Here is a 72089-nt window from a genome sequence, read left to right as displayed (position 1 = left end):
TTCAGGTATTTTATGTGATAAGAATGTGCCACCTAAACTTAAAGGTAAGTTTTATAGAGCGGTGGTCAGACCCACTATGTTATATATGGGGCTGAGTGTTGGCCAGTCAATAAATCCCGTGTCCTGGATAGAATTAGAAATGAAGTTATTCGGGATAAGGTGGGCGTGACCTCTGTGGAGGACAAGATACGGGGGGCGAGACTTAGATGGCTTGGACATGTGAAGAAGAGAGACACATATGCATCGATGAGTAGGCATGAGAGGTTGGCCCTGGAGGGCCTAAGGAGAGGTAGAGGTAGGCGGAAGAAGTATTGGGGAGAGGTGATTAGGCAATATATGACCTTGCTCCAGCTCACTTAATAAATGACCATGGATAGGAAGGTGTGGAGTTAAAGGGTTAGGATAGGTCGCCTAGCGTTGTCCTTATTTGTAACAGTAGCTTTAGTACATGAGTTAGCGTTATTTAGTTATTTTCGTATTTCTTGATTTAAGTGATTACTTGTCGTTGCTTTCGTTTCGGCTTTCTGATTACAATACTCGGTTTTAGTTTTGTATCTTTGTATTTTTGCTTTGGTTTTATAATTGGTGTGATTGTTGCCGCACTTCCTTTTATCTTTCCTAAGCCGAGAATTTTTCGGAAACAGTATCTCTGCCTTCTTGAAGGTAGGGGTAAGGTCTGCGTACATACTAACCTCCCCAGACCCCACTTGTGGGATTACAATGGGTCTGTTGTTGTTGTTGTTGTTGTTGTTGTTGTTATTGTTGTTGTATTGTGGTGTATTGTGTATTCTCAACTAGATATGACTGTGTAATTCAATTTCTGTTGAGGTTCTTGATTATTTTGCAATAAGTAGCATCACAAAAGTTGGTCTTTTTTTTTTCCATGAGAGCAAACTTAGTATTTTAGAAGTACTGCTAACTGGGTGCAGGTTTATTTATGTTTGGTGCTAGTGATTTATACTGTACATCAGGGAAAGGTTATATTTTATTAAGGATTAAGCTATCTTAAATCATATGGATGTAATGTATGCATGTGACGCTTCATTTGTGAAAAAAAGAAGAAAAGGCATACTAGTCCAGCTTGTTAGATCCATATATAGATTCATCATGCAATGGTCTCAGCAAGAATGAGTGTCATTAATCTTTTTTATAACTTTTCTCAGTGAACTTCTACTTCATTCTTCAGACATGACTAAATTGTTCTACTTTTCAGATTGCTAAAACCATGGGCGGATCTATATATAAAATTTGGGTGCTCAAGCACCCATTGACCTCAACTTAGAGTAGGTATAGTTCTATAGAAAATTTATTAAAATTGATATAAAAGATCACAAAGCACCCAAGAAACAAAAACACTATTGGTTGCTTTGGTTAAGCTGGTAAACTATTCCTTTTTTCATATATTCAAGCTATTTTCTTTCTTCTTCTTTTTTCTTAAAAGAAAAATGTTTCAGTACACTTTCTTAACCCATTACTACTTTTTTATATATTTTTTTCGCTGACTTTTGTTTACTTTTTTTTTTAAACCTAATTCTCTATAGCAAAGGAAAAGAAAATCTGCTTAAATAAAAAGAATTCCAAAGTTCGACTCCTTCTAAAGACGGACAGTTCACAGAACGGCAAAATTCACCGCTCTTTTTTCTTGCCCGTTGTTCTCATCACAGATTCACAGCGCCCATAATATTAATATAAGTTTTCTCCTTTACTTTTTTCCATCGTGGTGTTTAAATAGTTGTACTTGTACACGCGATTAGTAGTAACTTTATATCAAAAAATATTAAGCACCCACGAACCCAAAAACCTGGATCCGCCACCGGCTAAAACAAGCATTACTAGATCTTCTAGAGTTCAATGAGCGTTCAGTTATAGCTTAACTGAAAAGAAACAGCTTACGTGTGCTGGTAATTTAGGTCTGGATAATGTGTTGATGCAACTTGCAAGTTATTTTTTTTGACACATATGTGCTTAGCATAGAATAATTTTGGTCTGTCTACTGTTATATAAGACTGGTCAGATACACAGCAGTAAGGAGACCTTTCTGTAATATTCACTGAATGAAAAGAGTTTGTGTGCAGAAATCTGCTGGTGGAGTTTTGCTTCCAAAATCAGCAGTGAAGTTTGAGCGCTATCTTATGGGAGAAGTAAGTTTTATGCATATTATTTATTCATTTGGACAGATTGGAGATGCGTATGATGGTATTAGATATCCTTTTGATGACTGACTGAGACCAATTTTGTTAATTTTAGGTTCTCTCTGTTGGTTCTGAGGTTGCTCAAGTAGAGGCAGGGAAGAAGGTAAGCCTTTCGAAGTTTTTGATTTAGTGGATTTCTATCAAAGTTAAAGCTTTCATTTTTATTTTATTTATAGAGCTTTGCTAATCTCACCTTCCTGCCTTCCAAGTTCCACCCCTTGGTAGAGGGGATGATGGCTTGCGTTACTGATCCTTTTTGTAAAATTTTTTTAACTGATCCTTTGTGTACTTTCTTCTTCTGAATGATATGGTTCTTTTGCAGGTTCTTTTCTCTGACATCAACGCTTACGAGGTATGCGGTTTAGTAGTGAGCTGATCTATAATTGTGTTTATTGACATCCCTAAGCACCACTCTGTTTCATACTTACTCTTCTTCTTCTTTTTTTTTGCCTTGCCGAAAGGATCTAAATTCTCTTCTTGGCAACCTAGTGCCTCTTTGGAAAAACCATTTACTTATAAGCTTTTCTAGTTCTGATAGGCCAGTCGTGTTGCAAAATGGTCAAGACTCTTTTGGTCTGTGTTATTTCCCTTAGTATCATATAATGTCTTAATTAATTTAGGGATTAGAGAGTATAAGAATAACGAGACTGTTAAAACTAGTCTTACCTGATAAACATTAGTAGAAGGCAACTGAGAGGTCTTATTACCTACCTGAGAGGGATTTACTGGATAACACAGAAGCCTATAAAGTTTGTTCTGAAGACTGATGCTGATCTAGGCTTCCTCATAAATAGAGATTTGATGTATTAAAGGTTTGCGGTGAAGAAAATTACTTAGGATCAACAGTTCACCTTAGTTGGTTATTGCAGGGACAAATGGCTGTTGTAAAATCGGCTTATTATTGCTAGTTTAATCTCTCTAGAATGCTCAACTGTTGTTACCTTGACGGACTTGACTGGATTATGGGCATCACTCTGTTAATGTTAGCTTAGGAGTCCGTAGGTGGTTAGCCCGTTTAATGAATAATTACTTTCAACATGCTGTATTATCGGATAGAAGTTAGCTAATCCAACTTCGATGCCCTTAAAGATGTAAATTTTGCCCAAATCTTCTGAGGGCCTAAAGCATGACTCTAATTAGTGATAACAGGAAACAATGAAAATACATCTGCGTGTGTTAATTATGTTGGGATCGCCTCTAAATTGCTCGAGTAAGTACTTATTTGGAGCTGTGAAATGCTGTTTCAGTGTCAAAGATGGTGTCAGTTGCATTGTTTTTGTTTTGTCTGGTCTAGATTAGCTTACAGGCTATTTAATGTAGCCGACTTTAGTTTTACAAGTTGTACACAGCAACTACTTTCATTACTGTCTGTTATTGACAAATTAAATGCTTTTCTGTGTACTTATGTATCCAGGTGGATTTGGGAACTGATGCAAGGCACTGTTTCTGCAAGGAGAGCGAGTTGCTTGCTTTGGTTGAATAAACTGTCTCCTATTTGCATTTCATCTTTTGTCAGGTTCTTAGCCAAAAGACGGCAAAATTACTGATGTATTGTACCATCTCATCTTTTGTAGACAGACAACAAACATGTTGAGATTAATATTTTTAGTGGATGTTATTCTGATTTACAAACAGTTCAAGTGTTGAGATTGAGTAAAATTTGCTGCTTCTTTTCTTTCTAGCAATTGCGCTTTTCAACAAATATTACTTCATAAAGAATCAATACAATTTAGTCCATTTCCTCCAGAACTCGTCAGGACGATTTTTCTCCATCCATTTCTCACGAAATCCAGAACCCACTTCGTTATAGACCTATTAAGGTTATCTTACGTTTCTACAAATTCATATAAACATAGTGGAATTATCGACCTTTCGTTTCTAGTGTCAACTGATCCTTCTTGTTTGCGCCATCTGAATTGAAGCTTAATTTGACTAGAAAAAAGAAGCAGAACAGTAAAGGAGACATTTGTTTTATATTTGTATACTAGTTATCTTCAACTTTTATTATAAATTTATATGGCAAAATAGTAAACTAAAGAGGTACCTTAAAAGCTATATCACTTTAGAAAATATTTGTCGTTACCGAAGCAAACCAATCATATAAGAACTCAAATTTAAAATTGTGCAAATTTTAAACTTAAATAGAGTTGCAATTAATATGGAATGCCTATTTTCATGGTGTTTGTTAATTATCTCTTAGTGTTTTGGTAGAGTTTGTAGACATTGTATCGAGTTCTATTCAATAAATTTTGAAAAAAGTGCTTCAACTTTTTTTTCTAGACTATAATATATTCTATGAAATATATGTTTTTCTATACAAATACAACTATGTAAGGTATTTTTTCTACTATAAGTTACTTGTTTGCTAAATAGGAATTGCTGAAACCAAGGAATATTGGTTCTGCTATTGTATTATATTATTAATAATTAAATAAAACACAAAATAGGAGGACAATATATTTGCCACCGAGCAACAAATACGTAAAGCTAATTAAGATAATATAGCTCCATAATGGTAAATGAAATATGTCGAATGAATTTTCTACTTTAGAATTGATGGTAGATGCATGTAAAATACATCTAATGAAATTAGCAAAAACTATTCTTGCTAAAACATATAGAAGAACTTTAATTTAAAACAGTTGACCAAACATACAGAGTAAATATATATATCTCCACAAAATCTCCAAATAAACAATACAAAATATCTGTTAAATTGCGGCGGTTTATTTATAGGGGTTATACAAAACCCCCACTATACATTTATTTTGTGGCGTTTGTGCCAATCCCCACAAAATAATTCGTTTTGTGGCAGCTTATTTGTGAGGGTTGTAGAAGACCCCCATTATATATTCTATTTGTGGCGCTTTTGTTCTAACCTTCATAAAATTATTCTTATTGTGAGGTTTCTTTTGTAAAAGTTTTTGAGACTAGGTGTCATCACGACATCCTACGGAGGAAAATTGAGATCGTGACAAAATTTTACAATTAGAAAGAATAGGGCAGTAGTAGCAAAATAGTAGAATGAGACAAAAAATATATAAATATAAGCAATAAAGATCTTATTGATGGATGTTTATATGTTTTTATGCCTGGCGAATAGTAAGAAATAACTTACCTTAAGGCTATGTATAAAATATAGGCTCGAAGGCAAGTGTAAATCATTGTTGTGATATAGTACGCTTTAGATTGACCGTAAACAACACCTTATGTAAGGTAACGTCCACGTCAGGCGCGCGCGATATTTACCTGAAAGATATTTAAGTTTTATAATTATATACACATAATTTTTGTCTTATCATTTTATTTGAGATAATTTAAATTTTGAAAGGATAAAAATAATACTAACAAAACTAAGCACTTGGATTTTCGTTATTTTATCATACCAATTAAAATATTATTGCATTTATCTAATATAGAGATTTTAGCAATTTTATTGATGCCAAAAATATTTTTGTTATTAAAAAAAAAAAAAATTCTCAACTAGTTTGGTTTTGTTGCTTAAAATTTTCATTCTTGTTTGCTCCAAAAACAGACGCGGTAATTTCTCCCTCCCATTTCAAAAAATTTCCCAAATCTTTCCCTGTTTTAATTCCACTATGCCTCAAGGTTTTCTCTTTTCAACAATTCGGCTGAACTGCCTTCTTCCCTGTGAATTCCTTTCGCTTCAATTGCTTCAGGTGCGTTCTTTCTTCATCTGCTTCAATTTTGATCTAGTTTAATTGCGTTTAAGTATTATTCTTCTTCTCAATTTATGGCTCCTACACTGACTTTTGAGATCAGGGATTACGTATTTTCCGTTGCCCCAATGTTTCAGTTTAATGGTTTTTTATTCAATTATTTTCAGGCTTGAAGGATGACATGGGTTTTTCTGAAGGGAAGTATCCTTTTGGGAAAATTAACTTTAGAATGCCGCTACTCGTATTAAGGTGGTTTCTTCCTTTTCTCTTAACTCAATTTGTTTTCTTTATCTCAATAGCCATGGAATTTGTGATTTTCAGTTGTAGTTTAGTTATTGCTTGAACCAGTAATAAAACATTTATGGACAATCTGCCTTGGAATAGTCCTTCTTGAAGAATATGATTGAGTAAATCTTGTTAAATATATATGCTTCAAAATATATGAATACTTTAAACAAACGGTACCTCCGCTATTAGATTTTTTTACTTTTGGTTACAGATTACCCAGTGTTTCTGTAAAGAGTTTTTCACTTAACGTAAAGCTTTTTCAAATTCCAACCATAATTTAATTATGTTGTGTGATGCTAAAATTGCTTGAAGAGACCCATATATTAATAATTGTGCGAGAGCACATCAGGATTCTTCAGACAGGGTATTTTTTAATGTTATCTCTAACATCTACATTGGGAAATCTCAAGAAACTACATGGTCTTTAGTATCTCTTTTATTTGCTAAGGTCTTACAATGAACTTTAATCTTGGAGATTTTTGGGTAGGTTAATTATTAGTATACCACTGATGCTTAATTTATTTTGAAAAAAGACAGTGAATTATAATTTTCTATATGGTTACTAGAGATAGAGAGCGAAGAATCTGAGCCTTACATTGAACCATCTCAAGCACAAAAGGTGTATTATGTAAATGATGTGTTGTGCATCCATAGCCAAAAGATTTAATTTGTATGATATGTGAGAAGAGATGGAAGAAGAAATATACTAGAATGAGACATATCAAGAGCAAGAACTTGAACACTTTTTGGCCATGTGACGAGTATATACAACTAGTTACATACCATCTAATTGATGATGTAGTAAAGGGAAATGTTATTTCTGACTTTATTAAATATGTGCCCTATCTGAAGGTAATAATAATTAAGTAGTTCTTATTTATTTTTTTTGGTTTATAGGTATACTTAGAATGGTATTCATATTTGGTTTAAAAGTATGTTTAGAAATGGTATTCATATATGATTCACCTCTTTTTAAATTTATGGTGTCCATGTGTTTCCTTTAAGAGGATCTCTTACTATGAAGTAGTTCAAGAGACAAAAAGATTTGTTGAAGCTAACTTGATTGGATGTTAAATTTATGCAGATTTGGTTTAAAGGATTGATGTGCTTGCATGATGACACTGAGGGGTAAGTTATGTTTCTTAACTCATCTCCTAAATTTTCAATTCTTTTACTTCTTTTCCTAGATTATATCAAGTAACCAAATTTGTATCATATTTGTAGTTGTTAGTTCCTCTAGAATTGAGATATTGAGGTAAGCTAGTAGTATATATTTTTAATTTATTCCAGAATTATTTTGCACTTTTTGTTGCTTTTGTTTGAAGTTAGCTCCAAAAAATTTTGACTTTGGTGTGGTTTGGTTTAGCTTGATAAATTAATTATTGATTTATTTCACAGTTCCAGCATAGTGATATGCAGAGTGAGTCTGCTTCACTCATGAGCGGAAGAGTATCACGAGGTGACAACAATACAGATCACCAAACAAATACATGTCACTTTTGTATATTTATTTATTGTTGACCTTCTCTAGATTGTAAAATGTTTAAGCTATCATATATCGTATGTGTTGTATAACCTTAGTTTGATATGAACTTGAATTTGTGATGTTGGTTTGTTTAGATACTTTTAATGGAATTAGATTTGCGGTGTATTTATTGAATCCTAGAACTAAAATTTTGAATAGAAAAAAAATATTTTGGCAGTTATAAGCTGCCAGTATTTAATTTTTTTTAAAGATTGAGATAGAAATTGTGGGGATTTATGACTCTCACATAATATTTTTTAAAAATATTGAGATCATATTTGGAAGGTTACAAACCGTCACTAATTGCCTCTAAAACCCCCCACAAATTATAAATTGATTTTGTGGCGGTTGTCGTGGAAGTTCTTAAAAACTCCTACAGAAATGCTTGTGGCGCAGGTAACTGTGGCATTTTTTAAAACCGCCACAATTTATTTTGTGGAGGTCAAAAAGTGCCACAAATCTTTAAATTAACCCCCACAAAATGAGCTCTTTTTTGTAGTGTAAAGCACAACATATGTACATCTACTCTCGCCATAAGCTTTTAAAAGTACGTGATGATTATAGCTACTTCCATTACTGAAATACATGCACTTCCAATAAAGAGTAATGGATGAACGTCGTAGATCTCTTTGTTTCAGCATCTCATCAACCTTTATCAGACAATACAAGGGGCAAAGAGAAATAGCATCTAAATAAACAAGAGATGCAATAATTAAATATGATGCATAGCTAACTCTTAAGGAAACCTTCCTACTGCTAACTTGCTGAAGTATATATACAACAGTGAGGTCATCAGATTTTTTATTTTTCCCACCCCTTGATTATAATGAAGATGATGATATATAATTCATTGATGTTATGACTACCACCACTGTTCATTATCTTAACCTGATAAGCAATATCAATTGCTATCAAAAGTAAGACAATATCATGTCGCATTGACATATTACACACAGAAAAATCTTGTGAAGCCATAACTATATATATATATATATATATATATACTTATAAGCCAAAAAGTATGTCTAAGGATTCTGTAGAAATTCAAAAGTCACGTTGGAATAAGTTAGACCCTAAATGTCTGTTGGGTTTCTTCATATCCGTTACAAAGGTCATACACACGATACATTAAAAAAAAACTTAATTCCTAAGAAGAACTATTAAGTTCACATCTGTAATTAGTGCCAAGAAAAAGGTGCATGCACATTACTTGTGTCAATCGCTAATTTATTGTACAATATAATTACGGATCCATTTGTTGTCTTGCTAATAGATCATAACTCACGATTCCTTATTCCACCATAAACATTGAAATATACATTTATATTTTTGTACACTAATAGTAAAAAAAATATTATAGATTGAAGGTTAAAAAGGTCATCCAACTATTAATGGGTATTTTAACTTTTACTTTGTGGCTTCCCACTACACTCATATTAATGAGTAAAAAAAATCAATTCAAAAATTGTGTGCGCAAGTTATAGAATAAAAATTAACGAAAAAGTGTACCAATTATCCTTGAAAATAATGAATGTTGATGATATTTAGCTAATTAAATAAAGAAAGAAACTATTCCACATAAGTTCTCGGATGTCTTACTGCAATTGCATTACATGGATCTGTATTTACTTGAGTAGCACAACGTGTTGACTTGCATTCACTATGCTCGCAATAATAATTCAATTCTTTAGTGAAATTTGCATTTCTTTGAGGAAATAACATGCAAGGTTGCAAGTGTTATGAAGATGAAAAAATATCTTTAACATGAAGAACACCAGTTATGAAAACATGGAATAATTTCTTTAATAAACTTTTTTACAGTTAAAAAAGTTGCGGTTTGTTTTTAAGGAAAATAAGATAAGTAGGTAATTTGAATAAAGTCGCTAAGAATGCCTATCTTATGATATACGCATTTGACAATTTCAAAGGACCAATGTATGAAAAGGTGAAGATTTTAGTTGCCATATGCCGTTAAAAAATATTCGAGAATTCTAAGAAAAATTCTAAAATTTAATTTACGTTTTTGTACATAAATGTTTTTTTAATGCATAAATGTTGAAGATAAGTTGGTAAGTTTTTTCTTTTTAGCTAAATACGTATATCACATGTGTATTTCTTATTTTATACTATATATAATATTTTTTTATAGCGACGTTTTGAATATGTGATATCTTTTACTGTGTACTTTGTTGTTGATGAATAAATGAAAATTATTCATCTATATCTGAAAATTGAAGTCTCCATAGGGAAAGATGAAACAAAGGAATCAAAGTTAACATGTCCCTTGATATTTAATGAGAATGCAGTTAAATATGAACAGACAAGTATTCAGAAAAAGATGAATATTGTTTATAAATGACAGTTACAACATGAATCAAATGCTTATATTAACACATACAATCTCCCTCTTTTGACGAATCATATTCAATTAAAATATAATATATGACAGACATGCTTCCATCTTCCATATTCCTTGTGTACATGTTTATGATTTTCTTCACGGATATAAGAGTATTTTAGAAAGAAACTCTTGGGCATTAATGTGATAATAAATTACACTCACAAACATAGGTAAATACTTTGAGACCAACATTTCCAGTGGCAGAGGAAAGATAGAATCAACTTTAAATGAGCGAGCATTTGAATTCCTCAGCTCTAAACAATAATATCACCATATAGACCTGTAAGTAGTTGCTGAAATAGACATCTACATTGATCAAGACTTCTCTAATCAATTAAATTTCTACTCGAATGTAATTAAGTTCTCTAAAATTATTTAATCAGACATGAGTAAAGCCTTATATAGTACACCCTTGGGCTTCTTCTCCATTAGGACTTCTTGACGACATAAAGCTAGGTTCTTTTCTGGCAGGCTACGTGAATATTCTAGAGGGATAAATTAGAAAACAAAATAAGTTATCTAAGAACAAAATAAAATTTTCACACAAAAATCTGATTCTAGAACTCGGTGGTTCCCCTAATTAAAAAGAATTATCTTATAAGAACACATGTTAATAAAGGAACAACCACATATATGCTTACATTAATAATACTTTAGAATGATCATATGCATCAAGATATTTATCTCAATGCTTGTCCAATTTAGTCAGAGAAAGTTCAAGCTCATAATTTACAAACAAAATCCAACCAAAAAGTGAAAAGTCACCTGAGATAAATGCAACGTCTTGTTTGCCACATACTCCTTGATCCTAAAACTATATATGAACTTGCAAGCAAATTATGTATACTCAATTTCTAAATTCATTAAAGGAACTGGAAGTAGAGTGATTGCAGCTTCTTGGGTAATTATGTGTGGTAAAAAATCTATTCCGACTCTTCATATGTTGCTAATTCAATGAACCGACAATAATGATATTTAACTGATGTTGATTCATTGGACCAACATAATTGATGAAATAAACAGTAGGCTCTGTATTTCCTTCAAAATTCACGTTATTAGCAAGATTATCATGGCCATTAAATGAATTATTTACTATTAAATGGTTTTACATTCTTGTCCAAAAATATTATAATAGTAGTGTTTAATTGAAGGGTAATAATGTCATGTAGCTTTATAAGAGCATTTTAGTATTTTAAGTTTCGCTTCTAATGTTCCCACTTATAATATAATATGATTTAAGTTTCACTTTTGATATTCTCACTTATAATATAGTATGATATGATTCACAAATCGGATCTTCTCTATATTATTTGATACTTTCAGTACATCAGCCATCATAAGCAGGTCAAGTCTGCAACCAAAATTTGGCACACCTCCGAAACTCAGAATAGCATCACTTGATTTAAAGTCAACTTGTGATGGGATTGTAATTCTTTCTACTTCTGGAATAGGTGGTGAAATTTTATGTTATATCTGATAATCTTCTTAATATCCAAATTAGATTTGAATCTTCCTATTTGCGCAATTAAACCTCAGTATTTGCACAGAATACTACAACAATAACCGATCCAGTCTAATCCCACAAGTGGAATCTGAGAAATGTAATGTATAAGCAAACCTTACCCCTATCTAGTAAGATAAAAAGGATGTTTCAGATAGACCATCGGCTCAAGAGAATGTGAAAAAGAGAAAGAAAGAAGAAGGAGAAGAAGAAAAAGAAAAAGAAAAAGATAAAGAAAAAGAAGGAGAACAAGAAAAAAAAGGAGAAGAAAAAGAAAAAGAATAAGATGAAAAGGAAGAAGTAGTACCAAAAATAACAACAGGAAAATAAGATAGCTCACGCGACCGAAACAACCAGTTGTAAATAAAGCTCAATGTGAAAATACAAAAGTGCTACTAATACTATTGGTAAGGAAAGGGGAAACTCCGACGACCTACTAACCTTTTACCCTAATTCTCAACCTCTATAAGTTGAAGATAGAGAGGATGTTTCACATAGACCATTGGCTCATGTCCTCAGTAAGTTGAAGCAGCATCATGTCCTGTGCAATCCCCTCTCCCCAATACTTCTTAGGCCTACCCCTACCTCATCCCAGACCAGTCATGGCCAACCTCTCACACCTCCTAGCAAGGGCATCAATGTTTCTCCTCTTCACGTGCTCAAACCATCTCAGCCTCGACTCCCGCATCTTGTCCTCCACAAAGGCTACTCCCATTTTGTCCCGAATAACCTTATTCTTAATCTTATCTCTCTTGGTATGCCCACAAATCTTGTAAAGGTGAAATTGATAGGCTTGAACTTGAAGTCGTCTTTCAACACTATTGATGCAAGCCAGGCCATCTCAACAAGATTGGGGGCCTAAATCCAAATTTTAGAGACATGCCCTAAACAAGAATATTAACGATAAATTTTCAATGAAAATTTATAAAATAAAGGTAGAATAATAAAACCAACTCAAGAATTTGATAAGTTGATATACAAGAACAATATGCCCAGTGAAAACTCACAAAGTGGGGTCTGGGGAGATAGAGTGTACGCAGATCTTACCTCTACCTTGAAAGGTATAGGTTGTTTCCGAAAGACCCTCGGCTCGAGAAAGCATGGAAAAAAAAAGTCAGATAAGCACAATCAATTCAATGCAATATGAAAATGAAAGTAACAAAAGCGAATAAGTCATGATAAATCAGTCTAAAAAGGAGCAGTAGCTATCACCGATAAATAATATAATCGAAGTATAAAAAATAATAGATAGTAACAGAAATCAAAGGGTAAGAAACTATAAAGCAAGATAAGTTGATATAATGATATCGAAAAGTGTTGCATTGCTTCAATATAATGATTGCTTTATATTTTGAAGAAGACAACTTGTAAGCCGCGGTAAGTTGTTGATTGAGAGACTTTTCAATATTGAAAATAAGAATAGTAAAGGAGAGAATGAAAAAAGTAAATATCATTTTTATATTAAAAGCACGAAGGCCCTTAGCGAAATGTCGTTCGCCTTTTTTTTACCCTTTAAAATAGATTTTATATTGGACAAAGATGTAATTTAAGTTATTTTCCTAATTTTTAGGACGTTGAAATTAAATATAATTTTTGACTATTAACTTTTTCCGTGTTTGAACTCAATAACAATTCCTAATATCTAGGAATTTAAGATATAACTCATTCAGATTATTAGGCATTAAAAATGTCTATTTATATCTCCCAATGAATATAGCCCATTAAATTTATTTATATTCGTCTCCTTCATTTGTATTTTTTGTTGGCTTTTTTAGAATTTGTATAGAAAATTGTTGGTTGACAAAATAGACTATTAACTATCTTTTTAATACTTAAAATATTCATTTATATATTTTTAATATTTAAAAATTCAAAATCAACTAAATTTTTGTGTATTAAATCTTTTTATTTGAACTATGTAATATAATAAGTTTGTAAAAATATATATAATAAAACAGGAAAATCACATCATTTTGTAAATTTGTTTCCAATAAAGTCATTTACAGCTCTTTGAACTCTTTTTAGGTTCAGGAGTCTTTTTGTTTGTTATTAAATTTTGACCGACTAATTCTTCATAAATATTTTAGGTGGAAATTTCAAGCACTTTTATAGTTTCTGTGTAGCAGTTTAGGAGTCCTTTTTCAGTTAAAACACTGGAAATATCACATTAGGAAACTTTTGAGCTCGTTGACCTCCTTTTAGATTGAGGTTATAAGAAAATTAACCGATTAATTATTTAAATATTTTAGGTAAATATTTCATTAATTCTTTATAAAAAATTTAGGTAAAAATTTTGAGTACTTTTAACTCCTTTTCTCTAGCCTTTGATTGGAGGGAATAAAAAGAAGAACAATGTCTATTGCCTTGATAGTTATAAGTTTTTTTTTAATGTTGTTTGGGGTATTGGAATCATTAAAAGTCTATTTTTAGATACTAGTTAGTTTGGAAGAAAAATGTTGATGTCGTGGCTCGCTTAAGGAGATAAATTCTCAATCCCTCACTCCTAATCTTTACACAAATAGCCGTTCATATTCACTATTTACTTTTTCTAGCGATATACATAAATTATACATTGATTATACACAATTATACACATATAATATATAAATTATGAATATATTATATCTCAACCGGCTATTTTCAGTTTAAGTGACCGGATAGGCTGCTATTTGGGTTAATTCTTCAAATTAATGTGATCTGAGTCACAAGTCATAACAATTTCTTATATGTTAAAACGTACTTAGAAATTCATGACTATTTTGTTTCACTGGGCCTTTTAGAATTTCAAGTGATTCAATTTCAGTTCTCTAAAAACATTTCAAAAGATTTTAGAAGAATGCATGACATTTCTCCTATTGCTCAACTCTGATGCACGCTCAAAGCCATCAGTCATTTATTAAGAAGCATGGGCAAGAGAATTAGGAAAAAATGACTTAACTAAACTTGATCCTGGGTTAGATAATGGTATTATATTTGAATGCAGAGAAATAATCGAAGAAAAGTTTATAAAATTACATCCTAAAGATTTTATTGCACAATCAAAGTTAAATTTTAAACAAAAGTAAGCATTCAAGATTATATTGCAAAGAGTCGACGTTGGCCGAGCATGATTGTTCTTCGTAGATGGACTTGGAGAAACCGAAAAAATATTTTTATATTATGCATTACTTGTAAATATCAAATTAATAGGCACTATAGTATTTGCAATAGCACCATATAGTGTAGCAACTGCAATTTTACGGGTTATAAGATTAACTCTAGATTTGACATACATCTTCAGACGATTAATAGAACCATCACAAATATGCCAACGCTGAGTGGTGGTGCTAAATTGATAAGAAAAGTAAGACTGCTAATTTAGAATGAAGCACTTATGGCCAATTGTCACACGATTTAAATAGTTGACATGAGCTTTAGAGATATAATGATATATGAACTCTTTGGTGGAAAAGTAATAATTTTGAGAGGTGATTTCATCAAATACTACCAGTAATTTCAAAATCTATAAGAAATGAAACAATAAATACAAGCTTGATAAAATCATACTTGTGGCATCAAATGCAAAAGATTCAATTAACAAAAAAATATGATGGCAGGAAAATATTTTTGTAGATAAATGAAAAGACAAGTTGTACAATATACATGAAAAAAAGTGCTATCTTAGCTAGTGAAAATAAATATGTTAATCAACTAATTAAAATAAGATGTTAATTGCCAAGTTTCAGGATATAACAGAACATTTCTTAGTTTTGATTTTTGAGGGGATGATACCAACAACTATTATCTAGAAGAGTACTTAGATACTTTAATACCACGTAATCTTTCATCAGATATGTTATTGTTAAGTTGCTATTTAATTTTATGTTGTATGTGAATTCATCTATCTAATTTTAAAAATATTATCATACAGGTTCATCCGAAAAGAAATTCGGTACTCTTATACTTTTTGATGACAATAAATAATGCATAAGGGTAAATAATACCTAATGTTGAATTGTACTTTCACAACATATTTTTTCACATGAATTACTATATGATGCACTTTCGAGGGATATATCAATGTCAACAACAAGGCTTAATGACAAAGCAGTTGAAGCCGAAAAAAGGAACATGCACCAAATATATCATCCACAAAGAGTTATTAGATCAGATACAACAACATAATATATCCTCATCCCATACAGTAAAATATCTATTATTACAAATACATGTACATTATAACTAATATAAATAATGTGGCCGTATTAGTTGTTAGAATATAAATGAGGCAAAAAAATAACTACCTTACCCGTGTAAGGAAACAATTTATTAAAAATTATTCTATTCTCTAATTATTACAACAATCTTCACATTAAAGTTATTGTACTTTCTCTCCATTTTTTAAAAAAATTTAAATATATACATATTTTCTTAATAATACATATACAATACATCTTTAAGGAAAAAACGGGGGGCCCAAAAAGTTGGGGCCCCAAGCAATTGCTTTACTGACCTTATATTCGAGCCACCCATGATGCGAGCTAACGCATTATGTATACCTTTTTTTTTTCCATTTTTTCTTTTTTCTTTTTCTAATTTGAGCCTCTGCTCCGATTAAATTTATTACTTGTTGGACTTCATATCACCAATAATGGAGAGAGAAATTCATTTGTAGCTACTCGGTGAAAACTAATGACAACTGGTAGCCACAAAAAAAAGGTATACAATTCATAGCCCAAAAATAATTATAAGGGCTAGCAAGTGAAACCTAGAAAACCAACGAGAAACTTTGACTACTCAATGCAACCATAATAGCTGTTAGCCCAACCTCTAGCCTAACATTCTTTTAAAATTAATGTTAGTAGTTAAACAATTTGAAATCTCGCCAAATCACCCCAAAATCCTTCATATCTAGTGAAATCTCGTAAAAAAACTATCTTTTCAGCCCCAAAATTCCATCAAACCCAATTGTCTTCTCCATAACCACCAAACTTCTTCCTATTATACACAAATTATAATCCCCTTTTTAACTTTTACAAAAAAATTTAAATTTTTAGTGATCCAATTTAAAAAAATATAATATTACATAAGCAAAAATACCCATGATATAAGAAGAAGATGAACAATAAGGTAATGTATAGGTTGTACACGTACTATACGCTTTTTATACCTCGTTGAACAATATATATATTTTTTATACACTTAAAATACACAACAGCTCGGAATACACGAAGAATACGTTGTCAAACTCAGGAAATATTGTATATAAAACTTTTATATACTGTTTAACTATAAATATACATCTTCTATACATATATAACGGTTTATATACAATTTTTATACAAAAATATAATTGCACAATATGTATCAATCCTGTATAAATTATGTATATAATTTGTATATAGTATATATAAATATTTTATAGTATACATACATAATATATACATGATGTATACATATTGTGCAATTATATATACACACTATATAATCATGTATAAAAAATTCAATATACGCTTTGGATATACAAACACGTTCAGATACACTCAATATACATAAAGTGCATTGCCAAACTTAGGATACAATGTATATATAACTTTTATACATATCATAATAATATATATATAATTTTTATACAAAACTACAATACAAATTATCGTATATGTACAACTCTATATATGTGTGTGTATATATATATATATATATATATATATATATATATATATACAAAATTACATATAAGTACCGTCCAGCTTCCTTATTAAACCCAGACCCCACCATCAACACTAACTGTAAAAGATTTTCACTCACAAAACATCAAGAAGAAGAAGAAGAAGAAGAAGAAGAAGAAAAAGAAGAAGCAATCACCTATATGAAAAAATAACCCGTCGATCTACCATAAAATCTCATATCCTCATAAAAATTACCATAACCACTAATAAAACACCAACAGAAATACACAGAGCTTGATTAAAAAATTTCACCTCTTCTACTGCCACTCTAATATCATTACCGTAGTATTAATCAAAGAAATTCTTTTAAGATTTAAATTGAATTTTTGATAACTTTTTTATATACTCAAAAGAAGCTTTTTCATATAAAATGCAAAATAAAAAGAAAGAAAGCTAGATCTGAAGTGAAAAATAGAAAAAAGGAGAATGAATAAAGAAGAGAGAGAATCCGACAAAGAAAGAAAATGGAGAAGAAGACAAAAAAAGAAGATGTGAGGGTTCTAGGAGATAAAAAATCATTCTTGAGAAATGGGATGAAAGAGATAAAGTTAGGTTGGAAATGAAATTTTTTAGTTCAGACAGTAATAGTTGTGCTAGTCGCTATGATTTGATATTAAATTTATTTCACTGGACATTTCGGGTAAAGTGCAAATTTTGGGCTATTAAATTTTTTAGGCGGCCATGAAGTGTTATTTTCTGAATAATATAATGGAGCATGTTTAAAAGTCCAGAAATCTGAATGGCTTTCGTGTAACAAATAGGAACATTTGATTCTAAGAACGCCTTTAACGATTGGAACATCTCAATGTCCTTCGGGTACTATAGTTTTTTATCTTCGGGATCTCCAAACACAAGGAATTTTTAGAAATGAATTAAAAAAAATATACAAAAACAATTAACTAAAGTAAGGTGACTAGTATTCAAGAACGAACAAAAATTGCCTATGAATTCGATGCAAGGGTCGTTTGATCACAAATAGCATCTCTAGCGACAACAGTTCTAACTACAAAGCAATCAACATAAAAAGTAAACTTTGGGGTTAAGTTCTAAAACTCAAATAGGCGCAACTCGATCATTCCCTCTTTCCTTTTAGGAGAATACCATGCTACCACTTTTCCAGACTGTAGAACCCTCAAAGAGTAATTTAAACTGCATATGAAATCCTCCAATTGTAGGCCAGGCCTGCCAACGGGCGTATTGAGCAAAAACTTTGAATCTACTCTAAACACAATTGGCCCAGCGACCTGCATTTGAAACGCAAACATAAAATATAACACCATGGTCAAAAAACATGCATTCACAAAGGCATTGGTGAGGCAACTTCAGCTTTAGACACGCACTCCACTCAAGAGTTAAGATCTACAAGTCCTAAACCACCATTAAGCTTCCTACGTAACAAAGCTAGTTAGTATAAAATCAGTTCTATTTGTTTTGTCCTCCAAATGTGTTTCCTTGCTACAGAAACTCGCATCTAGTATACATTCAAATCACCTCTGTAGACAATGTGACAAACAAATATTTGATAGTTACCTGTTGCTGAAGTATCAATTCGAACCTGGGTGAAGAGCGCACATCTCTTGCATTATCAGCTGATGCTTTTCTGAAGACTTTTGTAACCTGTTTGGCTAACGCTGAAGCAGATGAGATATCTAGACGAGCATCTATCCTGGTGAGGTCTCCGAATGTCTCTTTGAATTTACCATGTTGAAAAGTATAACAAAGTGAACCAAATAAATCAACACCAAAGGGCCTTCTATGCCTAGAATCCGACGGACTACTGCTACCATTGTTGAGCCATGCCTCAAGAGTTCCCCCTATACCAACAAGTTGAAGTACAAGATAAGGCAAGAGACTAGGAAGATAAAGCTACGTTGTGAATGCTGAGAATTTGGAGTAGCACTGCTGGATAGCATCACATATGCACGAAATAGTCACCCCCACCAATTTCATAAGAACTGATGCTGTTAACGTTAAGAAACTTGAAGGAGTTCTACTGATTCAAAGCTCTCATGAGATATTATAAAGTGGTCAGAACTTTTAAAGGAAAATATTGTTCGCTTCTTCAATATTCCAGGAACATGCTCAAGAATTAACCTACCCATCAAAGTCAATTTAGTTACCAAAGTAAAGAAAACAATACTTCTGAAATGCATGTAACAATTATTTTAAAATGTTTCACATTGAGTACAAAATAACTCCACAGAAATAATTGAAACCCCAGATTCTAGCAGAGGCAAGGCAAGAAAGTTCATACAGAGGAAAGGATAATTTCAAACTGTCTATATATTTGATAAACTGACATTTATCTTCTGTGCTGGTAATTTAAATTCTAAGTCCATTGATAATTCAAATTCAGTTAGAAGGTTTAGATATAGATCTTGTATGCATAAAAGATAATCACAGTGTAGTTCAGCAAACAATGTCATAAAAGAATCTGGAAACTACCAAGTTATATCAAATCAATTACACTATAGTTTTTTGTGGCCAGTGAAGTTACCAATAATTCCAGATACTGCTGCATGAGGCTCTCTAAGACGAATATCATAAGAAGGGCGATAAAACCGTCCCTTATCTGTCTCAATAACAACGTCCTCTTTTTTTTCCTCGACTCTCCAGAGATCTTCACTTTTCTCATAAGAAAAGGCAGCTTTTCCACATATTCCTTGCATCAGATTGAGTGGTGGTTCATCGGTAATGTTATCCACAGCCTGAGGATGGCCACCATTTTTGTGTAAACCAAAACGATATCGGAATCCCTTCTCGGAAACCAGCGATGAGCAGTCAAAGGATATTGACTCTGGGACCTCCCAATATCTTCCCTTATGGTCTATGAATAGCTCAGGCCATGCTGCTTCCAAAGTAACGTCGTGCTCAGGAAGCTGCAATGAATTTGGAAGAATAGTGAATCAAACATCACAATAGTAAATGCCCATACGTTGGGAATAATAATTAACCACATAGATGAGCACGCTATGATAGACTCATGCATAGTTACATGTATGTTATGATGTTCAATATTTAACTTCTTTAATAAGTTGGGTATTCTCAAATTTCAGGAAGATTCATCTTTTACAAAGTGAGCTAGGAGAAATAAAACAGGGACCCTTTACCTCTCCTTATCTTATTGTCCTCCGGTGGAAGCAATTTAGGATTTGTTTCTCAGCTGAATTGTTCCAATTCAACAAAGAGGTAACAGATTCCAAGTTGTTTAAACAAAAGTGAGAAAACTAAGCGAAATGTCATTTAGCTTAGTTATACTGGGAAAAGCCCATGTAAGTAAAGTAGCCTTCTAGGTTCCAAAACTCTAAGGAGTTGTTTGGTTCAAATACAATTTATGCATGGATTATAATGTAGGGATTAATAATATAAGGATCAGTAATGCGGGGATTATTTCTTGTTGAGGCGTTTGGTTCATTGTACTAAACTTGGATACACAAGATATCATTTAAAATATTTGTTTATTTTTTAAACGAAAAAATAATGAGTTTACGATTATAGCCTGGGATACTTGACCTTGATAGGCTTCTAGGAAAAAGACAAAAGACAGTTTTTGGTATTTTATCCATGTATAGCTTATAGATGGATTAGTTACTCCATGTTGGTCGTGAGATAAGATAACACACCAATTGCTGTATAATTTTATAAGGGATCAACTATACATGAATAAAAAATAAAAATCAAACGTTGTAAACTATTAGAACTCCTCTATACAATGATTATTTCTCCTTATACATCAAACCAAACGACCCCTAACAGTGTGCTAAAGCCTGGGATAGCAAAGCGATACTAACGCATGTCCTAAACGAGACACAGATCTAGGAACAAAACAGAAAAATAACAACCAACAAAATAGAGGCACAACATTTATTAATACCTACTTTGGATGCACAAACGGGCTTAAAGGATCAAATAAAAAGACCAACAATGCATGCCACAACCTGTCATCTTTACGAAATCTAAAAGCATCAATTTTATTTTATTTTTAAGCTGAAAACCCACCAAGCTTAATCAGGAACTGAATGTTTGAGAAATGGCAAACTTTGGCAATTTTGTCAATTCGTCAATTTGTATCCCAAGATATTATGCACATCAAAATCAGCTTTGTAATGTGGCATTATGACATTATGGGTTTTCATAGGATGTTGACTGCTGTGGATGCAGCACTGCCATCCCTACGATAGTAGTGGACGCACATTAACGAGCAAAAATGCATCTTTAAAGAAAGCATATAAGGAAATAAAAGATAGCATTCCAATAGTAGAGCACCACATGTTGAAGGACTTCAGATTCTTGCCTTATTAAGAAGCATGGCCCTGAAGCGCCGTCCTTTCTTCTCACCATGTTCTTCAGTGCTCAATAACAGAGAAGAAGACGGTGTCAGGGATAGCTGTGAGCACACATTAAAGGCATAAAGTGATTTTTCCAAGAAATGCTTGCCAATGTCTTTTAATACTGGCAGCTCCCACTCATCCACACTGGATATCTCTGCTTTAATGTCAGATAACAATTTCTTTGGCCGAAACTGACCTATGAATCCAATCCACCTATGAAGATAAATCACAGATAAATAGTTCATCTATCTTGTATATAAAGAGGGGGCAATATAAAGGGAGAAAGCAACAAATTGGGGAGCAAAAATAGTCAGTAGAGCCTATTTGACCAGTATGGTTGTCCAAGCACAAAATAAGCAATCAGCTATGAAAGACGTGAAGATTTTAAAAATATTTCTAGCTGGAAGACAAAGTCAAAAGTGCTAACATTTGAAGCAAAACATCTAATGGATAAAGAACTTTGGGAAAAAGCATATTACTTCCCTACTGTTTCCAGAATGTTGACAAGAGTGGATTGCTCTAGTGGTGAACACCCTCCACTTCCAACCAAGAGGTTGTGAGTTCGAGTCACCCCAAGAGCAAGGTGGGGAGTTCTTGGAGGGAGGGAGCTGAGGGTTTATCGGAAACAGCCTCTCTACCCCAGGATAGGGGTAAGGTCTGCGTACACACTACCCTCCCCAGACCCCACTAGTGGGATTATACTGGGTTGTTGTTGTTGTTGTTGTTTCCAGAATGTGCACTTTATCTCGCTGTGGTGTGGAAATTAGCTGAAAACTCTCTTCTACTTGAGAAACAAAGCTTTTTGCCCCACCACCAAGTACATTGCGTTACACACTCATTTTTTACTCAGAAAAATTATTTGATAAAAATCCATCCATTTCAAGTATAAGAACTTTGTGTATTTAAACAATAAATGGATTTTTTTCCCAATCAACAAAATTTTGTTTAGTATTTTAGACAGCTTGGTGTCCTTGAAGATATATGTGCAGTTGCAAAACTAAATACAAGATCAGTAGTTCAACTTCAAGATCATCAATATTTTGCCACCTAGACAAATCGAATTCAACAACTATTCTGTACATGTTCAATTTTATTTTTTCTTATACAGGAAACATTTATAGAAGTAAACGTGATTTTTTTTTTTTAAAGTGGTGGCCGGACCATCTTGCGCATATTTTTTAAAGAGAGAACAGAAATAATTCGCAGTTATTGTAGACAACATTTTGAATCAAATTGAAATTCACTACATCATCTTGAGAAATCAAAGAAGCAAGGATTTCAAGAGTTACAACTTCATCAGCATGTGTCGAAAATTGTAAGTAGTAGTTATATTACCAGTTAGAAGTGGTAGCTTTAAACAAAAGGGACTGAAGAGCAAAAGAGCCCAATTCCTTATTGGGAGTTGGAGAATAAGAGGGAATGATTCCCAGAGGAAACCCATTTCCGAGCAGAGAGAGTTGTTGGATTCGGAGGGCTCTGCTGGCCTTGCTGCCATCGAGCGGTTTGGGCTCTCCAGGAATGGACCGGGCCGTCGCGTCTAGGGCATTTGGTGTAGATATGTTGAGGTCCCAAAACGCTGCGTCCATCGCCGTCCTCATATTCGCCATTTTCTTCACGCCGGCGAAAACGAGGTTGAGGTTGAGGTTGAGGTGGGGGGAGTGTGGATGTTTTCCTTATCTGTAACTGTCGCTCTATTTTTGGAAGGACTCGACTACTACCAAAGGAGGGTTTTGAATCTGGGGTTTAGCCGTTTCTTGGGTTTGCCTTCTCTTTTTTTCTTTCTTATTTTTTCCATTCTTAATTATGTATATCTACCTTCTGACTAATGCCATTTTTTTTTTTTTTTTGGGGGCAAGAAGGAAACCGCTGCTACAATCTCTGTCACAGCCTCTGTTCTCAAATCATCCTCCAAACCAATTGAACAACCCCGAAGGGTAATGCAATTTACTTTTGCTAACGTGAAAATTTTATTTTATGGCTCACGCACAATAGTTATGTGAGGTTTTTTTGTCTCGCAATAATGTGGACCTAAATATGTAGGAATTGAACACGTTATATTGTGAGACAAAATATAGACTCACATAACTAGTTTATTGGAGCAGAGTTTACCCACAATGTATCCGAAGGCTAGCGGCCGCGAGTTACAAATTTTTTTCTCTTTCGTTATAAAAATAAATCTTGTCTTGTACGTCGCAAATAACTTTCACAATGTTTCCATCTTGAATTGCTCGTCCTATATGCGTCAGAACATAAACTTTCTTTGAAGCATTTGACTATAGGTTACATCACATTATTATCCAGTTTATCCGAAAAATTAGATAGAATTAAATTTGTATATAGTTCTAAGGATATGTGATATAGTTTGATACAAATCATATAGAGAAATAGAAATACGTGTATTCTTGACTATGAGAATGAGAATAGTGATAAAAAGAACGAATAAGATAAAGGAAAATAAACAGGGAATATCTTTCAATATGAGAAGAAAATATTTGGTTGCAATCTGTCCCTGCCCTCTGTGCTTACAATGATTCCCCCTTTGTAATAGATGGATCTTACTTTATTTATAATAAAATAATATACAGTGGAGAACTCATGCTAAATTGTCTCTTCCTCGATTCCTGCCAAGATTCTCTCCCCTAGTGCGGTTGCAACGGCTCCTGTCTCCGAGCTTGATATCGGCTCGAGCTCGGTATTGGGTCGAGCCCTCGGCCTTGAGTTCGAGTTCGACATTCGGGGTGAGTGCCAATTGGTTTGTGCATCTCCGACAACTTTCTCGTTGCCTTGCGGTTCGATTTGGTCATGGACTTGATAATGATACCGAGCCGATTCCTCGATCGGTCTTGGAGCTCGAGGCTTGTTTGTACTATCCTCGGAACTCGTATCGAGCTCTCACTTCGATCGTTTACCGTTCGAACTCGATCAAACGTACGGAGGCCGAAATCTATTTCGACCGTATACATATAGTCCTCTCGTTTCTTAGAAACGGATGTGGTGAGAAATGATATGATTTCCCAACAGCTCGATCAGATATATACTGACATTTACATCGATCTCGACCATGACGTATGTGATAGTTGTCCCATCGGTTCGGTTTTACCAGGGCATTTAATGTGTCAGACGGCGGTCGGCCACCTCTGATATTGAACTGTCATTGCTTCAATCTATAATAGCCTTTCCTTCCATCATTCATCCTTTACGTCTTCAATCTTCCAATTTTTCTAAGTTCCTTTTCGTCTCTTCTGAGTTTTCTGCATGTAAATCTGTGAGTTTTACTGCAAACTCTTCCTTAAAAGACTAAATACTTCCGTTCTTTATTTACAAAATTTTAAATGGCAAAAACGTCTAAAATTGTTCCGCAAAAAGAGACTGCTTCCTCATCTCGACCTTCTGGTGGCGAGGATGTGGAAGAGCCCCACCCTGGGGAATTCGTTCTGGTAGGGTGTTCGACTGAAGGCGATTTTAAAATTGAAAAGCCTTCTTCGATACCGGGTCGGTGTGAGCCGATGTCGAGGTATCAACGTTCAATTACCGAAAGAGTGCTCGATAAAGTCATACAAGAATGCAACTGGGATAATAAACTCGTAGTAATTCCATCGCCTGATGAATCAATTATTACTCACGTTGAAGGTTTTTTAAGTGTTTACACTTATCCTTTCACGTTGGAACCTTTAGACCCTGTCATCGTTGCCTTTTGTAAGAGGTACGATGTGACCCTCGGCCAAATTCACCCTTTCTTTTGGAGGATAGTGATTCTTCTTCGATTTTTCTCGAGCAAGGTCGGGGGCGTATCTTCACCCTTGATCATCTTATGTGCCTTTGCAGTCCCCGACTTTATCGATGACGGTTGATCAAGCTTGCTCACCGAGCAACCAAAGCGCTATTCTCGAGCATAGACGAGACCCGAGATCGGAGTTGGATGGGCCGTTTTATTCGAATCAAAACCTCGGACCTGATCCATGCCGATGACTTGCCATTTCCTGAGAAATAGAATATGAGCCGTGAGTGAACGTTTCTCTTTGCCCGTTTTGATTTTGTGAATGCCTTTTATTTTGTTGATCCATTTTTCTTTCTATATCACAACCGTAGCTCGAATGCCGGAACCGATCCCGGATCTTAGACAATGGGTCGAAAGTCTGGTGTTGCAGAGACCGTACTCCGAGCGTGCTTGGGTCGAATTATCAAAGGGTCGATGGGAGGCCCGCAGTCATGGTAAATCTTTTGTCGATTTGTCTCTTCATCGGTTTGTATGGTAAATCTCCCTCTTCCCTTTTGTAGGACTCGGGAAAGATGTAGTCATGAGGCCCCTATCTGGTGGTGAAGAAGTTCCTGTCCTGAAGCAGGTAAAAGAAAGGAAGAGAAAAGACGTATCAGACCCCCCGAGCTTGGAGAAGAAGAAACCGGCTATGAGATCCCGAAAGCCGAAGGGGGGCTCTGATGTTATGACTTCGGAAGTGGCCCACCATTTAAGGGACGAGCCCGAAGAAGGAGAGGAGAATTTAGCCTGCGTACGGGCTAATGTTGTGATTCAACAGTCTTCCAATTTGGTGGAAGCAAATCAGGGAGCCTTGGCCATAATCCTAGAACAAGAAGAAGCCTAGATTATCCCTTCTCGAACTAAGATGATTGAAAGGGACACCGAGGGTGGAGCTTCTCGGGCAGTAAAAGATATTTCAAGGGATGAGTTTGGGATAGTTGACCTTGGCGGATCCCCTCAGATTTCAGATGCCATGATTCGAGAGGCCATCATGTTGGAGGATCGGTCCTATGAGGGTATTCAGGAGTCGGCCGATATCCATAGTTTTCTGGAGGGGCTCGAGTCAGGTGCCTCGGATGAGGTTACCGGTTTTGGTGGAATATTGGTACCCAAAAAAGCATCGTGGTCGGGTTCTACCGAGCCCTCATCGATTCATAAACTGGTGGACCGATTTCTAGCCCCGAACATCGATCCCGATCGAAGGCGGAAGATAGTGCTCTCCGTACCTACGGATACCCAAATTTTTTCTTCCCCTGTGGGGATTTCCAGCTACCTACGGTCCTTGATGATCGAAGAAGATCAATCAGTGATGAATGCGGTGGGGCCCGCCTGTCTCTTCAACGAGGCCCAATATGCTTTGAATCGGGTAACTCTGATGGCGTTTTCGTTGCTTCTTTTGCACATAGAGTTGTAGGTAATTCTAATGTTTCTTCTTTTGTTTGCAGGCTTCGATGTTGCATCACGAGGCCTTTCTTCGAATCCGGTAGGAGCATGATGCCAAGGTTCGAAGCCTCACTAAGAAGAGTGACTCGTACAAGCTCCTTAGTGAAAAACTTCGAGCAAATTTGAAAGCGGTTCGGGAAGAGCATGAGGAGATGGCTGAGCAGGTATTTCGAATGTTCCGTGATAGTGAAGATGAAAAAGAGATAACCACTAACGATCCGATTCTGCAGGTTCGGCAGAGGATCGAGCAGATTGGACTGCTTAACTCACACGTAGATGCGCTACTCGCCGAGGCAGAAGAATTAAAAAAGTGTATGGATATCCTTGCCTCGAAAAAGGAAGTCGTCGAATCTCAGTTGGAGCTGTCTGATGCCCAACTTTGATCTACGAAAGAAAATGCTTCGGGGTTGATCGAAAAGATGAAAGAGCTTCAGCATCGGTTGGATTTGGCCACTTCAGATAAATAAGATTTGGCCAAAGAACTTGAGGTGGCTAGATATGAGGTGATCGAGCCCAATAAAAGAGCTGATGCCAAAGTGGCTCAGTTCAGGATCAATGTCGAGGTTAACCAAGCCAAAGTTGAGAGCATGGTCGAATATGCAAAGTGGCAAGCTCGGAGAGAGGCTCTCGAGGAGGTTAGAGCTCAGGGCTTCGATATTGGGGCCGAGAATGAAGTCGCCAGGGCGGAGGAGAACAAAACTCGGAGGTCGGCCTTTACTGAGGAGGACTCCGATGACTCGGGGGAGTCTGAATATGAGGACGATGCCGAGAATACGGCCTCCGATAAAGATTAAGTCATTTAAGGCCTTAGGTCGTTTGCTGCGTTCTTTTGATATCGCTTTTGGTTTTTTGTATAAAGAACTTCCTTTTGGCAAAGTAGCCGCCTCTGTACAAAAAATTTGTAAATATAAATCTTTCTTCCTTTTGAAGTAAAATAGCCTTTCAAACTAAATAGATAGTTTGAATTTTAATCTTTGTTGCCTTCGGGCCTTGTGGGAAGTCCCCTTTGCTTTATCGGGCTCGAACATCCTTCAGTTTAAATAGTCAAGTGTTCGTTTGAATTCAAAGAAATGAGTAGTTTTGCTCAAAATAATGTAGCCCATAGGCGTAATGGTCATAGTAGCTCGTAGGCTTGATGGTCGAGTGAGTAATTTCTCGAACTCGAAATAAAAGTAGCCCGTAGGCTTAGCAGTCGAGTGAATGATTCGAACTCGATGCAATGTAGCCCGTAGGCGTAATAGTCGAGTGAGTACTTGCTCGAACTCGAAATAAAAGTAGCCCGTATGCGTAATGGTCAAAGTAGCCCGTAGGCTTAATGGTCGAGTGAATGCTTGCTCGAACTCTAAAGAAAAGTAGCCCGTAGGCTTAGCAGTCGAGTGAATGATTCTAACTCGATGCAACGTAGCCTGTAGACGTAATAGTCAAAGTAGCCCGTAGGCTTAGTAGTCGAGTGAATGATTCGAACTCGAAATAATGTAGCCCGTAGGCGTAATGTTCAAAGTAGCCCGTAGGCTTAATGGTCGAGTGAGTGATTGCTCGAACGCAAAATAAAAGTAGCCCGTAGGCTTAACAGTCGAGTGAATGGTTCAAACTCGATGCAATGTAGCCCGTAGGCATAATAGTCGAGTGAGTATTTGCTCTAACTCGAAATAAAAGTAGCCCGTAGGCTTAGTAGTCGAGTGAATGATTCGAACTCGAAATAATGTAGCATGTAGGCGTAATGTTCAAAGTAGCCCGTAGGCTTAATGGTCGAGTGAGTGATTGCTCGAACTCGAAATAAAAGTGGCCCGTAGGCTTAGCAGTCGAGTGGATGATTCGAACTCGATGCAATGTAGCCCGTAGGCATAATAGTCGAGTGAGTGCTTGCTCGAACTCGAAATAAAAGTAGCTCGTAGGCATAGTAGTCGAGTGAATGATTCGAACTCGAAATAATGTAGTCCGTAGGCGTAATGGTCGAGTGAGCGCTTGCTCAAACTCAATCCTGTTTGCATAATAAATCTTGAACATAGAATATCGGTAAAGAAGAGGGCTTTATTTGCAAGTCATTATACATGTGTTCGTATTTTGCGTCAGGGCTCGGGCCAACTACATAAGCATGGTTCGTTTTGACCATTTGGCTCTTACAACGTTTTGTGTTGAGACACTATTTGTCATGAAACAATGAAGTAACTTCCTTTGCACCAAACTTGGTAATCATCATAGATGCGTTCAATGATAAAGCCCCCTAGTATACGAGGTTGATTTTAAAGAGGCCTCGGATACTCAGCAGTAGTATCATTTCCGCTATATGGCTGGTATCGATCTCTGGCCTACTTTTGCTTGGTAGTTCTTTTCGTAACGGACCTAGAAATCAACTGGTCATCTTCGACTCTTATTTTGGATAGATATCGATTGTGCACATCGGCCCAAGTAATAGCTGGACACTCGATCAGATTTTGCTTCAGCCGCCGTGAAGCCATTGAGCTCCGCTCGTTTAGACCTTGAGTGAAAGCTTGAACAACCCAATCGTCTGTGACTGGTGGCAGATCCATTTGTTCCATTTGAAAACGAGATACGAACTCCCTTAGCATCTCGTTATCCTTTTGTATTATCTTGAACATGTCCGACTTTCTGGTTTCGACCTTTTACGGCTCCGACATGTGGTTTTACGAAGCAATCTACAAGCATAGCAAAATCCACTTTTTTCCAGTTCGGAACGTTGGTTCACCTCAAGAGCCACTTATGAATTGACATCTAGCGGTACTTCGACTCGAGCTTCGGTAACATCGTTAATTCGCCTTCCGACCCTGGGTGTCAAGTTGTTGGTTTCATCTTGAAGGCCGGCTTCGTGGTCGATAGGTAAAGCAATCAATCGAGGGTTTGCCATTGCTGATTCGGAGTTGTAAACTGGTGCGTATTGCGGATTTGTATCAAACAACCACTGTTATCCTTAGCCCCACGGTGGGCGCCAAACTGTTTACCCGAAAAATTAGATAGAGTTAAATTTGTATATGGTTCTAAGGATATGTGATATAGTTTGATACAAATAGTATACAGAAATAGAAATATGTGTATTCTTGACTATGATAATGAGAATAGTGATAAGAAGAACGAATAAGATAAAGAAAAATAAACACAAGGGGATATCTTTCAATATGAGAAGAAAATATCTGGTTGCAATCTGTCCCTGCCCTCTGTGCTTACAATGATTCCCCCTTTGCAGTAGATGGATCTTACTTTATTTATAATAAAATAATATATAGTGGAGAACCCATGATGAATTGTCTCTTCCTCGATTCCTGCCAAGATTCTCTTCCCTAGTGTGGTTGCAACGGCTCCTGTCTCCGAGCTCGATATCGGCTCGAGCTCGGTATTGGGTCGAGTCCTCGGCCTTGAGTTCGAGTTCGACATTCGGGGTGAGTGCCAATTGGTCTGTGTATATCCGACAACCTTCTCGTTGCCTTGCGGTCCGATTTGGTCATGGGCTTGATAATGATACCGAGCCGATTCCTCGATCGATCTTGGAGCTCGAGGCTTGTTTGTACTATCCTCGGAACTCGTATCGAGCTCTCACTTCGATCGCTTACCATTCGAACTCGATCAAACTTACGGAGGCCGAAATCTATTTCGACCGTATACATATCCTATAATTTAGAATATGTTGACTTAATTCATTAGGTACTTATTTTCTTATGCTTATTGTATATGTCAAAATCTGCCTTAGTGGGATTTAACATGGAACGATATCGTGAAAAGTGATATGGTCGAGGTCGACTAGTAGATAATAGGACTCGTAGCCGAGCAGTTAATAACGGCCGAGGTCGAGTATCAAGAGCAGTGCTAACGACTAAGTTTTGTAATAGGATATTCAAGAGAATATTTCATTGAATATTCTTGGTGTCTGTACTTTTAGAGTTGACTAGGGTATCTCCCATATAAATAAAAAAAGAGATAGGGGGAAAGGGGCATGGAACATTCTCTGATAAGAACACTTTTTGAGAAGAAGACCTTCTCTCTAGAAAAGATACAAACACTACCTTTATGAAAAGATTCGATTATATATTATTCCACACTTTTCCATCAGATCCGAGAATAGTTCCAATATTATAACATTTGCCTATTACTCATCATTGTTTGAAGGAGGATTCATCCACCCCTTTCAATATTGGGTGAATCATTCTCCTTATTTACGTTAATGCCATTTATTATTATTTATTGCTTGAAATTCTTCCATCATTAATAATCTTGAAATATTGAATGTACACAACATTTAATCCTCCACCAACACTCTTCGGTTTTATTTGAGTTGACTAGTTATAAATCTGGGTATATTATTATTAACTAGGTTTAATCTCTTTTTATATAAAATTAATTAGTTTAATCAAAGGTTTATATTTTTTGGTCAAACACTTATTTAGTTAAATCAATTCATGTGCATATATCTTGCTTTGAAATTTTATGTAATGTTGAATATATTTTCTATATCTTTCATTTTTTTGAATGTTATTTTATTCTTATAACAACTATTAAAAACAAAATATTCATAGGACTCACGTCTTATGCCTCGAGTAAAATCTCGTCCTAAGTTAACACCTTTAAATTATCGGAACCTCTTGTCTAAAGTTAGAAAACTAGATAGACGTTAAGGTAGAGAACAAAGCTAAAAGATTTCTTTTTTCATCGTCGAATGTATTATTATTCGCGACCCATGACGCTATTTATAACATCACTCCGTTCCCTCTAAATTTTAATTTTGAGTTATTTGTTAAATAAACGGATAAATTCATAGTTCTAAAAAGGTTGTTCTCCAATACAATCATATTTGAAGCGTGACTAAAAATTTATGGAATCTTATTCACAATTCCCTCATAATTAGCATCATCTAACTATATTGTACTCATTCTCCTCCATTATAATCATTGACCCAGTCGACGAACCAAAGGAGTCCTTCTAGAGATTTGAGAATTCTTTTAGAAAGCATTATTCTTCAATGTCTTCATCAGCTACTTTGAGCACTTTGAGATAATTTTGCTATTTACCTTCTACCATATAGTATAGAGTAAAGGAGTCACAAACTCAGAATGCGTATGTATTTTAAAAAAGTAGGGGTAACTTGGTGCACAAAGCATCTCGTATTCATTTAGGGTCCGAAAAATGGCCGTACTTTAAGGATGTAATATAGACAGTCTATCGTAGTGCAAGCATTAGTGACCGCTTTCACGGCTCGAACATATGAAAAACAATTTTTTGTCTTTTGCTTTTTTCTAATAAAGCAGGCACTCGCGGAAAGCAACAATAACTTAGGTGAATAGTCAAATACCACTCCTTTGACAGTTGAATATTATACAACGTACTTGATATTGCCCCAAAGAACTAAATTCTACTGCGATTTTACGAAGTTGGTTTTGTACTCATGTCATATAACTTGATTTGCTTTGTAGTCCTAGATATACTTTGGCAAGTGCATGTATATATTATGCTTAAAGCAACAACAAATATCATTTGTCTTGACTTACAATGATTAAATTTTGAATTCAGCTTGTTGTCTCTCTTTTCTTGTGGTGGAAATCTAACCATTAGAGAAACACATTGAACCTCATACGAAAATGAAATATATCCTTAAACAAAAGTGCATCTTAATTAGGTACCAAACTTGGCATGTACATATATGATGCGTGTAAGCAATTGAGAAAGAAAAAAAAGGGACCCAATTAGTTCATCAGTTGATGCATAAATTCTGGACAATTTCAAACACAAATTAAAGCAACTTTGAGTCTTTGATAACTTGTTGAATAGAATTTGCAACCCAACTAGGATATAAACAATTCCAACTATCAAATTTCAAATGAAAGCTTTCTGAGCTTCACTTTGGCATACTCAATGAATTGAGAAACAAATGTCATTTAATTCAATGCTCTTGTGAATCTTTGAAAACGAAAGAAAGATGAGCTTTCCCCGATTTCAAGAATTCTTAAGTACTCTGCCAATAAAGCATGTAATAATTATTACTCCTTTCTTTCAGAATATTAGTAGTTATTTTAATAAAACTGAATTTGTATAAAAATAATATGAATCCGGTACAATAATAAACAAATAGAACAATCCTAAGTAGAAAGGAAAACGATTAACCATTGATGCCTTAATTAAACCAGGATAGAATCATCACTCAGTGAAAGTACATGGGCAATTCCAAAGAGGGGCCTTTTGATAAAGTAAAAGTTATGATGGGATTACGAATTAGATCCTTTTCTAAACCTAGGAATATATATATCCTTAACCTCTTTTCTAAAAGCCTAAAAGGTAAAGAAAACCTTTGTCCATTTTCTTCTTTCTTTTGTGTTTAAATGAATCCATGAAAAATGAAATTTTGATGCCGAAAAGAGGCTTAAAACGCCTCAATAACAATTTCAACGTCTAATATATACTTTGCCAAATATCTTGAGATTGTTAGAAATACTTAACCATTGAAATATTTTGCAACATGTTGAAATTACACTAGAATATAATATTAAAATGCTATAACAAGATCGATATTATTACGTAAGATATCCAAAGAGCAAACTAAAGTTTGAAAACATCTTAACCACAAAAAGACCATGATTTAATCATCCTTGATTTTACCACAGCTAATCCTCTGTTAAAAAGTAATGCACAGCAAAATAATCTTATTTACGATAACTATTTGCAACGAGAAGAACGACAAACAGTGGTGGGAAAAATAATGTATATAATACAATAGCAACAACTCTTGAAATAATGATCAAAAGGAAAAATCAATTTGAAACAGAAAATAAAGTTTAAAAAAACCACACAATTTCATATTCAAAATAACAGAACTGTGATTATAAGTCGATAGTGATTGACTTGTGCAAAATACTGCTATATGACTTGCGACAAACCAAATCTTACCCATCCATTTTAATTTACAGATATTAGCTTCACAACTTCAAAGAATGGGCATATCATGATGTGTACGTAGTAGTTTTTCTAACAAATTAAAGCCTCCCATGCCAGTTTGTTAGTGCTTATGTCCTACAAGAGGCGGAGTCAAGATTTAAACTTTATGGGTTCTAAATTATAGAATAACGACATAAGGTGTTAGTAATTGGATTCTGAATTTCATTTTATACATATTTAAAGTTAATTTCTTAATACATATAGAGTTAGGACAAAAGTTATTGGGTTCGACCGAACCTGTACTTCGGCTTCTAGCTCCGCCCCGTGTCCTACTTCCTTAAGAGTTCCAAAGGCAAATTCCAGGTGAGGTTCCTATTTAATCAATCGATGTTCTTTAATTGGGAGAATCGAACTTTTACACCTGCTCAAATGTAAGAGAAGTTATTTCCACCATTGAACATTGGACATTTGAAAATGCCTAAAGATCCCCTTTCATAGGAGAATTTTCTTTTCCCTATCTTGATGTGACTGAAAATCAACAATTCCTTCATCGTTTTACTTATAACAAAGTTGAACAAAACAAAAGAAGAAAAATAAAAAGGAAATTGTTCTTTTCAAGCGCAATCTTTAAAGTACTCATGCTAGACCATAAAGCCAAGTTATTAGCACTATCATATAAGATAACATATGGAATTAAACTTACCACTAAAGTTATAAAAGACCACAATAAACAATGGAGTAACATTTAGGCTTTAGCAACAAGAGTTAATTTCTAAAACATGACAGCAATCAACAGAAAATGACTTATCACCAGCTCAAGATTGCAACAACAAACACATGCCTAAGGACAAAAGCCATAAAACATGTATTAAGAACAAAATCATGATCAGCCGGTTATAATTTCATAAATAAAAACTCACCCTCTTCCATTATTTTATAAACCAAAAGACTTCTTCCCCTTCAAAACTATAAATATATACCCTCTTTGGGAGAAAACAAGAAAGACATGTCATACCAAACAACCACAAAATGAAGCCTCTTTCCTCTTTCTTCCTACCTCTGTCCCTATTTCTCTCCTTATTTTTCCTAATATTCCATAGCTCAAAAGGCCAAAGTACTTTAATCCAAAACACTTGCAAAACATGTTCAAAAGATGATCCAAATATTAAGTTTGGTTTTTGCACTTCATCTCTACAAGCTGCTCCGGCCAGTCAATGTGCTACTCTACGTGGACTCGGGATGATTTCGATTAGGTTAATTCGATACAACGTTACTGATACGAGGTGTCATATTAAGATTTTAATGAAGGAAAAGAAGTTGGATCCTTATATAAGAAGGTGTTTGAGTGATTGTTTTGATCTTTATTCAGACGCTATCCCGTCTATCAAGCTTGCTATGAAGAGTTATAACGCGAAGAAATATTATGATGCTAACATACAAATAAGTTCAATTATGGATGCTACCACGACATGTGAAGATGGATTTAAAGAGAAAGATGGTGTTGTGTCACCATTAACAAAGAGAAATGAAATTACTTTTCAGTTGTCTGCAGTGGCACTTTCTGTTATGAATCTTATTAAGAATAATGGGTCAATTGGTTGATATTATATTCAAGAATACTCCTATTTCTTGGTTCTTCCTTCTTAATTTTGAATGTTAATATTCGTCTATGTTAGATTTTCCTTTCATGAGGTAGCTTCTCTATCTTTCTTCTCCTTTTTTTTTGGGTGGTCTTTCCTTGAACTTCTGTACTTAAACTATTTGTTTATCTCTCCTATATTGGATATCTTAGTTGTTTATCTAAGAAAAATTGCAAGAATCAGTTAAGTTTGGTGATATTATGATAAATTTAATTTATTTGATGTTGTAAGGTAGTAGAGTAGTATTTTAGGATTTAACTTATAGTATGCACTGATTGTGAAAAAATAAATTCACTGTCATTGTATTTTAACTTTTTTTAGGAGGTAATCTAACTTATTTACTAGGTTGCTAATCTCACTTTTGTGGATGATTTAGCTATATTGTGTAGTTGATTAAAAATTATTTAATAGTGTCAGCGTATAAAATTAAACTATAGTTTGAACTATTTTTTTTTTCCTCCTTTAGTTTAAGTAAAGCCTGCACAAGGTAAGAGTAAGGTTTGAGTACATACAATTCTTTTCAAACTTCACTTGTGAGATTACAGTATATTATTGTCGTTGTAGTTTGAGCAAAAGATTTTGTTTTAAGAGTGCTCCGTTAGTAAACTTGTTATCATAAGAACTTCTGCCAAAATTTTGACAAAATTTAAAATGAAAGTTGTTATAGGAAAGAAGATTCTAAATAAACTATTATGCTATTTAGTAATGTTTCCATTTAAAAAAAATAATTTTTTTAGTAAAGGAATTTTGGATGACTTAAGGCCTAAAATGTCACAATGTCATCTCGTGGAACAAAACTTCATCTTGTTGAGTTGGATTTGATAGGAACTGAAGCCTTTGTTTGTTGGCCTAATCAAGTAGATAAGGTAGTGGAGACTTCCTACTTATACAGTTATACTTCCTAACATATTGACTCTTTTCTACAATAGTAAATTGCCCATATTTTTACACACGTTTTAAGTTTCTTTAATAAAACTGCTCCTATAAATTGAGATAAGAGTTGGCATAAAAGAAAATCAAAAGAACATTCATTTTCAGTTCTTCACTTTTATGAAAGAGAAAACCCACCTTCAATTTCTTTTCGAAAAATCTTCTATCTATTGATTCGTAATACTTCGTCGTCGTTGTACTTCTAAAGAAAAGATTTGCCGCGGATTTAGTTTCACTATATTGATATTTAGTAATCTCATGTTTTACGTAATAAATTTTTTCCAACATTATGAGAATATGTGAGCTCAGAATATATGAAAGTACAGAAAAAAAAAATTCCGTGTTAAGATCAAATTAAATGAATAACAGTTTAATATTTTTAGAAAAATATTAAAGATAGGTAAAAATATGAACACACGGGCATATAACTTGGAGTTAATATCACTTCAAACATCTTGGTTTCTTATGTCATTTGAAGTGATACTGGAAAAAAAAAATACTCACAATTCCTAATTAATTTCATTTGCCGATGCAAAATCCAGATGAATAAGAATTTCATATTGAGTCATATTTTTCCTGCCTTTTAGTTAGTTAATAGTATAACATATCCTATTTTATCACGAGGTTGAATGGCTTGATAATTTATCAAGATCATATGATTTACTTTAAATCGAAAATTAGCAGCAGAACAGAAAAAACCAAGTAACATATAAATCTAAACAGATAATGTAATATACTATTCTGCGAGACAAGTAGATATGGATAAGTATGTACAGAACTATTTTTTTTCTAATCGCAGAAGAAAATCGTAATGATAACGTCAAAAAAGGCATAAATTTCTTTTTGGCGGGACGGGACGACGCATCCTGTAAAAATTTTAGTTCGTCCCACCTCATCCTTCAACTGCTGCTGTCATAGTCAACACTCAACAGAGTTTAAATATCTGTGAATATTATCGTTAACACAATTCATTGTCCTATCCTATTTATTGGCCATTAGATAACCAACATAATACTACTTTCAAGTATAGCTCAAAGAGACCATTTATCCTTCTTGTAGGATTTTGAAATTGGAAATGCTGCCATTTGTACCTTTAGAGGTCGTTTGGTACAAGGGATAAGGCCAATAATCCCGGAATAGAATTTGGAATTGCAACTTCCCATATTTGGTTATAGGTATTAGCTAATCCTGAGATAAATTTTACACTAAAATGGTGGGATTAAGCTGGAATAGCTAACCCCATGGCATACCCCGGAATATCCCACCATTGTACCAAGCGAGTTACTACTCATAATTCCAAGTTTCCAACTACAAGTTCCAATCACCTTTACAAGTTCCTGAGCCTGACTAGACAGATTTCTTCCAATCAGTGCAACAATCAAAGCAAGCTTGAATGTTTGCCATTTGAATATTATAAGAGGAAAGACGGTAACAGAATAAATACCAAGTCATGTCTTCCAGAAAAAGGATGATATAATCCTCAATAGCAAAGCCTGAGCAACTGGTCTTCCAAAGAGTCTGATTATTGCCTCTCTCAAGAGGATCAAAATTCTACAACCTTGACCTAGTCAAATGACAAGGAGCAAGAGTACCTTTGATTTTGATGAACAAATTCAAACAAACAAAGATGCATTGAGTTTAACTAGACATTGGATGACTATAAATATACTCAATTGCATGTTCGCAGGATTCTATCCTGACAGCTTCCTTGTCAGGAATCTCCAGTTTGAACTCTTCCTCCAGAGCCATTACAATCTCTACCGTATCTAAGCTGTCTAAGCCCAGATCCTTCTCAAAGTGGACTTCAGGGGTCACCTGCATAAAAGATAACCATTAACCATAAAGCCCATAATGATTTCCCAGATAACGAATAAGTATCCAGTTAACTTTGCAGGGTTAAATTGTTTTACCACCAGCTTATGTACTGGCACAAAGGAAAAAGATGATTGCATTTGACATGACAATGAATAAATTGAGTCAACAAACACCACTAACAGAATATAACAACAATACCTGTTTTGATAATATAGAACACCAAATGGTGATAGAGAAAGTGATGGAGTTCTGTTTTCTTGGGGGGGAGGGGGGGTATCACTTTTATCAAATTCTCAACCTACATTCTGATTCACTAATTGTCTTCTGGAACATCACTTTCTCTCTTTAATGGGAAGAAAAAGCTGCATTATCCTACTCTCTTCATCTACTTTGAAAACTTCCACGTAAACCTAACTATTGTGTTTAATCCATCATCACACCAAAAGTTCAGTGCAAGAACTGCAAAGACCTAAGTGAAACACCTGTTGGCATGTACTTTCGCCCATTTGATGCAGACAAGAAAGAAGAGAGAGAATGATTATAACCTAATTTTTGAAGTTCTTGACAGACATTTATCCTAATAGCTCTCATCTCACAACAGAGCTCTAAAAGCATCATTTCCTTTCTCAGATAATTATCTCCTAATGGATCAACCTTCAATGAACAAAGTTATAGTCCATTGGACCCAAGCAAGCCACTTAAAATGGTTCATGTCTCCTAAGTTGCACAGACTTTTCACTTTTAGTGCCGCACCCGTGTCAACACGACGTGAGGGTGTGGGATTCGTACCGGATCTGGTCAATCGATTTTGGGTACTTTGATTAAAATTGAGGGAGAAATTCGAGACAGATATAATAATTTCTGAAATAAAAACAAAAACTAGAGTGAAATTGAAGAAAACTAAGTTGCTCCGACACGACAGTTTAGGTGCCGCACTCGTGTCGACACGACACTAGTATGTGTGTGGGTATGGGATCCGTACCGGATCTGGTCAAACAATTTTGGGTACTTTGACCACGACGGATGGAAAAATTTGAGACGAGATACAATTTGATTCCCGAAATTAGAACCAAAACTAGGGTTAATTTGAAGAAGATAGCATACCTTATCTAGTAAATCAATCCTTTACTTATCTACAACTAGAGAATAAAAAGAAATCCATACTTTACAAGTTATACGGAAGTATTCCACAAAATTTCTCATAATTTAGGGATATTTTTATATTTTTTTTCTTTTTAGAATTATTTTTAGCCGGATTCCCCCACCCGTATCCGTACTAGGATCTGTATCCTCGAATCTTAGAATTTACATCTCGAAAGATCCGACCTCTAGATCCGCACCCGTGTCGGACACGGGTGAGCAACTTAGGAAGAAGATGGAATATCTTGTATATAAAAGAGAAATTTTCTACACTTTACAAGCACCATATAAGTTTTTCACATAATGTCTCATAGTCTAAGACTATTTATAACTCTATTTTTAGATATTTCAATTATTATTAGTTGAATCCCCGAACCCGTATCCGCAACCGGATTCGTACTCCTGAATCTTATAATTTAGATCATGAAGGATCCGACCTCTAAATCCGCACCCCAATCCGAGCAACTTAGCATGTCTCTGCAATTTGTTCCAAATTTAATCTTAAATATGCTAAACAACAGCTTCGGGTTGGAGGTTTCCTGGTTGGTGCTACTATGACTTATGTGTAGTCTCTATCCGTAGTTCACCTTTTTCTTATTAGAACCCTAAATCCCCCACCTACCCACCCATTCCCAAAAAAAAAAAACCTTTTCTTTCTGATAACCTTGGTGTTTCCGTCAACTTGCGTGTACCTTCGCTAATTCCACAGGTACTTGTGCCCCCGCTAGCACAGGTACCGGGTAACTCTGTAAACCAAGACTCGGACAGATTGGAACAAACCACCTAGCATTTTTGCCTCCGCTAGGATTTGAACTTAAAACCTCCTAAATTCCTTCTTAATTTCCTTCATTAACCAATTAATTGACTTATCTTGAAAATGAATGGCAACTAAAGTTCTCCTAACCTAACACTTCAGCGCAAAGACAGTCCCAATAGGTAGATCAGTTCTTTTCTACAGAATCAAACTACACTAAGTTTGATTGAAATGCATGAAAAGTAAATGATTCTAAAGCTAAGCTCTGAACATAGCATTCAGCAGGTGACTAGAGAAAATTCTCGGCTACTTTGTTTCCGGTCTTTAGGTCATCTAGAGCTATGAATAAGCATTTGCCATCCACCTAAAAGGAAACAGAAAATATAAGAAAAGGAATCAACTTCTCTTTCCATTCTCAAGCTTCCCAGAGAGAGATTACACAATTGAGCATTTCGTGTGACAATGAGCATTTTGTGTAAAATTACACAATTGAGCATTTTGGATGACGGTGGTATCTATACTAGCACACCTTGACTATTCCACCGGGTACCTGCTACCTCCCACTAGCACAAGTATCTCATAACTCTAGATGGGAAATAGATAACTATACAATTTGATAAAAGATAAACATATACCAAGTCCTTTTCATTTTGTTTTGTTTCAGGTATAAATAGACTCCCATATCATCTGGATAAACATATGTCCATTTTACCAAAGCTATAGCTAAATAAAAACCCTAATGTTCCAGGCTTGACCAATAAATAGCTACCAACGATGCAAATACTTGTATTCATATTTCTCAGATCTGATTCATTTCGTCAAATGGGTTTATCAAATAAATCAAAATTTAACCACTCCCACAAAAGGAATTGAGGAAAAAACCTTGGAAGGATCGACTTTGGGGAAGCATTTGACGACGTCAAGGACTCTGTTGATGACTTCATCTTTGGTGATATGGTCATCGTGCGACGACATCAATCTGACAGCGGTTAGCCTCGATCCATTTGCAGCTAAGGCTTGGGTTGCCGGAACCCGGATGTGACGGAGTATAGCAGATCTCAACGCCGACGCCATTGTTGTTCTCGTCGTTTTCCTTTTTCTGTTTAGGCCTTGTTGCGACGGGAAGAAGTGCTGAATTAGACTGAGGTTTTGAGGATTCTTTCGAGTATTTTACATCTTGATCTCTTGGACCGGAATTAGCAAGCCCCGGTTCAGAAGTGCTTAGTAAATAGTGACTTGTACACTTATTTGTTATGAATATATTATATTATGGATGTTCATTTAGTATACCGTTGTAAATAAGCTTTCTCAAGAAGTTTATCCATATGAGACTCCGCCGTAAATATGTTTATCTATTTAGTACTCTATTGGAAATAAGCCTCCTGAAGAAACTTATTATTTCGGTACTCCGTTATGGATAAATATTACCCATGATAGAAGATTATTTATATCTGGCGCAACAACTTAGAGTAACAACTTACACAGCAGCTTACACAGCAGCTTGCAGTAGCAACTTACACAGCAGCTTGCAGTAGCAACTTACACAGCAGCTTCCTTTCTTCTATAAATAGAGGAGAATTCAGTTCATTATGTACATACGTTTGAAGTTTGAATAATATATCAGTTTCTCTCTATACTTGTCTTTACTTTACAGTCTTTATTTTATAACACGTTATCAGCACGAGACTCTGCCATCTCGAGAAAATACTTTGAAAGTATCAGAGGTACGAACTTTCTTTTTCTAAATAATGTCAAATCTTTCTAAACTTGAGTTTGTAGCCCTGGATATATCGGGCAAAAGCTACATGTCTTGGGTGCTTGATGCCGAAATTCATCTTGATGCGATGGGTCTGGCAGACACCATCAAAGATAAAAATCAGGTATCAAACCAAGAATGTGCCAAAGCAATGATATTCTTATGCCATCACCTTGATGAGGGCCTGAAAATGGAATATCTTACTGTTAAAGATCCAGTCATACTGTGGAATAATTTGAAAGATAGATATGACCACCTGAAGATGGTCGTTCTTCCACAGGCACGTTATGATTGGGCTCATCTAAGGCTACAAGATTTTAAATCTATCAGTGAGTATAATTATGCTATGTTTAGAATTATTTCCCAATTGAAACTATGTGGTGATAATATTACTGATCATGATATGTTGGAGAAAACTTTCACCATTTTTCATGCCTCGAATATGCTCCTGCAGCAGCAATAGATGGGATTCAAAAAGTATTCTGAACTTATCTCACATCTTCTTGTAGCCGAGCAACATAATGGGCTGTTAATGAAAAACCATGAAAGCCGACCTACTGGTTCTTGTCCATTCCTTGAAGTGAATGAGACGAACTTTCACCAAGCTAAGCGTGGAAGAGGACGTGGCCCCAGTCGTAGTCATGACCGTGGTCGGGGAGAAAACTCTAATCGTGGTAATAACAATGCACCAAAGAACCCCCCTCACCACCAGCAGTGGAAAGGGAAGGAACAAAAGCATGAAGCGGTGCAAGCAGCAAAGCCAGAAAATACATGCTATAGATGTGGAGGAAAAGGGAATTGGTCACGTACATGTCGTACGCCAAAGCACCTAGTTGAGCTGTATCAAGCCTCCCTGAAGAAGACAGAGAAAAATGCTGAAGCAAATTTTATTTCTGAAGATAATTTAGACTTCATGCATTTGGATGTAGCTGATTATTTTGCACTCCCAGAAGGAGAAACAAGTCATGTGATCGGTAGTGAATCTATAAAAATGTAAATATTTTAATTTTTGTTGTTTGTAGTAGATAGTATGGTTATGTAATTATTGTACATAAATAAAAGTTATGCTTTAAAAATGATGTTTACTATCATATTTATTTTGTTTATATCATTTTGAAGAATATGGATAATCCTCAAATTGTGTTTAGATCAAAGACCAATCATGAAGATATTTGTGTAATTGATAGTGGAACAACTCATGCCATATTCAAAGATCAGGAATACTTTTCTTATTTGCATAAGGAAAAAGTAAATGTTTCAACAATTTCTGGTAATATAAGTTTGATTGAAGGCTCCGGAAGAGCTACTGTATTTCTGTCTAAGGGAACAAAACTTATTATCGACAATGCATTGTTCTCCTCCAAGTCCCGAAGAAACTTGTTGAGTTTTATAGATATCCGCCGAAATGGGTATCATGTTGAGACAATAGATAAAATGAACGTGGAATATCTTTGTATTACGAAGAATATTTCTGGCCAGAAATGCATTATAGAAAAGTTACCAACTTTATCTTCTGGCTTATACTATTCAAAGATTAGTACAGTTGAAGCACACTCTATCGTAAACCAGAAGTTTACTGATTCAAATATTTTTGTGCTTTGGCATGGCCGTTTGGGCCATCCTGGATCAATAATGATGAGACGAATTACTGAAAATTTGAGTGGGCATCCATTAAAGAACCTGGAGATTCATACAAATGATGAATTTTCTTGTGATGCTTGTTATCAAGGCAAAATGATCACTAGACCATCACCAATGAAGGTTGGCATTGAGTCCTCTGCCTTTTTAGAACGTATACATGGGGATATATGTGGACCTATTCACCCACCAAGTGGGTTGTTTAGATATTTTATGGTCTTAATAGATGCATCTTCAAGATGGTCTCATGTGTTCCTACTATCATTTCGCAACCTGGCGTTTGCAAAGTTATTAGTCCAAATAATTCGATTAAGGGCACAATTTCTAGATTATCCTATAAAGGCTATTCGCCTTGATAATGCTGGAGAATTCTCATCTCAAGCTTTTGATAATTACTGTCTATCAGTTGGGATAAAAGTTGAACATCATGTAGCTTATGTTCATACTCAAAATGGCCTTACAGAGTCATTTATTAAATGACTGCGATTGATAGCAAGACCACTACTTATGAAAATAAAATTGTCCACTACCGTTTGGGGCCATGCTATCTTGCACGCAGTATCACTATCCGTCTCAGACCAACACATTATAATAAATATTCTCTGTCACAATTAATTTTTGGTCATGAACCAAATATTGCCCATCTACGAATTTTTGGATGTTCTGTATATGTGCCAGTCGCACCACCACATCGTAGTAAGATGGGTCCCCAAAGAAGGTTAGGAATATATATTGGGTTTGAATCACTCTCTATTATTCGCTATCTTGAACCATTGACGGGAGATTTATTTACTGCTCGATTTGCAAATTGTCAATTTGACGAAACAAATTTCCCACAATTAGGGGGAGAGAAAAAGGAAATCAAAAGAGAAATTGTGTGGAAAGTTTCATCATTATCTCACTTTGATCCACGTACCCCTATATGTAATCAGGAGGTCCAGAAGATCATCCATATACAGAATATAACAAATCAAATGCCAGACACATTTACTGATTTGAAAAGGATAACTAAGTCGCATATCCATACAGAGAATGTGCCTATCCGAATTGATGTCCCAGCAGGACCATCTACTAGCATGAGAGCTAGTGAACCTAAAGCACGCCTGAAGCGTGGTAGACCTTTGGGTTCTAAGGATCGAAATCCTAGAAAAAGAAAATCGACAAATGATCAAAATGATATTATGAAGGGATCTCCTGAAGAGACCCAAGATCTGATTAGTTCTGAGATCCCTGAAGAAATCAATGAACCTGAGACTCAAGTGAGTGAGGAACTTTTAATAATTTCTACTGGTGATGGGATTAATTTAAATCGATCTGAAATAGTGGTGGATTTTTTTTGCATATAATGTTGCACTTAACATTATGCAAGATAGTGAGAATCTTGAACCCCGATCTGTCGAAAAATATCGACAAAGATCTGATTGGCCAAAATGGCAAGAGTCAATTCAATCGGAATTGAAGTCACTTGCTAAAAGAGAGGTCTTTGGACCAGTAGTCCAAACACCTGCTGGTATAAAGCCAGTTGGTCATAAATGGGTTTTTGTGCGAAAAAAGAATGATAAAAATGAAGTTGAAAGATACAAGGCTCGCCTTGTTGCACAAGGATTCTCACAACGACCTGGAGTCGATTATGAAGAAACATATTCACCAGTTATGGATGCCATAACATTTCGATATCTCATCAGTTTAGCCTTACGTGAAAGGCTTGAAATACATCTAATGGACGTGGTTACATCTTATCTGTACGGGTCACTTGATAATGAAATTTACATGAAAATCCCTGAAGGATTTAAAATGCCTGAAGCATATTCAAAATCTCGGGAAATCTACTCAATCAGATTACAAAGATCTTTGTACGGTTTAAAGCAATCTGGGCGCATGCGGTATAATCGCCTCAGTGAATATTTGCTGAAAGAGGGTTACATAAATGATGTTATTTGTCCATATATTTTTATAAAGAAAATGGCTTCAGAATTTGTTATACTTGCTGTTTATGTTGATGACATAAATCTTGTTGGAACTTCAGAAGAGCTCCAAAAGGCAATTGAATATCTTAAGAAAGAAATTGAGATAAAAGATCTTGGAAAGATAAAACTTTGTCTTGGTCTGCAAATTGAATATTTAGTAGACGGGATCTTTATCCATCAATCTGCCTATACAGAAAGGGTCTTAAAACGCTTTTACATGGACAAAGCGCACCCATTGAGTACACCAATAGTTGTTCGATCACTTGATGTGAATAAAGATTTGTTCCGACCTCCAGAAGAGGATGAGGAACTCCTTGATCCCGAAGTACCCTATCTTAGTGCAATTGGTGCACTAATGTATCTTGCTAATGCTACAAGGCCTGACATAACATTTTCTGTTAATTTACTAGCAAGATATAGTTCTTCTCCTACACGAAGACATTGGAACGGGATTAAGCATATATTGCGATATTCAAAGGGAACTCTTGATATGGGTTTGTTTTATGCTAACAAAGATAGTGCAGATCTTGTTGGTTATGCAGATGCAGGTTATTTATCTGATCCCCATAAAGTTAGATCTCAAACCGGGTACGTTTTTACATGTGGAGGTACTATCATATCATGGCGCTCCACAAAGCAATCTATTGTTGCTACTTCTTCAAATCATGCTGAAATAATAGCTATTCATGAAGCAAGTAGGGAATGCATATGGTTGAGATCAATAATTTATTTTATTCGAGAAAAATGTGGTTTGGAATGTGAGAAAAGACCCACAATTTTATACGAAGACAATGCTGCATGCATAGCCCAATTGAAGGGAGGATTTATAAAAGGAGATAGAACGAAGCATATTTCACCAAAATTATTCTACACACACGATCTTCAGAAAAATGGTGACATTGATGTGCAACAAATTCGTTCAAGTGACAATCCGGCAGATTTATTCACTAAATCTTTACCAACTTCAACTTTTGAGAAGATGGTATACAAGATTGGAATGTGGAGATTTAAATATTTGAAACAAGGTTTTTATCAGGGGGAGTAAAATACGCGATGTACTCTTTTTTTCTTACTAAGATTTTTTCCCACAGGGTTTTCCTTATAAGGTTTTTAATGAGGCAGTTAGCAATGCGTATTACTAAATATGTGCACTTTTTTTCCTTCACTAGGATTTTTTCCCACGGGATTTTTCCTAGTAAGGTTTTAACGAGGCACATTATCTTTTAATGAACATCTAAGGGGAGTGTCATAAATATATTATATTATGGATGTTTATTTAGTACTCTGTTGTAAATAAGCTTCCTGAAGAAATTTATCCATATGAGACTCCGCCGTAAATATGTTTATCTATTTAGTACTCTATTGAAAATAAGCCTCCTGAAGAAACTTATCCTTTCGGTACTCCGTTATGGATAAATATTACCCATGATAGAAGATTATCTATATCTGACACAACAGTTTAGAGTAGCAGCTTACAAGCAGCTTACACAGCAGCTTCCTTTCTTCTATAAATAGAGGAGAATTCAGTTCATTATGTACATAAGTTTGAAGTTTGAATAATATATCAGCTTCTCTCTATACTTGTCTTTACTTTACTGTCTTTATTTTATAACACTATTAAGGTTTTTTCCAATTTTACATTTTAATAAGCTCCAACTTCTGGATTTATGGATTTTTTTCTGTCTCTGTCTTCGGATTTTTTTATTCGAAAAAGAACTAGAAATGCCCTTAACCTATTAGAAATGACTCATAATTGCCCTTCTTCCATCTATTGGTTCAAATTTGCCCATAATATTATTTTTAGGCTTAAAAATACCCCCCTTAACGGAAAAATGACATGGCATTGATGGACATTTTAATTGAACGTGTGACATTTATTTAGTGGTCTACATAGATTTTTTCTAACCCAACCCAAAAGATCCGATCCATCTTCTAATGACCCGATCCTTTTAAAATAACTCAACGTTTCTGAGGCGATTATTTTTTTCTCCTTTGTTCCAAATAGAGCTCATTCCTCTTCTTCTTCCTTCCTTGATTTTCCATCTTCTTTCTGAGTTCAGTTTTTGTATATTTCAGTTCTTTTAATGTTTTGATACCAATTCTTTTAATTTTTTGTCTTAGTTCTTTTAATTATGTGATTTAAGTTAATTTTTTTATTTCAATTCTTTTAATTTTCTTTTTTAGTTCTAATATTAATGTTGCTTAATTGTGACAGTTGTTGTGTTGGTTAAATTATATTTAATGTATGGCTGGTTCTATTATGTTGATGGGAAATTAAGGAAGGAAGAAAGAGGAGGAAAATAAGAACCCTTGAAACAAGAGATACTAGGTCAGAATACCGAAGCTTTTGCTTATGTCATCGGGCGAAAACAAAATGACTGTCAAGTTCATCTGCTCAATGGTGCAGCCAAACGATGTTTTCTATTATATATGTGAAAAATTTCATGGATTACTGCAAAAGAAGAAAGTAAAAACTGCTTACTTATGTTTCTCATTACATTAGCTTTTATAACTCCACACTGGAGAAAAGATTATTGCAGATTCAAGAGCAAATTTGTCAACTTATTTCTTGTAAGAGAAAATAAGATTAGAGTGTTAAATCTCAACAAGAGGGGGGGAGGGGGGAGAGAGAAAAAAATATCACACTGTGTGGTTTTAGTTCTCTTAAAAGGATCGGATTATTAGAATGGATGGGTCGGATTTTTTGGGTTGGGTTAGAAAAATCCATGTGGACCACTAAATAAATGTCATATGTTCAATTAAAATGCTCGTCAATATCATGTTATTTTTCCGTTAAAAGAGGGGTATTTTTAAGCCTAAAAATAACATTAAGGGCAAATTTGAACAAATACGTGGATGAAGGACATGTTTGAGCCATTTCTAATACGTTGAGGGCATTTTTTGGCTTTCCGTTTTTTATTTTATACATGGACGACTATCCCTGCATTTCTCAAAAGTAATCAAACACTTGTAAATTCTCGAAATAGATATTCCAAGATCACTCAAATATAATTAATTTTACGACTTTAAACTTTAAATTATTCCTTCATTGTCATTAACCTAATAATATTATAATACATGTTGAATATGAAGTTACTTCAAAAGAAATTGTAATTCTCAAATTCATCCGTTTACTCCAAACAAACAAAAAACTATTAGTTGTTATAAATATGTTAAAGTGGATGTCCATTGAATACTCTTAGACATCCCTGTTCCATGAACCAATTGAGTTCATGTACTTAGTTAATTCATCACTTAATATTTATAACCTTTAGGTGTATTCTTGTAACTTTTCATGTATCTTATATCCTATAAATAGAGTATTATTTATCCTATGAAGTACATAGAAGAAACACACTTGAATAAAATAATTTCTACATTCTCCTCATATACATCTTGTCTCCGTTAGTATATTGTTCTATTTTGCTCCCATTTCTTAATACGTTATCAGCACGAGGTTCTAACCAACTGAGGTTATCTGCTTCATCCGAATTTTATCTTCTTTCTAAAAGAGGTAGTCAGTTTCTTTTCCGATTCAGGTATACATTCCTATATTTATAATGTTTCTACTATGATCTTTCTTTAACCAGCAATTTAATTACTATATGCATAACTTGTTTTGAATATGATTATAATAATTGCATTGGTATGAAAATAATAAGTTTCGGTTAAATTGATATTTCATTATATAAACTACGAAGAAGTTTAATCCTACACATAAATAAATAAATAAGTATTAAAATTGAATTACAATAATTAGACTAATTAAGCCCGCATCCAAATATTCTAACAGAATATGCATTTAGAAGGAATTCTTGTAAAATTTTCAAAAGGTTTAAATGTGTCTCCAATAAATTTATCACCTAAGTGTACAAACTAATTAATGACTTTAAAATTAACGATAGAACTATTAGATGAATCGTATTGAATGTTGAAACTTGTCAGAATTGATATCATCTAGTTTTATGCCTACTTAGCTTATTGAAACGTATTCTAAGTAGAACAAAATTATACTAGTACATATTAATTCAACTTATTTATTCTATGGAAATATACTTATTGTGAGCACCTAATTTTTGACTATATTTGAATTTTTATCACCTTCTACTATGTAAATATTTTCAGAATTTAATATATATATATATATATATATATATATATTAAAAGGTCAATTATTACTATTAGTATTATTTTTAAATAAAATGAATTAAAAACCGAAAATAAATAAAAATTAATTATTTTTTTAAAAAAATACATAAATTTCGGATGGGAATTAAAAAATAGAAAAAGTAAAAATATAAAATTAAAAAGTAAAAGTAAAAGTAGGTAGAAATTATTTAATAAAAAAAATAAAAGAAAGTGAAAAATTTAAAAAATAAAAGTAAAAGAATGTGGAAATTTAAAAAATAAAAAGTAAAATAAAGTTGGAATTAAAAAATAAAAGTAAGTGTATCTGATTTTTTTTTTAAGGAAAAGTAAGTGGGAAATAAAAAAAAAATTAAAATAAGTGGGAAATAAAAAAAGAAAAGTAAAAAAGTGGGATTTTAAATATATTAAAAGTAAAAAAAAGTGAGAAATTAAAAAATAAAAGTAAAGGAAAGTGGGAAATTATTTTTTTTTTTAAAATAAGAAAAATGGGAAGTGCAAATTCTTTTTAATTAAAAATAAAAAATAAATAAATAATAAAAAATAAAAATCTGAAAATTTCAAAAAAAAAATTCTATAAATAGAAGAGAAATGTGATGAAAAAAAGATAGAGAGAGAAAGGAAAAAATAGGGAGGAAGGAATTGAGAAAAAATTATTTTCTTCTTCTACGATAAGAAAATTTCTACTCGTGTCATTCTTTTTTCGGCTTTCTTTCGAAAACTCCAGCAGCTTCACCACCCCAAAACCACCAGCCCTTGACCACTTTTGAGCCATCATTAATCCCCCCCCCCCCCCCCCCCCCCCCCCCCCCCCCCAAAAAAACCTCCAAAAATAGCCACTAAATCGTCAGTTTTGCAAGGTCGATTGAGGTTACAAGTTGAGATTTGCCGCTCGAGTTTTTCGTGGTCCGAAGGGTCCAGTTGAGAGCTATCCGATCATTGAGTGGTTGTAATTTAAATCCACAATCATCAATACAAAGGTTCACTTCTATTTCTATTTTTTTTTCTCATTAATGTTTTGGGTCACTTTGTTTTAATTTAATTTTGAGTATGATATGATCGAGTTCGCATCTGAGTGTGCTAAGATTAATTTGTTCTCCTGTTTAGTATTTATTAAGATTAATTTATTGTCCTTTTTAGTAGTTCATATGGTTAATTTTATTGATGAATATGTATTAATTCGTTACTTTTCTTGTTTATTCAATGAAGTAATGGCTTTCCATTTTAGCATGCTTTAGTTTCATTTTGATCTCCTATCTTAGTGACTAAATTGATCCTGCCTGTATCTATCTTTTTCTGCCATAAATTTAGTCTAATTTTAAATATTGGTTAGCAATAAAATTATAAGAGATTAGGTTGGGCCATGATTGGTGTAAGACTTTAATTGAACTTTCCTAGCGTATTTATGGGCTAATTGTTGCACATGACCAAAAACAAATAAACATTCACAAGCTAGCCAACTTTTTTCATAATTAATTTACTTCATTTCCTCCATAACAATATACATACCTCATGACCTTACAATAATGTCAAAATTAGTAATTGAATAATATTCGAACACCATAGCTTGATTTAGGCGCGATTAATAATAAATTATCGTGACTATGGGTACGGTTCCTGTGGCATAGTCATGATATGTAAACCCCAATTCAAGTGCACGTTTCACGCGACTTGACCATAACTTCAAATAATAATAAAAATAAACATGTTGTAAATCGCGGGTGCGTTTCGCGTAGCGCGGTTTGCAATGTGTACCAAAACGACAAGTGTGCGACATCGCGACTTGTTCAAATAAATTCCATAAATATTAAAAAGCGGTAAAAGATAAAAATGCACAATGGGTTTAAAACATATAATAAATCAGATAATTACTCCAAGTATTAATTTTTAAGCGACCGTGCTAAAATCACGGAACTCGGGAGTGCCTCACACCTTCTCCCAGGTTAACAGAATTCCTTACCCGGTCTTCTGTGTTCGCGGACCAAAAATAAGAGTTAAATTTCCTCGATTTGGGATTCTAAAATAAATCGGTGACTTGGGATACCATAAATTATTCCAAGTGGCGACTCTGAATAAATAAATAATCTCATTTCGAATAATGTCACTTAAATTGGAAAAACTCTCTATCCCCTATCACTTCGAAAAAAAGGAGGTGTGACACTTACATGTCTAAAGTTTTTGTGGGTAATATTAAACACTAATTTATTATCGCACTGCACATAATTGTTTGTTTGATAATTTTACATATAAAATATTAATACACGATTATGTACTGCACTGAATTGATAATAATTCTTGTCATTCTAATTCACTTATTTCTATGATAGTTTTCACTATGTCGAATTTGTCAAAGCTTAAATTTATGGCACTTGATATCTCTGGGAATAACTATTTGCCATGGGTACTTGATGCTGAAATTCACCTTGACGCTAAAGGTCTTGGTGACACTATTAAAGAAGGAAATAAAGCATCAAGTCAGGATAAGGCGAAAGCCATGATTTTCCTTCGCCATCATCTCGATGAAGGGTTAAAAAGTGAATATTTAACCTTGAAAGATCCATTTCAATTATGGACTAGTTTGAAGGAACGATATGACCACCTAAAGGCCACGGTATTGCCAAGAGCTCGTCGTGAGTGGATGCACTTACGACTACAAGATTATAAGACCATAAGTGAATATAATTCTGCTGTATATAGAATAATTTCCCAACTAAAATTATGTGGGGAACCTATGAATGATGAGGACATGCTGGAAAAGACTCTTTCCACTTTTTATGCCTCAAATATGGTGTTACAACAGCAATACCGTGAAAAAGGCTTTAAGATATATTCTGAGTTAATTTTATGCCTTTTGGTGGCTGAACAACATAATGCCCTTTTAATGAAAAATCATAAAGCCCGCCCCACTGGATCAGCTCCATTTCCATAAGCGAATCTGGGAACGATAGATCCAAAATCTGAAAAAAGATAAAATAATTATCGTGGCCGTATAAATATATGTGGGCGTGGCAAGGGGCGAAATAATAATCGTCATGGTGGTAGTCGTTATAAACAAGAGAACAATAAGGGTTCTCGGAATAATCCTTCAAAAGGCAAAGATAATGTTTGCCACCGATGTGGTATGAAAAATCATTGGGCACGAATTTGTCGTACACCTGAGCATTTTGTCAAACTTTATCAAGCATCTATAAAAGGGAAACAAAATAAAGTTGAGACTCACTTGACTTTTCAAAATGATCTTGAGGCGGGCCCTATGAATAATCATGATAAAGTTGAAGCAAACCTTGCCTATAAAGATGATATTTTTGAAGGCCTTGCAGATATTATTCATTTAGAAGCTGGAGACTTCTTTGAGCATCATAACTGAAAACTTATTATTGAGAAAAATTATAAGAATAAATATATTTCTTTTTATGAAGTTCATATTTTGAATAAAACTTTTTATATTGTCCGTATTTAATTTCATAAATGTAGTTTCTTTTGTTCTTAATTTTTTCAATATTACTTATGATGTATTTTTTTTTTTGAAGAATATGAAAACTTCCCAGTCTTTAGTTGGCCGTATGAATAATAAAGAAGAAATATGTCTTCTGGATTGTGCTACGACGCACACCATATTAAAAGACAAGAGATATTTCTCTTATTTAATTATGAAAGAAGCCAATATCATAATAATATCTGGTAGTACAAAATTAATTGAGGGCTCTGGAAGAGCGACTGTATTACTACCAGGAGGAACTATATTGGCTGTTAATGATGCATTATATTGTAGTAGGTCTCAGAGAAACTTGTTGAGTTTCAAAGATATTCGCCAAAATGGCTATCATATTGAGACCACCAATGAAGGATTGAATACCTTTATATTACTACAATAAAAGCGGAAAAGAAGTATGTGCTTGAAAAACTTCCCGTATTTTTCTCTGGATTATACCACACTAATATTAGTGTAGTTGAATCACATGCCATAGTAAACAAGGAGTTTACTAATGATTTTATTATTTGGCAACCGGTTAGGCCATCCCGGTTATAATATGATGCGCAAAATAATTGAGAATTCACATGGTCATTCATTGAAGAACCAAAAGATTCTTCAAACTAAAGAATTTTCTTATGCTGCATGTTCTCAAGGAAAACTGATTATTAGACCATCAGTAATTAACATTGGAGTTGAATCTCCTGCATTTTTGGAACGTATACAGGGTGATATATGTGGGCCCATACACCCTCCATGTGGACCATTCAGATATTATATGGTTTTGATAGATGCATCTACAAGATGGTCACATGTGTGCTTGTTATCAACCCGCAATTTGGCCTTTGTGAGGTTACTAGCTCAATTAATAAGATTACGAGCACAGTTTCCAGATTATACAATTAAGACACTTCGTCTTGATAATGCTGGTAAATTTACGTCCCAGGCCTTTAATGATTATTGCATATTAACTGGGATAACAATTGAGCATCCGGTTGCTCATGTTCATACTCAAAATGGTCTAGCGGAATCATTGATCAAACGCCTCCAATTAATTGCTAGACCAATGCTTATGAGAACAAAACTTCCCATTTCGGCATGGGGCCATGCTATTTTGCATGCAGCAGCTCTTGTGCAGATCAGACCCACAAGTTATCATAAAATCTCCCCAATACAATTGGCTTTTGGTTAGGAGCCAAATATTTTCCATCTTAAAATATTTGGATGTGCAATATATGTTCCAACTGCTCCACCACAACGCACAAAGATGGGACCCCAAAGAAGATTGGGGATATATGTTGGGTATGAATCTCTTTCTATTATAAAATATTTGGAACCTATAACTGGAGATTTATTTATGGGAAGATTTACTGATTGTCATTTTGATGAATCAGTATACCTAATATTAGGGGGAGAAAATAAGCAGCTGCAAAAGGAGATAGATTGCAATGAATTATCACTATCTCATTTAGATCCTCGAACAAATCAATGTGAACACGAGATTCAAAAAATAATTTATTTGCAAAATTTTGTAAATCAACTACCTGATGCATTCACTAACCTACCAGGGTGACTAAGTCGCATATTCCAACTGCTAATGCTCTTATTCGAATTGATGTCCCGGTTGGACAATCTATAAATGCAAATGAGTCTAAGCCACGCTTGAAACGTGGTAGACCAATTGGTTCCAAAGATAAAAATCCTCGAAAGAGAAAAGAAGCAAATGATCTAGGAGATCATAATATGGAGGTAATTGCTCAAAAAGAGCCATGTGACATAACAAATGATAAGACCTCAGAGGAGGTCCAGGTATCTGAAAATAATAAAAATGAAAAGATCTCAATAAGTTATGTCTCTACGGCAAAAAGGTGAAACCGAAATAATATTATTATCGACAATATTTTTGCTTATAATGTTACTGTTGAAATAATGCAACAAGATGAGGATCTTGAACCAAGATCTGTTGATGAATGTAGACAGAGAAATGATTGGCAAAATTGAAAAGACGCTATCCAGGCAGAATTAGCGTCACTTGAAAAAACGTGAAGTATTCGGACGTATAGTCCGAACACCTGAAGGAATAAAGCCAGTGGAATACAAATGGGTTTTTGTGCGAAGACGAAATGATAAAAATGAAGTCGTTAGATATAAAGCACGACTTGTGGTACAAGGATTTTTGCAAAGATCTGGCATTGATTATATAGAGACATATTCTCATGTGGTGGATGCAATCACTTTCAGGTATCTTATAAATTTGGCAGTCCATGAAAAACTTGATATGCGTCTAATGGATGTTGTCACGGCCTATTTGTATGGCACATTAGACAACGAAATTTATATAAAAATTCCTGAAGGGCTCAAAGTTCCTGAAACTAATAAAAGTTTTCGGGAAAATTGTTCAATAAAGCTTCAAAATTCCTTATATGGATTGAAACAATCAGGGCGAATGTGGTATAATCGTCTGAGTGAGTATTTGCTGAAAGAAGGGTATAAGAATGATCCAATTTGTCCTTATGTATTTATAAGAAGGTATGGATCTGAATTTATTATAATCGTTGTGTATGTTGATGATCTAAATATCATTGGAACTCCTGAGAAACTTTCAAAAGCAGTAGACTGTTTGAAGAAAGAGTTTGAAATGAAAGATCTTGGAAAGACAAAATTTTGTCTTGGTCTACAAATTGAGCATATGAAAGATGAAATTTTTGTCTATCAATCAACTTATACCGAAAAGATTCTAAAGCGTTTTTATATGGATAAAGCACATCCATTAAGTACCCCGATGGTTGTGAGATCACTTGATATAAATAAAGATCCATTTCGACCTCATGAAAATGATGGAGAGCTTCTTGGTGATGAAACTCCATATCTTAGTGCAATTGGGGCACTAATGTATCTTACAAATAATACTCGACCAGATATAAGTTTTGCAGTAAGTTTATTAGCAAGATTTAGTTCCTTTCCAACAACAAGACACTGGAATGGTGTTAAGCATATTTTTAGATACCTCCGAGGGACTATTGATATGAAATTATTTTATTCTTATGAATCCGATTCACAGTTGATTGGTTATGCAGGTGCGGGTTATTTGTCTGACCCACATAAAGCCCGATCTCAAACAGGCTATCTATTTACTTGTGGGGGTACAACTATTTCATGGCATTCAACAAAACAAACTTTAGCTGCTATATCTTCTAATCATGTAGAGATAATAGCTATTCATGAAGCTAGTCGAGAATGTGTATGGTTGAGATCAGTGACTCAACATATTCAACAATTGTGTGGTCTTTCTATAAAAACGAAGATTCCAACGATATTGTATGAAGACAATGCTGCTTGCATAGCTCAACTTAAAGGAGGATATATCAAAGGAGACAGAACAAAGCACATTTCACCAAAGTTCTTTTTCACACACGATCTTCAGCAAAATGGTGAGATAGATGTTCAACAAATCCGTTCAAGTGACAATCTAGCAGGTTTATTCACTAAGGCATTGCCAACATCAACATTTGAGAAGCTGAGACATAAGATTGTCAAATAAAGTTTTTATCAGGGGGAGTATAATACGCGCTGTACTTTTTTTCCCTTAACCAAGGTTTTGTCCCAATTGGATTTTCCTGGTAAGATTTTTAATGAGGCAGAACTCAATGCGTATTACAAGATATGTGTACTCTTTTTCCTTCACTAGGCTTTTCCTCACTGGATTTTCCTAGTAAGGTTTTAACGAGGCACATTATCTTTTAGATGGACATCCAAGGGGGAGTGTTATGAATATGTTAAAGTGGATGTCCATTGAATACTCTTAGACATCCCTATTCCATGAACCATTTGAGTTCATATACTTAGTTAATTCATCACTTAATATTTGTAACCTTTAGGAGTATTCTTGTAACTTTTCATGTATCTTATATCCTATAAATAGGGTATTCTTTATCCTATGATGTACATAGAAGAATCACACTTGAATAAAATAACTTCTACATTCTCCTCATATACATCTTGTCTCCGTTAGTATATTGTTCTATTTTGCTCTCATTTCTTAATATTAGTGTATTATTCTTTTTACACTTCTATTTCCCTTTCGGGACGTTTATATTTGATTTTGAATTCTAGAAAAACTATTTTTCGAAAATTGCATTTTTTAAACAGATTTGTAAAAAGGTGTGTTTGAACTAGTTTTGGTTATGGTTTTAGAAAAGCTACTCACGTATTCATGTTTTGAATAAATAAAAATTAGTATGACCTTTATATCATATGCTTTCTAGATTATATTTCATACCTTCACCTACGTAATCTTAAAACTCAAGACTTTTATTTAAATTTTTTCTATCACGTGGGGCAAAGAACTGGGAGAGAAAAGGAGGCAATGAGAATAGAATTCACACTTACTGTGTGAAAGGTTTCAACAATACCACTAGACTATAAGTTTTGGTGGAACTCAATCTTCGACAACAAAGCTCATTCTATATCAAAGGTAAATAAGAGAAATAAAGGGAAGATATCAACCAAATTGGACTTAATCACAAAATGGGACAATAGTGGAAACAGTTGCATACATGATCCATGACCTCTGTGTATCAGAGTCTTGTATGGCTCCGTTTTGTTTGCCCCCTAACATCATTGACTGAGACAAGTACTAACATACAATATCACATAGCCAATTTGACATTAATGCTCTTTATCCAAATGCTAAAGTTTAAATGTTTAGCAGAAAAGTAGTATGTACTGGTTCTCCTTATCTTTTCTTTAGAACTCATTCAGGTGCTTCCCATTGCACAGTTTTCTTCTTTCAGAATTCATTTACTGTTAGGCTACGGCCCTCAAATCGGCATCCGTTTACCCATTTTAACCCTGTTACGTGGAAAGAACTGCACAACACAAAGGAAACAGTTCTTAGCTTCAATCCAGAAAATGCTTTGTCTAATAATGAACATCCAACGCTTTGCTTCTAACAAGTTAACAGATATGAAAAAGATTCTTCAATACTAACAAATGTGTATAAGACAGTTGGAAGCTACAAATTATAATGGGCGTGATTGTACAACAACCAGTCAACAAAAACTTCTCTATACTATAAATTTATGAACTATCCAGAAATGAATTTCAGGAATCCAACAAAGAGACAAAATTCCTTAGGCGTAACCAGTTGACAACCATAATGTGATGCATGAAAGAATCTGAAGCATATTGCACATATAACTTTTAATGTTACTAGAGAAGATACATATACAAAATAGTGACATACAGATGACACAGATGATTGGCGAAAGATTCCACCAATGATAGGTAACTTCCTCAGAAAAACAGCAACGGTGGGCCAAAAACCACTGCATTACATAGTATGCCTTATTAGCCAACACTGTTTATTCTTGGCGAGACACAAGGATGCAAGAAAAAGGGTTACCTGAACAGCACAAAAAGACCGCAGGTCTCCCAAATCATGCCTAGCACAGGCCATCCCAGCATAATAAGCACGAAACCAACAGCAAAGGAGGCAGAACCCTATCAGATAATTAAAGCTTTGGCATATGAAAATGGAGATTGCAAAGGAAAAAAAAGGTAATAGCAAAGACATAGATGAAGCAGGACATAGCATAGTGGGTCCGTGAACTTGGAACCTTCAAATTTTGTCGTTTCATGAAAATTTGCAAGGTAGACATCAGTCCAATGGTTAAGGTCACCCCAGACAGAAGGAGGATCTGATCACACAAAAAGTTCCATCAAAGATGATACGAAGTACAAACAAACATATTAAAGGGCTCAAGCACAAAGCATTAGAGGATGAACAACAAAACAGTTGTCATATTGACAATAAAGAAAATCTTACATTCCCAATGGCAACGAAACTCCTCTCAAAGAAGAGAAACACTCCAAGCAGAGTAAAAATTACACCAAATCCAGTCAATCCAAGCCCAATCTCTGTCACATGTCAGAGAAAGTAAGAACTTGAGACAACAAATAAGGCAACATTATCACAGCATATTAAACCAACCACGAAACCACCATAAGCTTCAGTTTTGCTTCAGAACAGTGAGGAGGTTGTTTAAAAATATGGTTTGTAAAACCATATTCAAGAAAAGATAGAAGACTTCTCTTCGAAATTGATAGTGATTTAGCACAGTACAATATATATGTTAATTTCTTGATAAGTTTCCACAATAGAATATGACGATAGAGCACCACATGATCCTACGTCTTTATCGCCTTTAATCAATGTCAGTTTTTGACAATTATGCTTTACTCTTGGGAGATAACTTCTAACCTAGCATATACAAGGAAAGAAATTTATAAAATTAGTTCAAATTGTACATTCCACAAATGAAAATTTTGATAAGTTTACGTGGTGAACTAAAGAACTGATAGAACTTTATACTTCACTTTTTGTTTTCTACAACGTCATTTACTACTTTTTCTTGGATCAAAGTACATCATCAGTAATACCATGCTATAGCTTTCTGGAGCCATTTTACAATCGCAGATGAGATTGAAGGTTTTGATTTCCCATGGTTGAGGAACTGTGTATTTGGAACAAGCATGTCAAAATCACTAGGAACATAAACTTTTTTACAGGAGTCCTGAAAAACATATGCCATTCAACTTTCAAATATCCAGGAAAGAGCCAGCTAATTCTCTTGGTGTTCTGCAGCAAAACTGAATGACTAGAGAGCGATAAATATACCTTCGTGTAAGTTCAAAATCAAATGAATAAAAGAAGCAAGATCAAATAAAACGTACTGGAGTTTATCTTAAAACTAGCAAATTTTAAGATAGAAACTGAATTCACTATGTAAGAAATAGACGTTATGTTTGCTGCTGATGAGTGAAATTGCTATTAGACAGAGACTGACTACTGGCAATCTTGAGGGTACTTCCAAAAATTGTTCAAACTCACCTTTAAGGCATCCTATTCCCCGTTTTGGCTTTCTTTTGGAATCGTCTTCATCTAAAGAAGATTTTCTTCCTTGTTCTTTCCTCCTCCTGTGATCTTGACCTTCTAAGTGATTTCCGAAATCTCCCATTATGACTATTACCCAACAGAAAATAAGAGCTTTAGTTTCGGCCCATTGGGATGGGGGTTGGAAAAAAGAGAGATCATATAATATTTCTGAAGAAAGTCATCTTAAATCTGACTAAATATTACTACCTACATACATACTATGATGCTGAAATTTAATAAGATAATTAAACAAACACAAATAATTACACCAAAATCTCGAATACAACTTAAGTTTTCTGCCTGGAGAAATCGAAGTAAAATAATTGATCTGCAAAACAACATTGTATTAACAGCTCATGCAAAATGAAGAAAGAAATAAAAAGAAACCCATCAAGTTCAAGCCTGCACCGACCAGTATCATGGTGAATTTGTAAAGCAGTAACAAACTAAAAGTGCGTCGATAATGAGATTCGATATCATAGAGCTGCCATAACAGACATAACAGAACCAGGCAACCAGCGGTTGATTTTTTCATACATCACATGGTGCAGACAAAGAAAAGCAAAGACGGACTGTATCAATTCTAAACTATAAGCAGACAAGTTTGTACAGAATTCTTTGATTAAGACGATAGACTAGAAAATAATAACAACTAATGATCTATATACATAGATAATCTAAAACTTCTAATATGTATAAAAACAAAAATGATACACTTTATGTGAATCAGAACACTCCATGTGGTACTTTGACCATATGGAAGAACTATTTCAAAAGCATCATTTCTGGATTTACAGAAATTAAGAGAAGTCAAAGATAACGAGGATAGAAAGGCGGAGTATGTACTCACTCTTAACATCACTTTCTTCAAATGAAACCATCCTGTTAACCAGAACTTGAAACTTCAACTACCAAATAACCTGACAATAAAAACACAAATATATACATGATGGAGCAGACGGTTGCATCAGTACTCATCTCTTCAGTGGCATCGTAATTTTTGCAAACTCAAAACAAACATAATTAAGCAGCATAAATACTCAATACTGCACCGAATCACTTCCACAAACAAATACTCCTACTCACTGCTAGATAGATCATATATGCAAAAGACTGATACGATTTTAAAGTTCAAAACCTAAAATAATTGAAATATAAGGAGAAACGAAATTACAGGCTCAACAGCCATTGCTATTGCTGCTAATCTTTGAACTAACAATATTGCAAATGCAATAAAGTTCATAAAATTTCTTATATCTAACGCTGTCAATCATTCAAGTAGATGCGAGTAAGAGAATTGTCGTATTTCAGCAACAGCGTGATCATACAAACCACATTATCAATCCGAATAACCGAAAAATGAGTCAGACGCTAGAAAAAAGCACAAAATCTCTACAACCAACGAAGTAGTAAATTGACAAAAAAATCACGAGAATTTGAAGCTTATCTTACGAGAATTGACAAATTTCACCGAAATACCAGTACGCACAAGTAATGTTTGTATCTAAACATCAATAATCATCGAATAGGCCGTGAATGTGTGAATGTTTATACGATATGCGTACGCTTGTGAAGTGCAAAATGGATATACAGAGAGGGGAAGAAGAGCATGGAGAGTTTACCTGTATGTCAGAGAGGAAGAGCTTCAACAGAAAGGCGCGGTTGGCATTTCTGTTTTCAATTAGCTACTATATATGAAGCCTATCCGACGTGGATATAGGTTTATTTTCCATTAATGCATTTGAAATGATTGGATCGTATAAATATGTGTTTTACCCTAAAAACGAATTGAGTTAAATTTTTACGTAGTTCTAAGGTATGTGGTATAACTTGACACAAATGGTAAGAATGAATAGAAATATCAAGAATTGACTATAGAGAATGAAAAATAAACAAAGTTGGGAAGAGAATAATTTACAGATTAGGCAAGATAAATCAATTTATCAAGCTAAAAAAGGGTAACTCTTCAATATATGAGTGTATGATATCTCAATTATAATGTATGGAAAAACTTGGTCCTTTCAGAAATAATAATCATCCTCTTTATAGTGGAGGAATCCTACTTTAGATATAATTAAAAATATATAGTGGGAGACCCATGATAAATCAGTTTTTCCATAATTCGTGTCGGGATTCTCTCCTCTAGTGGGATTGCAACTGCTCTTGTCTATGAGCTCGATATTGATTCGAGCTTGGTATTGACTCGAGCTCTCGATCTTGACTCGAGTTCGATTCTCACCCGGCTCCTTATATTGATTCAGGGTCAGTGTTGGTCGGTTTCTGCCTCATAAGCTCGATAACTTCACTTTGCATCATAGTTCGATTTGGATTCGAGCTCGACATTGATCGGTTCCTAGGGCTCGAAGCTTGGTGACTTGACTTCGGACCTCAACCTGAATATGAAGATGCTTCTCCAATCTAATGCGTTACTATTTCGACCAGTTCGTAAGAAGGACTAACCGATTTTTACCGTATACAGATAGTCCCCTCGTTTCTCGGGAAGGATGTAGCGAGAAACGACATGATTTCTCGACTGCTCGATCAGAAATAAGCTGGCGTTTACAATGGGATCGATCATGAAGCACGTGATAGCTGTCCTGTCGGATTAGTTTTTCAAGGCATTTAATGCGTGTCAGACGATGGTCGGCCATTATCGAAATTGAACCGCCATTGGTATACCTATAAATAACCCCCTTTTTCACTTTTGATCACTTTTACATCTTCAAACTCTAAATTTTCTAACTTCTTTCTCACTCTTTCTGAATTCACTCGCAAAATTATGTGATTCTTCTGTGCAAAATCTTTCTTCAAAAACACCGCTTCTCTGTTACTTCCTTCTTTTTTCAATCTTTAAATCCAGAAATGGCGAAAACATCAAATACCATTCCTTAAAAATAAAAAAAGCCTCTTCTTCACAATTTGCCGCCGGCAAAACACCGGTGGAGCCACGACCTGAGGAGTGCGTTCCTGGGGCGTGTGTTCTTACCTCCGATTTTAAGGTCAATAAAGGCTCGTTGGTTCCCGGCCGATGTGATCCAGTATCGAGGTATATGTGTTCGATAACCGAGAGGCACCTCGAACAACTAAAAAAAGATTGCAATTGGGAGAACAAAGAAATAGCAATCCCGTCTTCTGAAGAAGATATCACCACTTATGTGAAAGGGTTTTTAAGTGTGTATACTTACCCTTTCACATTAGGTCCACTCGATCCCGTTATTATTGATTTCTGCCGCCAATACCAAATAACCCTAGGCCAGATCTATCCATCTTTTTGGCGGATCATCATTTTGATCCGTTATTTCGTGAACAAAATCGAGGGGATGCCTTTCACCCTCGATCATCTCATCCGATTGTACTGCCCTCACCTCTTTCGAGGTAGATTAATAAAACTTCAGCGTCGGGCTACCAAAGTTCTGTTCTCGAGTATAAATGAGGACAAGGATCGAGGTTGGATGGGCAGGTTCGTTCGAATAAAGACTTCAAGCCTGATTCCGACTGAAAAGATGCCTTTTTTCGAGGAGTGGAACATGAAGCGTAAGTGTAATTCTGTCGTTATCTTCTGCTATTTTTCCTCTTAATTCCTTTTCTTACCGACATCCCCCTTCTTGTGATGCAACATTTTCCTGGATGCCCGGTGCAGTCCCCGATATCAAGAACTGGGTTCGGGATCTATCTTCCACCCCCACATACGCCGAGAGTTTGTGGCGTGATTTATCCAAGGGCCGATGGGAGGCCAAAAATCATGGTGAGCCTCTTTCTTGTATCTTTGGTAGTTCGAAGGAGATGCTTTCTATATGCTTAAATTAATTTTCCTGTATGTAGATATGGGCAAAGATGCAGTTTTGAGGCCCTCATCCATTGAGGAAGAGGCTTCGGTCTCTGATCCAAAGCCGGTGAAAGATAATAAGAGAAAAAGGGCCTCTGCTTCCGAAGACCCAAAACCGAAGGCGAGGAAGAATACCATCCCTTTAACCATGGAATCAGTTCTGCATCTAAGGGATGAAGACGAGGAAGAAGAAGAAAATGATGGGTCCGTGTTGGTGGCCCGAACGAAGAAAACCATCGATTCCCCTAAGGCAGTTGCGTCGATGATGATTTATAAAGTTCCGCCTCGGACTGAGGAGATATCCGAGGAAGGTTCGGGCAGAGTCCCCAAACCGTTAGAGATCGAGGATGCTTCCTACCAAAGTCAACAATCGGTGGGTATATCAAAAGAGACCGATTCTGAAGCTCTCCGAACTTAGGAGAACTCCCCAAGCGATTCACTTGGGGCAATAGTAATCGGGGACTCGCCCAATCTCCATGCTTTTTTCGAAGGGGCGATTCGGGATGCCCAAGCTTTGGGGGCCCATGAGATAAACTGATCACATGAAGGGGAGGACCCCTTCTGTGATTTGTTTACTGGTGTTGAGGATGTTGTTGGCACTAGTGATGCATCAGATCTTTTCCTCAGAGTGCAGCAGGCTTTGAATCGGGTAAGCCTTAACTTACTTCGTTGCTAATGCCTTTACATTTGTTTTTCTTTTCTAACTTCGTTTCTTCTTTCTTTGCAGGTCGCAACAGTTCATCGAGAAGCATGTTCTCGGTCTCGATTCGAACTACGTAGATATGAGGCCGACCTTCAACGGGTCACGGAGGAGAGGAACACCCTTAAACTCCTCTTAGGGCAGAGGGGAGAGTAAATCAAAGACCTCCGAGCTGAGTTGGCCAAGGCTCACCAAGATCAGACCAATCTGTCCGAGTAGGTAATGATATTTTTAAAAGGCTATGGGCTTGATACTGGAACGATGGCTAATATTTTGGTCTCACAGCTGCAGCAGAAAATTGAGATAATCGGGAAACTCCGTGAGGAGGTCGATGTGGTAAAAGCGGAGTCTTTGATGTGGAAAGAAGGTATGGAACGCTTTGCTGTAGAGAAAGAGGCTGCTTGGGCCCAATTATCATCGACCGAAAACCAACTTCAAAGTATGAAGGAAAAAAACTCGGTTCAAGCAAGAAGAATAGAGGAACTCGAGGCTCGGTTGGCCTCTGAACTTGCCAAGGCCGAATCTGACGCCGAAAAGGCAAAGGCTGATGCGGATACATTTGTGGCCATCTATCGGGCTAATGCTGAAGCTGCTCAGTTACAACAAGAAAGAGAGGCAGCCGAGACCGCCAACACTCGAGCACATTGGGTTGCTAAACTTGCTAAGTGCCGATCTCGGAGGGAGACCCTCGATGAGATCCATGCTCGAGGTTTCGACCTTACTGAAAAGATAAAAAGGGCTAAAGAGCTTGAAGCCGATGATGAAGCCTTGACTTTTGATGATGACGATGATGGGTCTGAGAGCGGGGAGGAGCCCGATGGAGAAGAGACCGCCCCCGGAGATGACCAAGAAACTTAGCCCTTAGTTTTTTGTTTTTTTTTAGTGTCGTGTTCGGACATTGTAAATATTCTTGTATATATAAAGATCTTTTCTTTTCTTGATTCGCCTCTGTTTTATTCTCTGCCTTGAGAAGATTTTGTTTTATCCATGCCTTATGAAGGTTTTCATAAGGTTTTAGGCAATTTGATCGAATTTGGATCTTGTAGCCTTCATAACCGAGTGAGTGCTTGCTCAAAATTCGAAATAAGGTAGCCCATAGGCTTAGTAATCGATTTAAGTGATTGTTTGAACCTAAAGTAATGTAACCCGTAGACTTAATGGTCGAGTAAGAGTTTTGCTCGAACTCGAAATAAGAGTAGCCTGTAGGCTTAGTAGTCGAGTGAGTGATTCGAACTCGAAGTAATGTAGCCTGTGGGCTTAATGGTCAAGTGAGAGTTTGCTCGAACTCGAAATAAGAGTAGCCCGTAGGCTTAGTAGTCGAGTGAGTGATTCGAACTCGAAATAATGTAGCCCGCACGCTTAATGGTCGAGTGAGAGTTTGCTCGAACTCAAAATAAGAGTAGTCTGTAGGCTTAGTAGTCGAGTGAGTGATTCAAACTCGAAGTAATGTAGCCCGTAGGCTTAATGGTCGAGTTAGAGTTTGCTCGAACTCGAAATAAGAGTAGCCCATAGGCTTAGTCGAGTTAGTGCTTGCTCGAACTCGAAGTGATATAGCCCGTAGGCTTATTAGTCGAGTGAGTGATTCGAACTCGAAGTAATGTAGCCCGTAGGCTTAATAGTCGAGTGAGAGTTTGCTCAAACTCGAAATAAGAGTAGCCCGTAGGCTTAGAAGTCGAGTGAGTGATTCGAACTCGAAATAATATAGCCCGTAGGCTTAATGGTCGAGTGAGAGTTTGCTCGAACTCGAACTCAAAGTATTATAGCCCGTAGGCTTTATGGTGTAAGTTTTTTCAAAACTCCTTCAGTAGTGGTCAGCCCTTAAGCCTATTTGAATCATGAAGCAGAACGAAAATTTTCAAAATATCAGTTATCGGTAAATAAGTCGTTATACATATGTTCGTATTTTGTGCCAGGGCTTTTTTCAAAATTCCTTCGGTAGTGGTCGTCCCTTAAGCCTATTTGAATCATGAAGCAGAACGAAAGTGTTCAAAATATGAGTTATCGATAAAGAGGTCGTTATATATATGTTCGTATTTTGTGCCAGGGCTCGAGCAAAACTATGCGGGCATGGTTCGATTTGACCATTTGGCCCATAAACTTTTTCCCTATCGAGACCCTGTTTGATATGACTTTGGTACGAAATAACTTTCTTGTATCGAACTCGATTTATTCGATTGTAAAACCCCCCAGTATTCGAGGTTGATTGTAAAGAAGCCTTGGATACTATTAAAATGTCCTCAGGTAGCACATAGTTGTTGTCTCGTTAAAAACCTTGCCGGAAAAATCCGGTTGGGATAAAAACCGATATAAGGGAAAAAGAGTGCAACACGTACTTTAAAACCTGAGGTCTCGATGTTTTTGGCTAAACTCCTGCAATGAGTTAGTATCAAATATATATATAGACGAAAGAAGGGAGAAAATCATACCTTAACAATAATATCGTTTGAGGTGTGACACGTTCCTATTGCTTGGTAGTTGTTCGCCGTTATAATACCGAGTTTGTAGGATCCTTTACTGACGTTTTTGAGTACTTGGTACGGTCCTTCCCAGTTCGAACCCAGTTTTCCTTCGTTGGGATTTCGGGTGATGAGGGTGACTTTCCTTAGCACTAAGTCCCCGATTTTAAAATGGCAAAGCTTGGTTCTTCGATTATAGTATCTTTCGATCCGCTGCTTTTGGGCGGCTAATCGGACGAGAGTGGCTTCTCATTTTTCATCCAATAATTCGAGGCTAGTATTCATAGCCCCGTGATTTGACTCTTCTATTATATATCGAAACCTGGCACTGGGTTCTCCGACTTCGACTGGAATCAAGGCTTCGGAACTATATACTAAGGAGAATGGGGTTGCCCCCGTACTGGACTTTGATGTTGTTCGATATGCCCAAAGAACTTCGGGTAGGATGTCTCTCCATTTCCCCTTAGCGTCGTTCAAACTTTTCTTTAGATTTTGAATGATAGTTTTGTTCGTCGATTCGGCCTGTCCGTTCCCATTAGGGTGATACAGTGTTGATAATATCCTTTTTATCTTATAGTCTTCGAGAAATTTTGTTACTTTGCTGCCGATAAATTATTTCCCATTGTCACACACTATTTCGGCGGGTATCCCAAATCGGCATACGATATGATCCCAGATGAAGTCTATAACCTCTTTCTCTCTAACTTTTTCGAACGCCTGTGCTTCAACCCATTTAGAGAAATAGTCAATTATAAATAAGATGAACTTATCTTTACCTGGGGCCGATGGCAGAGGGCCGACGATATCCATTCCCTATTTCATGAACGACCATGGGGATAAGACTGAGTGAAGTTGCTCTCCGGGCTGATGGATCATCGATGCAAACCTTTGACATTTGTCACATTTTCGAACAAACTCCTTTGCATCTTTGTCCATATCGATCCAATAATATCCTACTCTGATTATTTTTTGGACTAATGAATCGGTACCTGAATGATTTCCACAAGTACCCTCTTGAATCTCACGTAGGACGTAATCGGTGTCCCCTGGTCCTAAGCATACTGCCAGTGGTCCATCGAATGTCCTTCGGTATAATGTTCCGTCTGCAGTCAATATGAACCGAGCAGCTTTGGTTCGTAGGGCCATAGAATTTATAGGGTCCGATGGGATATTTCCGTTCCTCAAGTATTCAATATACTTATTCCTCCAATCCCAGGTTAAGCTTGTAGAGTTTATCTCGGTGTGACCTTCCTCGATCACGGATCTCGAGAGTTGAACGAAAGTCCCCAAGCTGATCTCATCTTCCCCTACCGATGATCCCAAATTTACAAGTGCATCGGCCTCACTGTTTTGTTCTCGAGTTACATGCTGTAAGATCCATTCTTTGAAACAGTGCAAAGTTACCTGCAGTTTGTCCAAATACCTTTGCATTCTATCTTCTCGAACTTCGAAGGTTTTGTTTACTTGATTTACCACCAGCAAAGAATCACACTTGGCTTCAATGATTTCTACTCCCAAGCTTTTATCTAGTTCGAGACCTGCAATCATGGCCTCATACCCGGCCTCGTTATTAGTCAACCTAGTAGTTTTGATAGATTGTTTAATAGTTTTACCCGTGGGCGGCTTTAAAATGATGCCTAACCCGAACCCCTTCACGTTCGAAGCCCCGTCCGTGAAAAGGGTCCATACCCCCGACGATGTACCCGATTTCAATAAGAGTTCTTTTTCAACTTCGGGTACGAGGGTCGACATGAAATCAGCCACAAAGTCCGCTAAAATTTGAGACTTGATGGTCGTACGGGGTTGATATTCGATATCGTACCCACTGAGTTCGACGGCCCATTTGGCCAATCGGCCTGATAGTTCGGGCTTGTGCAAAATATTACGAAGCGGGTAAGTGGTTAATACGCATATGGGGTGACATTGAAAGTATGGTCTTAACTTTCTAGAGGCACTTATTAGTGTGAGTGCCAATTTTTCTAGGTGTGGATATCTAGTTTCTGCTTCTCCTAAGGTTCGACTTACATAATAAACGAAAAATTGCGTACCTTGCTCTTCTCGAACTAGGACACCACTTACCGCGATTTCCGATACTGCCAAATACAAGCAAAGTTTTTCGTCTGTTTTTGGAGTATGAAGCAGTGGTGGGCTCGATAGATAACGCTTTAATTCCTCTAATGCCTGTTGGAATTCCGGGGTCCAAGAGAAATCGTTCTTCTTTTTGAGTAGAGAGAAAAATCTGTGACTTCGATCTGACGACCTTGAAATGAATCGGCCTAAGGCAGCAATCTATCATGTTAGCCTCTGCACGGCTTTTACACTGTCCACAATGGCGATGTCTTCGATGGCCTTAATTTTATCGGGGTTAATCTCGATCCCCTGATTTGATACCATGAAGTCGAGCAACTTGCCCGAACCGACCCCGAAAAGCACATTTCTCTGGGTTGAGCTTCATGTTGTATTTCCTTAAAATCTCGAATGTTTCCTGAAAATTAGCCAAATGGTCCTCTGCGTGCAGAGACTTAACTAGCATGTCATCAATATAAACCTCTATTGATTTACCTATCTGTTCCTCGAATATTTTATTTACTAGGCGTTGGTAAGTAGCTCCTGCATTTTTCAGCCCGAAGGGCATCACATTATAATAATATGTTCCATACTTGGTGACAAATAAAGTCTTTTCCTGGTCTTCCAGGTTCATTTGGATTTGATTATACCCAGAATAGGCATCGATAAATGTAAGTACATCGTGGCCGACCGTGACATCGATCGTGCGATGGCTATTGGGCAGTGGAAAAGAATCTTTAGGGCATGCCTTGTTTAAATCCTTATAATCTACACACATTCTAAGTTTGTTCCCTTTTTTAGGGACTACAACTACATTGGCTAACCATTCAGGATATTTTACCTCCCGAATGGACCCTATTTTGAAAAGTTTAGTTACCTCGTCCTTTATGAATGCGTGCTTTACCTCGGACTGGGGTCTTCTTTTTTGCTTCACCAGTTTGAACCTAGGGTCCAGGCTTAGCCAATGTGTCGTTATATCCGGTGGGATCCTTGTTATATCTAAACGGGACCTAGCAAAATAATCTATGTTATCAATAAAAAATTGAATAAGCCTTTTTCCTGAGTTCAAGGGTTAATGCTGTTCCCAGGTATACCTTTCTTTCGGGCAAATGCTTGATTAGGATGACTTGTTCCAATTCTTCAATCGTTGATTGGGTAGCGTCGGAATCATCGGGAATCACGAAGGATCGGGGGATCCTTTGATCATCATCTTCATCGATCTTCTGATTTTCTGGTTGGGTTAGAGCTAATGTCTGTGATTGCTATTTGGCATCTCGTTCCCCTTTTGAGCCAGATCCCTTTATTAACGAAGGTGAGGATATCAGATTCGCTTCCTCGACGACAAACATTTCTCTTGCGGCCGGTTGTTCTCCGTACACTATTTTGACTCCCCTCGATGTTGGGAATTTAAGAACCTGGTGTAGGGTCGAAGGTACAACTCTCATGTTGTGGATCCATGGCCTTCCAAAAAGGGCGTTGTACCTCATGTCGCCTTCGATTACGTGAAACTTTATTTCCTGGATAGTCCCGACCACGTTTATTGGCAGAATTATCTTGCCTTTGGTGGTTTCACATGCCATATTGAATTCGTTCAGAACCAGGGTTACAGGTATGACCTGGTCCTGTAGACCGAGCTGTTCTACAACTTTCGATTTAATAATGTTGGCCGAGCTACCTAGATCAATTAATACATGCTTAACTTTAGTTTTATTCATAAGTACGTATATTACCAGTGCATCGTTATGAAGTTGTATGACTTCTTCTGCATCTTCATCATTGAAGGACAAAGTTCCTATAGGTGCGTAATCCTGAGTTCGAGGTCATTTTTCTCTCATAATCGATGTCTTAGTGCGTTTAAGCGTCGGCCCTTGAGGGGTGTCGACGCCGCCGATGATCATGTGGATGATGTGCTGCGGTTCTTCTTTTTCGTTTTGTTTGCCGAAATCCCTGTTTTTGAAATGGTTCTTCGCCCTGTCGCTTAAAAATTCTTGAAGGTGCCCTTTATTGAATAACCGGGCTACCTCCTCTCTTAGTTGCTTGCAATCTTCCGTTCTGCGGCCATGGGTGCTATGATATTCGCACATTTGATTGGGATTCCTCTGGGCAGGAACGGTCTGCATGGGTAGAGGCCATTTAGTGTCTTTGATGCGTCTGATAGCCAACACGATGGAGGATGCATCAATGCTGAGGTTATACTCTGATAACTGTGGTGCTTCCTTAGATCAGGTAGGCCTATCGAACTCACTTCTGTTCATCAACCCCCGAGATCCTTGACCTCGATCACTTCTTGTGTTGCTTTGTGCGGGGTTACGTCTCGATTCATTGATTCTGTGGTTTTCATTATACAGTCGATATCGGTCCCTGATCGGATCCTATTCTCGATTGATATCCCTTCGAGCAACGGGTTCAGCCCCCAACTGATCATCTTTGACTCTAATTTTTGATTGGTACCGATTGTGCACGTCGACCAAAATGATAGCTAGGTACTCGATCAGGTTATGCTTCAACCGCCGTGAAGCCTTCAAACTTCGTTCGTTCAAACCTTGAGTGAAATTCTGAACATCCCAATCGTCTGTGACTGGTGGCAAATCCATTCATTCCATTTGAAAACGATATATGAACTCCCTTAGCATCTCGTTATCCTTTTGTCTTACCTTGAACAGGTCCGACTTCCTGGTCTCGACTTTTATGGCCCCGGCGTGTGCTTTTACGAAGGAATCTACAAGCATAGCAAAAGAATTGATAGAATTAGATGGCAAATTATGATACCATATCATTGCTCCCTTTGGCAGGGTTTCACCGAATTTCTTCAATAATACGGATTCGATCTCATCATCCTCTAGATCGTTCCCTTTGATGGCACATGTGTATGAGGTGACATGTTCGTTGGGGTCGGTAGTTCCGTTATATTTAGTAATCTCGGGCATGCGGAACTTCTTTGGGATCGGTTTAGGAGCCGCGCTTTGGGGGAAAGGCTTTTGTTTGCTTTTTTTGGTATCTAAGCCCTTCAATATTGGTGGTGCCCCCAGGATCTGATCAACCCTGAAGTTGTATGTTTCCACCTTTTTATCGTTTGCTTTGATCCTCATTTCTCCCGGTTCTATTCGTTTGGTCAGTTCTTCGAACATCTTAGCAATTTCGGG

General features: G+C 35.7%; 6 protein-coding genes across 6 annotated transcripts in view; 3 read left to right on the top strand and 3 right to left on the bottom strand.

Annotated features, from left to right (window-relative positions):
* Positions 1–3826, top strand: part of LOC104106566 (10 kDa chaperonin 1, chloroplastic) — a 4771-nt gene extending 945 nt beyond the window's left edge. Inside the window, exons 4-7 of the mRNA XM_009615135.4 lie at positions 2076–2141; positions 2248–2295; positions 2515–2544; positions 3607–3826. Coding sequence (XP_009613430.1) covers positions 2076–2141; positions 2248–2295; positions 2515–2544; positions 3607–3675 — 213 coding nt within the window. The 3' untranslated portion in view covers positions 3676–3826. The remainder of the gene's footprint in view (positions 1–2075; positions 2142–2247; positions 2296–2514; positions 2545–3606) is intronic.
* A 14364-nt stretch (positions 3827–18190) lies between these two features.
* On the bottom strand, positions 18191–23402 carry LOC104106565 (protein TRIGALACTOSYLDIACYLGLYCEROL 4, chloroplastic). The gene is made up of 5 exons (XM_009615134.4): positions 22962–23402; positions 21590–21839; positions 19793–20174; positions 18826–19109; positions 18191–18539 (listed from the first exon to the last, which is right to left on the bottom strand). The coding sequence occupies exons 1-5, from the start codon at positions 23231–23233 to the stop codon at positions 18342–18344; spliced, it is 1386 nt and encodes a 461-aa protein (XP_009613429.1). The 5' UTR covers positions 23234–23402; the 3' UTR covers positions 18191–18341.
* An 11247-nt stretch (positions 23403–34649) lies between these two features.
* Positions 34650–35564, top strand: LOC104106564 (putative invertase inhibitor). Its single transcript, XM_009615133.4, has one exon. The coding sequence runs from the start codon at positions 34732–34734 to the stop codon at positions 35302–35304; it is 573 nt and encodes a 190-aa protein (XP_009613428.1). The 5' UTR covers positions 34650–34731; the 3' UTR covers positions 35305–35564.
* Positions 35565–37727: 2163 nt separating this feature from the next.
* On the bottom strand, positions 37728–41204 carry LOC104106563 (acyl carrier protein 1, mitochondrial). The gene is made up of 2 exons (XM_009615132.4): positions 40864–41204; positions 37728–38087 (listed from the first exon to the last, which is right to left on the bottom strand). The coding sequence occupies exons 1-2, from the start codon at positions 41053–41055 to the stop codon at positions 37911–37913; spliced, it is 369 nt and encodes a 122-aa protein (XP_009613427.1). The 5' UTR covers positions 41056–41204; the 3' UTR covers positions 37728–37910.
* Positions 41205–51823: 10619 nt separating this feature from the next.
* LOC138898190 (uncharacterized) lies at positions 51824–52417 on the top strand. The gene has a single exon (XM_070184248.1). It carries the CDS (start codon positions 51824–51826, stop codon positions 52415–52417), a length of 594 nt encoding a protein of 197 aa, XP_070040349.1.
* A 5044-nt stretch (positions 52418–57461) lies between these two features.
* LOC104098998 (vesicle transport protein GOT1-like) lies at positions 57462–61648 on the bottom strand. Its single transcript, XM_009605859.4, has 8 exons — positions 61520–61648; positions 60748–60817; positions 59853–59984; positions 58788–58879; positions 58579–58659; positions 58365–58462; positions 58206–58287; positions 57462–57828 (listed from the first exon to the last, which is right to left on the bottom strand). The coding sequence occupies exons 2-8, from the start codon at positions 60776–60778 to the stop codon at positions 57781–57783; spliced, it is 564 nt and encodes a 187-aa protein (XP_009604154.1). The 5' UTR covers positions 60779–60817; positions 61520–61648; the 3' UTR covers positions 57462–57780.
* Positions 61649–72089: the final 10441 nt, after the last annotated feature.

Source organism: Nicotiana tomentosiformis, chromosome 1 (genome assembly GCF_000390325.3).
Source record: "Nicotiana tomentosiformis chromosome 1, ASM39032v3, whole genome shotgun sequence".
Classification (NCBI taxonomy): Eukaryota; Viridiplantae; Streptophyta; class Magnoliopsida; order Solanales; family Solanaceae; genus Nicotiana; species Nicotiana tomentosiformis.
The sequence above is the reverse complement of the archived record's forward strand: the minus strand, read 5'-3'. Positions and strand labels throughout refer to the sequence as shown.

Coding starts and splice junctions, on each gene's coding strand:
- LOC104106565 (XM_009615134.4), bottom strand. CDS start 23,233: ATGGCGAATATGAGGACGGCGATGGACGCAGCGTTTTGGGACCTCAAC. Junction 21,840..22,961: donor AAAGCTACCACTTCTAACTG/GTAATATAACTA, acceptor TTATCTTCATAG/GTGGATTGGATTCATAGGTC. Junction 20,175..21,589: donor GGGCCATGCTTCTTAATAAG/GCAAGAATCTGA, acceptor AATTCATTGCAG/CTTCCTGAGCACGACGTTAC.
- LOC104106564 (XM_009615133.4), top strand. CDS start 34,732: ATGAAGCCTCTTTCCTCTTTCTTCCTACCTCTGTCCCTATTTCTCTCC.
- LOC104106563 (XM_009615132.4), bottom strand. CDS start 41,055: ATGGCGTCGGCGTTGAGATCTGCTATACTCCGTCACATCCGGGTTCCG. Junction 38,088..40,863: donor CCAAAGTCGATCCTTCCAAG/GTTTTTTCCTCA, acceptor TCTTTTATGCAG/GTGACCCCTGAAGTCCACTT.
- LOC138898190 (XM_070184248.1), top strand. CDS start 51,824: ATGTCGAATTTGTCAAAGCTTAAATTTATGGCACTTGATATCTCTGGG.
- LOC104098998 (XM_009605859.4), bottom strand. CDS start 60,778: ATGGTTTCATTTGAAGAAAGTGATGTTAAGA. Junction 58,660..58,787: donor GTTTCGTTGCCATTGGGAAT/GTAAGATTTTCT, acceptor TTGTGTGATCAG/ATCCTCCTTCTGTCTGGGGT. Junction 57,829..58,205: donor GCCAATCATCTGTGTCATCT/GTATGTCACTAT, acceptor TGTGTTGTGCAG/TTCTTTCCACGTAACAGGGT.